Here is a 72,089-nt window from a genome sequence, read left to right as displayed (position 1 = left end):
GTGCAGTGGGAAAGGACAGAGATGCATTGTATTGGATTAATATGGTGCATTCCTGTCCTTTCCCTGTGATGAAGGGCTGCGCAGCAAGATAACCACAATTATCAGAATTATGCCTCTTAGTGCAATGCCCTTACGTGTCCTTTGTAGCTTGAGAACATTTGGAACTATCAACGCACAATTTATTTTGATGTGTTGTGTCACACCAATATTTTTATATTTTGAAGAGCCTTATGTGCAGTGAGTAGGGTGAGTGATGGCATGCTGATACTTACACCGTAATCTTTTAGCAAAATGATCAAATATACTTCCCTTTGTTCGTATGGACCTTTATTAGTTGACTTGAAGTGCTATAAGGGAGATAACATCAGAAATACATTTCCAACTCTATACGACTCATAATAAGTACCAAGAATCAATAATTAGGATTAAATGGATTTATTTTAGAAAACTGATCAAACAGAGTAAACATAAATTCACATCTTGCAGGCGCCACCCTCCTTTGAAAGTAGGATGTCTGCTTAACCAGAGATTTCATAGCTATCATTTCAATATTTATGGCCAGCAATGAACCAGCTTTATTAGTAAATGACTTATCAACTATAGTGGATAACTTTCTAATCCTGAGAACATTCAGAACCCCTTTACAAGAAGGGATCATTGCACCAAATATATACCTCCCACTATCTTAGGAGTGCTACTACTCCATTTTGGTCTAGCATGTGTTCCCCACACCAGGTCATTCAGCTGCTCTACATGGCAGATTTTCTGAAAAACTATGGCCAAATCGCAAGTGAAATCCCAAACTTGGAACAATAAAAAAAACATGCATGCTTCTCACATACATAATAGACACCAGGAATAACAGGATGCTTTCCTACCATAAATTGACCCCATTTTCCTCCATATTCAAATATATATTCTCAATCACTCCTTCCTATTAATTTAGTATTAACTACAGATTTTCCCTTAATCACACATAGCGTCCCTATGTCTTTCCAATCTGAAGACAATGCGGATGAAACCCCTGACTCCTGCTGTTCCAATTCTTCCCTAACCTGTTTATTCTTGTACTTTTGATCTTCCACTATACTCCATCATGCATCCACCCCTTCTTCTCCTACCCTCTACCGTATCTAAAAATGTATTCTGAACTTCAGTTAGTAACAGGTCAAATTGTGCCTATGGGCATATGCAGGATCTAACCTCACAATGGGTTTGAAAAAAATCCAGCAGTGTCCATGTCCTTTGCAATTGGATGGGGATTCAAATGTTTAAACATAGGGACTTCAGAAAGAACTAAGTTGTAATTTCAAAATTAATACTGAAAGTGCCGAGGAGGAGCTTCGCGCGCACCCAAGATGGTCGCGTGAGTTTAGGGCTCCCGGACCTTCGCCACCTCCACCGATTATCCTGTACTCTATCCTGACTTCGACGACGGGTTATTACTGGCGCGACCCTGCTGATCGTTTATCCGTTTTCAGACTTCGATTTGGACCCTGGGAACCGGAGATATGGACTTTTGAACATTTCTGGCCTGCTCCATGGTACTGCCCCGGGCTTGGTTTCTCTGCCAGCCGGACAGTAATTGAACAACAGCGGATCATGCGAGTCTCCCCTGCCCGGTCTTCTACTTTCAGTTTTGTTTCTCGTGCTTCAACTGTTTTGACTTTGTCTCGACTGCCCTGGTTTGGCGCTTCCTGTCTGACCGAGATTTAACAACTGGCGACTCGACCCCCTGCTACTCATTGCCTGGTGAAAGGTCCTCATCTTTTTCTCCGAATTGCTGCGGGCGCATCAAGTGTAGACATTTTTACTAGGTCTCAGGCTACCCTTCGGGGCACACGACCTAAGATGGCCACCAAGCCTGAGGGAGAGAAACGCAAGACCAGACCGGCAATACGAGGGGGTTCTGCGCAATCAAATGTCATGGACAGGTACACCCTCGTCAAAGGCTCTCCGGGCGGATCGACGAAATCTCCGGTCAATGTTGGAGAAGAATCCCCGATGGGTGAAGATCTGTCGTTGGGGGACATCATGGGCGCCATTGCTGGGATGAAGGCCACACTGGCTCAGCAGTATGAAGCCCTCGCCCATAAGTTGGACACGGTAGCTATCGATGTTACCCTGATCAGGGCTGACCTTGCGAAAACTAATGAAAAGGTCAAATCCCTCAATTTAAAGACTTCTAGTCTTGTTACTAACGTCTCCGATTTACAGGCAGAAGTCGGCAACTTGCGATCCGCCCGTGACTACCTATCTCGACGCCTGGACGATTTTGAGGGTCTTGCATGACGAAATAACGTCCGTCTGGTTGGTGTCCCGGAAAAGTCGGAAGCATCCTCGGTGGACCTATTGGTGGAAGATCTGGTCCTGAATCACCTGGCACCCAAAGGCCTCAGCAAGTTCTTTGCTGTAGAACGTGCCCACAGGATCCCGGGTGGCCCGCCTAAGCAGGGAGCCACTCCGCGTCCCATCATAGCTCGGATCTTTCACTTTCGGGACAGAGATGCGATCCTGCAGGCATCCCGCTTATCTGGTCCTACGGCTTATGAGAACACTACAGTCAGCTTCTACCCGGACTTCTCCCAGCAGGTTCAGAAACAGCGACTTGGATTCCAGGGGGTGAAAAAGAGATTGAGGAACAGAGACATGAAATACGCTATGCTTTTCCTGGCCCGACTACGGGTGGTGTACAATGAATGAACATTTTTCTTTGAGCATCCTGGGGCGGCGAGTGACTGGCTGGACACGCTGCCTACGGGACGAGATCATTCTGAACATTCTGGACACTCCGGTGGAGCGGAGGGCGGCCCGGTGGAGCAGGAATAGGGGGCGGAATCGGCTCCCGGTCCATTGTATTAACTATCGGCTGTGGTTTGGTGCTATACCACTATTGCTTGCTAACATGTTGTCGTATTGGGGTGTGGGCGGGTGGGTGGGTGAGTCTCCCTCCTCTGGGGTTCTTTTCATAGAATAGTTGTATGTTAGGGCGACAGGCACACTGCAAGTTGGGGTGGCTTTTGAGTCTCACGCAGGGGTGCGGGGTGGGGGGTGTGATGTATGGAGTTTCTTGGGGGGTTGGAGGGTTGCAATTCATGGTTCATTGTTGTTGTTTTTTTCAAGGCATAGTATCGATGATCTCCTGTTGTACAGTGTCGCATCTGGGGTGGGGTGGGGATGGGTTGAATTCTGGGATGGGGTAGGGGACTTAGGTTACTGTGTTGGAACGTTAATGGGTTGGGGGATAGGATCAAACGGGGCGTGGTGTTGCAGCTCTTGCGACGTTTGTCTCCTGATGTTGTTTTGCTCCAGGAGACGCACTTGCTTGGCAACACGTGCCACGCGATGAATAGGCGTGGCATTCGCCTCGTTGCGCACTCGGGTATCACTTCTGGCTCCAGGGGGGTGGGCGTTCTGGTTCGGAACTCCCTCCCTCTTGCTCTTGCTGTTGATGATATCATCCTAGATGATAGGGGACGATACGCCGCCATTGTGGGGCGCTGGGAGGGGAGGATAATTACCCTGCTCTCCGTCTATGTACCGCCGGGACTCCAGACTACTACATATGCTGATTTGGGAAGAGTGATCTTGGGAGTCCCCGAGGGTCTGCTTGTTGTGGGCGGGGACTTCAACTCTGTTGTGTCTGGGATGTGTGATCGCTACCCTCCCCGGGTACTTGCGAAGTCTCAATCCTGGTTGGGGGACTTCCTTGAGGCTTTGGGGCTCACTGACTGCTGGCGCCTGCTTCATCCTGGGAAATTGCAATACACCTTCCACTCTGGGGCCCACGGCAGTATTTCGAGACTGGATCATGTATTGATGCCCTCCTCCCAGGCCTCCTCTATACGGGAGGTGAAACATCTTGCTAGGGGTATCTCGGATCACTCCCCACTATGGTTGGTCGTGGATGCGCACCTGGGTTCCGGGGGTAGAGTGGCCCCGATAAACCCCTGGTATCTCCGCGACCCCGGGGGCAGAACAGAACTGATTAAAACGATTGACCAATACTTTGCTGAAAATGTGGGTTCTGTGTCCTCTTCTGTCTCGTTGTGGGAAGCATACAAAACCGTTATTCTTTGATTGGCAATGTTGAGAGGCGTAGGCGGGAGGAGGTTGTCCGTCTTGAAAATGAAATCACCGTTCTTGAAGGGGAGTTGGAGTCCGAGGTCACTCCGGAGAGGCTCCACCTTTTGGGTCTGAAACAACTGGAGTATAGAGCGCTGGTGACTGACGCAGCGAAAGAGATGAGCAGGGAACAGCAGGGACGTCTATATGATGTGGGGGACAAGGCAGGGAAATTGCTTGCTTGGCTGGATAGGAGGGAACGTGCGAGTCGGGTGGTTCCTGTGCTTGTTGATGTGAATGACGTGTGTATAACTGACCCTGCTGACATTGTTGAATGTTTCGCCGACTATTTCCGGAAAGTGTACTCCCCTGTGTCTGATAGACCTGAGCACGACTCCCATTTGCTTCTGCGCGATATTTCGTTGCCACGTTTGTCCGAACCTGATAGGGATCTCCTAGAGGCTCCGCCTACGGTTGAGGAGGTCGCGACTGCCATCCGCTCGGTTCGCTCGGGGAAGGCCTCGGGCCCTAATGGGCTCCCTATAGAGCTTTACAAGCTTCGTCCGGATGTGATAGCGCCGTATTTACGGTCGATGTTCTTAGAATCACTGGAGACGGGTTCCCTCCCTTTTGACCAGAGATTGGCTTCCATAGTGGTGATTCATAAGGAAGGTAAGCCACGTGACCGCTGCGCCTCCTTTAGGCCCATATCTCTGATTAACGTTGAACCGAAGATTCTGGCCAAAGTACTTGCTAACCGCTTGGTCGCTGTCATAGGCGACCTGGTTCACCCGGATCAATCCGGTTTCATACCACATCGCAACACGGCACAGAATCTCCGGCGCCTGCATGGAGTCCTCGCGCGGGCGGAGACTCTGCATGAACCAGCCATCTTGGCGTCTCTGGACGCCACCATGGCGTTTGATACGTTGGAGTGGCCATATCTTTGGGCGGTTCTCTCTAAATTTGGCTTCGGCCCCACCTTTATTAACTGGGTGAAACTGCTTTACACCGACCCCTTAGCCCAAGTAGTGGTAAACGGTCGTGTCTCGACCTCCTTTGCACTCGGTAGGGGCACCCGCCAGGGCTGTCCTTTGTCCCCTCTCTTGTTTGCTCTTGCTTTGGAACCACTGGCGGCCTGGCTGAGGTGGGAGCCATCCTTGAAGGGTATTAGATGGACTTCGGAGTTTGAGGATCGTATATCCTTATATGCAGACGATATACTCTAGTATCTTACGTCGCCTCGGAAATCATTGATCGTCCTTTTACGTTTTGACTTCTTTCCGTAAAAATTCCGGTCTCGTCATCAACTGGTCGAAGTCTTGCGTCTATGTCCTCTCCGGCGAGGCTCCTCTCCTGCCTCGCGGTTGTCCTATCTCGGTGGTGCGGGAGGGATTCAAGTACCTGGGGATCTTTATCACCTTGGATCTGGTGCTTCATTACGAACTGAATTTGTTGCCCCCTCTCCAGCGCCTCCGTGCCGACGTGACTGCGTGGGGTAGGCTCCCTCTCTCTCCTCTGGGAAGGGCGGCGTTGTTTAAGATGATGTCGCTCCCCCGGTTCCTTTATGCGCTACAAAATACACTTGACATTGTACCTGCCCGTTATTTCCGGGAGATTGAAGGTCTACAGAGACAATTGATATGGGGGGGCCGTTCTCGTATTGCTCTAGCGAAGCTGACGCTCCCGTGGTACGACGGGGGCATCGCGCTCCCGGATGTCCGCCGCTATTATTGGGCCTCTCAACTGGGGGCCATCAACCACGGCACTTACGGTCCTTTGCCGGGCCCGGCGTTTGAGATGGATAGATGGCTGCTGCCCGGTGGAGACTACAACAGGGCACTGTACGCGAACTCTGTCGGCAGGTCTCTGACGGGCCCCACTAGAACAGCGGTGCAGGTGTGGCATCGTGCTACGGCGGCTCTGGGCTGAGCGGATAAGCTGACTTGTGCCACTCCTCTTTATGCATCGGAAAAACTTGGATCCCTCTGGAAATCGAAGGGTTTCGATAAATGGGATGTGATCGGTATCAGCAGGGTGAATGATGTATGGATCAAGGGTAGAGTCAAGACGTTTGAGGAGCTGAAAGTTGAGTATGACCTGAATGATAGAGAATCCTTTCGATATGCACAAATCCGACATGCAGTTTTGTCTGTCTTTCCCCTGGGCTCGGATATTCCGGAGGCGTCCCCGCTCGAAGATCGGATACTGGACGGGCACGTCCCTGACAGCACGATCTCGCTTATTTACAAAAAGTTGATCAATACCAGGATTGACCTACTGAGTAACCTTCGAGAGGACTGGACTAGGGATGGTCTGGAACTCGATGACGAGGACCGGCAGGCTGCGCCTCCGGTTTGTCCAGCTCAAGATTCTTAATAGGGTGTATGTGACTGGTCCTCGTCTGGTACGCATGGGATTCTCTGCGGATGGACTGTGCAGACGTGGTTGTGGCTTAGTGGGCACGTTTCTCCATATTATTTGGGAGTGTCCTACTGTGATGCGCTATTGGATTCGTGTGCATGAAGTCATGAGTGAGGTCACGGGTGTGCAGTCGATGCCGGAGGCGAGGAGGTGTCTGTTGAACGTCTGGGAGCCGAATGATTATGACCTGGCGCAGCTTCGATGGGTGACCTTGGGTAATATGATTGCCAAGAGAGACATTGCCCAGTTATGGGGTGCCCAGAGGCCACCGACAGTCCTGGTATGGCAACAAAACATGGACTGGTGTATGTTTAGGGAAAAGACAGTGTATGTTTCCCGTGGTACGCCCCGCAAATGGGGTAAAATTTGGACTCAATGGAACACATACCGTGGTGATATATGTACTCCCCCCCATTCAGAATTGGACTCTGACTTGTCATCCTCCCGGCCTGATGTTTCCTCCACGGATATTTAGACATTTGTTTGCTCCTGGTCTCCTCCCCCCCCCTTTCTCCTCGCATACTGTTGTCATCCGATTTGCATGTGTACCCCCCCGTACCGAAATGAAACATTTGTAATATATGCCTTGTTTTCTGTTTCTTTCTTGTTTTTTGTTATTTGAAAATCAATAAAAAGTTTTTAAAAAAATACTGAAAGTGCCCTTGCACATAAAAAAAGACTAAACACAAGGGTACAAGTACTACCATACGTGAGAGGAATGTGATGGTATTTTATCCCCTCCTCAGCTGAGACAGGCAACTAGGTACAGACATAGCAGTATTTATCCTCAATTGTATCATTGTATTCATAAATCAACTTAAAATAGGCATTTGTAGAGAAATCTCCCCTTGAAGAATCATTTAAAAACTAATTTGTGCAGCCTATCATCAGTGAGGCTTAGTTAATTTAGAAGGGGTGGATGAATATATTTCTAAAAGGAAAACAATGAACTCTATGCCAATAGCCACTTCCACTCCAGCTACTATAAACCTACATCTATTATGGTTACTAAATTCCGTGAATTCACTAAAATCAGACAGTTGAGTAGAAAATAGAAGCAAACTAATTCTCTCTGTATGTTTTTACTTGTGCAAATGACAAAAAACAAGTTCAAAAGGTTGTATGTTTAGCTTACTTACAAAGATCTTTGTAAGTCTTCCTGAACCCTATTCCATCTTTTTCTTCTAAAAACACAACCTTATACTCTTTTTGCAGCCTAGGGAATCTTCTTAATGTTTTTAGGTAGAGTTTATTAAGTTGTCCCTAATTAAAATAAATGTCAAAGTTCAGTTAAAAAATGATGTCACAGTTAGCTCGGGGCAGTTCATTCAATGGTAGAAAATGCTCAAAACAACGTTCCACAACAAATACCTCACTATTATTGTCCAAATCACTAAATCCCCTGTCACTCACATTTGTAACAAAATATGTCCACTCAGGGGCCAAATACCTTCTACAAGGCACTTGGCTCTCTTTGATCTCCTGAGAGCAGGCTGATTGTCCTCATTGCAACTTAAATCTGGTGCTTCCGTTTCCTCTGGGCCAGTATGTTATATGTTCCACAGACAAACTCTCTCTCTTTCCTTCCTTCTCAGGCAGCCGTCTCCAGCTGCAACTTGGCTGGTTACACCATCAGGCCCTTTGCCAGGACCAGGTTTGGCTTCCACTTGTACCACAGGCCAAGCCTCTCTTTCTGTCTCGATTCCAGACACTGACACATAAGGGCTGCTCAGAGGGTGTTCTATTGCAGATTCTTGGGCAGCCACTGAACTTTGAGGCCCTTGCCTACTCTCTGCCATACCCTTAGCCCCTTCTTGGTGCTCCTCAGTTGTTGTCTGCATTTCAGAAAGAGGCACTGTGACATCATCACAGGGACACTCCACTCTCTGAGTATGGGAGCCAAACACTCAATTGAGCAGACCCCCACATTTAACAGCAGTGTTTGTTATGAGGTTATGAGGTTTGCTATGAGGTTGACCTGGACTGCCCCCCAACAAGGTTCCAAATGTATTTTCTGAACGTGGATATTCACCAAAACCCACTCTCAGGGACTGAGGTTATTGCATTGCTGCTAGTGCAAAAGGGTGTTGGAAGCTCCAAACTGATGAGACACAGAGCACACCTCATCAGCCAGTCCTTTGCAGGAGTCAAAAACCATGTCATTTGTAATATTTACAAGCACATTTACGGGCACTGCAGTAAGCCTCATTGCTTGACCCATGATGATTTCATAGGAAGACAGTCCTGTCCTCCGATGAGGAATGCTGTGAAGCCTCATCAATACCAAAAGCAAAGCATCCGGTCACTTCAGAGATGATTGTGTACACACTTTGGATAGCCGGTATTTCCGGATGCTATTTAGCTGCTTCACAATTCAAGAAGCCTCAGACGTATAGCTACAGTACAGTCTCTGTTCCACTTGCAATGCTGCACACAACATTATTAAAATGAGTTCCACGGTCTGACTCCAGTGAAGTTGGGCACTGAACCTAGGGATCAATTCTCTGCAGCAACAACAACTTAGCTAAAAAGAGATTGTCATTTTTCCTGGTTTGGGAAGCCTCAATTCAACATGAGAAAATACACACAATCACTAGGATATGTCTCAGCCTGTTACACACAGGCATCTCGAGGAAGCCCAACTGCATCCTAGTAAATGGTATTTCTGATCTTCCAATATGGCTGAGCATCACTGCTGTCCTTTTCTCTCCATTCATCTCTGTCATACAGCACATCTGTTTCACAAACATTCAGCCATCAACCTAAATCAGGGTGTAAACCAATCCTGAAGAAACAGCCTGACCATTGCATCCCTCCCAACTTGTGAGGGACAAGTAAATGCCTAGTCATCAGGTCCAACAAATTATCCAGCAATCCAGGCCATCCATCTGCTGACACCCAGATTTCATCATCCCTTTTCACACAACCTGCTCTGACCAAACCCTGCTGTTCAGACTCTGGTACTTCCTCCTGCAATCTCTTCACTTCCTCCCTAGTATCATCCATTTCCAATAAAAGGCTGTTGTTTTGATCCATTTACATATTCTCTAATAAAGGTTCAGGACCCACAACCTCAATACTGTGCAACTTTGTCAGCATAACGGTTGGTAACCGTTACATAGTCATTTCAGCTCCAGTGTGCAGAACCCTTTACAACTGCAATCTCTTTAGGCAATTCTTCCAACAATTTCATAACATACTCCCTGTTTCAAATAGGGGATCCCAATTAAATCATAAATTCCCTTTGCGTCTATAATTGTCCAAAGTAATGGACCATTCCAAAATTGTATTGACTATTAGTAAAAATAGTCACTTTCAATTGTTCTGAAACTCAGTAGGCTCTAGTAAGAGCAATCAGTTCAGCCACTTGTGAGGCAGCTACACCTCAAATTCAGGAGGCTTCCATTATCCCCTCAACTGCACAGACTGCGTAAGCAGCTCTTAGGGTTCCCCAATCATCTCTTAAGCTGGAGTCATCCACAAATAGTACATAATTAGACTCGGCCAGAGGCTCATCTTGAACATCTGGACTCCGCTTGATGAATAATTCCATGACATCAAGACAGTCAGGCTCTACCTCCCCATCATCATTTTCTTCTTCCGGCAATAGTAACAAGGTAGCAGGACTCAATTAAGCACATTGTGTCGGGTGATATTCTTAGCTTTGATTACAGTCTGTCCTGTTTATCAGCCTGCTGTTCCTGAGATGTTGAGTGCATCTATGCATCAGCAATATCTCGGCTGAGTGGGGCACTTTGAGAGTAGGAGGTTATCCCAGGACTATTGAACAAATCTGGCTCTCTATATAGTATACTAAAATGAAGTACAATGTCAGGGAGTCCAGGGAGACCCACATTCGTATACAGAGGCAAAAGTAGATAATACTAACGCTCTATTTGTGGTAGTGTGGGCAAGCAGTTAGGCTTATTAGAAGGTAATGTTAAGCTTTTATTGTGCTCACAGACGTAATATTTTGTAATACCAAGAACTTCATTTAGTTATGATTTTTCAAATTTTAGAAAATAACTCACTTTTGTGTGCAATTACGAACAATGAAAGTCTATGGAGAAAAACACTTAAAGGTATTTAAAATCATACAGTCGTGTCAGGGGTTTCACCTTCTAGGTTTAGGATAGCAGCAGGCCAAAGTCCAATGTTTCACCAGTGGATCATCAGTAGCGTCCCAGATTTGGCCGGGAGCAGGGTGCTGACGTCGTTGGTAGCATGTGTGCTACGAATAAGAGAGCTACCTCAAAACAGGCTGCACAAGGGGACTTACAGGTAAGCCCAAGGGACCTGAATAAGGAACCGGGTTGTAAGAGTTTCAGGACTACAGGAGCACAGCTGGATCGCCAGTACCCAGGCCTGTAGAATAGGTTTAGAGCAGATAGGGCTACCGGCTCTGCGAGTCAAGATGGGATTTGCAATCAGGAGAAGGCAGGTTGTAGAGAGGATTTTGGGACAGCTGGTCCACTCCCAGAGTAGGTGCAGGGGTCTCGAAGTCCCTCGACGGGTGCTTGCTTCCTGGGCAGATGGAGTCCAGATTCGACTCTTCATGTAGGTGTCGGTTGCAGTTGGTCAGGTACCAAAGGTATTGCTATGGTTTGGCTCTGGTAGATCCTGGATTCCTCCCACTTCGTGGCGGAACAGATCTGACCCTCGGGAGCTGGTGCACCACTTCTGGTTTGGTTGCTGTGCCGGCATCACAGAAGTGCGGCAAGTCAGTAAGTCGGACTCTGTGGGTTCTGTGCCTGCAAAAGCAGTTGAGTACCTTCTCTTATCCAAGGAAGTTCTCTTGTGATTGTCAAAGGGCTGTAACTACTCCAGGGATCCTGGAGGCCTCACAGCAAAAGGTTGAGTCAGCGCACCATGATGGTTGGGTACTTGGATATAGTAGTCAGGATTTCGCCCCAAAATTATGCATCATGTACTGTGTTCCCTGATCAGCAATTATTCTTTGTCCATTTTCTTCTTAGGTCCATCAAATCTAAAGTTCAGGGCCCAGGGGTGCCATCAAAATACTACATTAAGGGGTGTTAAAGAGGTTGACAGGAAGTAGCCAATGTGCTACCTACCTGTAGAGTGTCTACAGCCTCTATGTGTCTAATTCGTATGGAGAGTGGACACAACTCTGAGCTAATTGGCTCATTTCCACTCAAACAAGATGGAGGAAACGGAAAAATCGGGGTTCACATCACCTGCTCCACCTTAAGGGTAGTGCTAGCTGAAGTTGGTTCAACTCTGTTTCTAACAAATTTTCCCGCCTGTGCTCCCACCAAATTTGGAGCAGAAAAGGGCTGTTGGAATCCTCCACTATCTGGAGATGCCTCAGTTGTATTTCAAAGGCAGCATCATCTTTGAAGCGTCCCACCTTGGAATGCCGTTTTGGCCAGGAAGAGGTGTCAAGCATTATTAATAAATCCAGCATTGGCTTCAGTGTGGATTTATTAAGAGTAGATGCTTGGTACCAAACATCTGTGGCTACAGTGAAGCTATCTTGGAGCTGGGGAACTCATGCTGAAAAGTATCAAGTCCATGGTCTCTTTAAGGCTTTCCTGTGCACTTACAATTTCCAAGAATGGACTTAGATATTGCAGGGTCATATCTGCTCTGGCAGATGTGACCAGACATGTGGCATAGTATACCCTGCCGTAGGGCAATAAGGCCTGCGGTATGGGTGACTTACCTATACCTCATGCAGTGTCTGGGGGAATGTGTGCCATGTTGACTCTATAGTTTTCTCTGCAACAAGACATGCAGCTTGCAATGGCAGTTTGGATGGTCTTGTTCAGGGGACCCTAGGGTGGCCCAATTTGTGCTGCAGCCCTAGTGTACACTCTGTAGTCCCAATGCCCTCAGTACAAGGGGTACCATTTACTAGGGACTTATACAGGGGCTGAAGTTGTGACAATTGTGGTACAGTTTTAGGGTATGAACACATGTACTGGGAACCTGATTGGCAGGGACCCAGTAAACCTCAGTTGCGTCAAAAACCAGGCAAAAAGTGGTGGTCCTGCAAGAAGAACCAAGTTTTCCACACAAGCTACCCCCAGCCCACAGGCCCGAATACTCAGCCAAACCTGGAAGAGTCTTTATAGTCTGTCAGGTGAGGAAGAGTAGGGAAACAGGCCAACTGTTGCATGGCCTAAATCCTCCTGTCTAATTCATTCCCTCTGGGGAGCTGATCTACCTCAACAGTTTCATGACTCAATTTAAAATGCCCTTTGCCCATTTATTTAGTGTTCTCATTCAATCTGTTTGGCTTGGGATCTGAGGTGTCCACTTCTGCTTGTTCTTACTTAGCCAGGGCAACACCCAGCTCACCCGAAGAGGATACCTATAGCTTGAGTTGCCCCACCATGATTAACATGGTCAGGGGGCCTATCTTGCTATTTGACACATGGTCAGACGTTTGGGGGGACACGGTGGGGCTGCACCAGTCCCGTATTTGGAGTTCTCCCCTATGAGGATAGAATCTCCTTGGCTCACTGGAACTTTAGCTAAAATATGTCAACCTTTCCTACCCTTTCTCTTGTTCTTTTGGGGCTTACTTGCATTAGCTTCAGGCTCAGCCCTCCTAAATTCCTTGGGTAGAGACTGACACTGGACCAGTACCTCTTTTTGTCTCGGATCAAATTCTAGGTGGCCATTTCTAAGGAGACAGTCAAGGGGCGAGTCTTTACTGACTGACACCCTTCCAAAACTAAGGGGCCAAGCTATTTCTAGGGGCACTACAGCCGCAGGTCTAACACTGATGTGAGAGGCTGGCTCAGTATATTTTGTCCACTAAATAAAGTGGCCACCCTGCACCAGTCCAGACTACCCTCATGGTAATTTAAGAGGTCTCAGACAACCTTAGAAAGCAATTCAAGTGGTAGTTGTGGAGAGCAGCCTTCAGACTAAGTCTTGAAGGAGTGTAAAGCAGCTTCTTTTACCAGAATGTGATCGTATTGTATAGATTAAATAAAAAGATAACCACACAATAGTTATAATAAATGTGTATGTATTATATAGCACTATCTAGGAGGTTACAGTATCTCCTACATGGAGATAGACAAAAAACACACAATACTTAAGCAGAGAACTGACAATAAATAGCACTAATGCACAGTATTCTGGTGGGGGGACCAAACCTTGTACTAAGAAAGTGGCATAAGAACCACAACTTGAGTCAGGACGATGTCAAGAGGACGTAGAATCGCTGGGACCCCAAGGAACCACTCAAGGTGAGTAGAGAGGGACCCCACCAAGGATGGGTGCAGTGTGGGAACACAACCTCGTGCTCCATACAACTTTATGTAAAACTCACGGTTGGAGTTTTAGAGATCAAGACCCTTTCCAGTGGACAACAAAGAAATCCTTTGGAAGACAGAAGGTTGGAGAGCCACCCCATGGATATTGAAGTACCCAAGTTACCTAACCGAGGGGAGCTGGATGCATAGGTGTGAAGTGGCATCAGGAACTGCCGTTGAGCCCAATGGAGAACTTCGAAGAAGTGCCGCTGCTGGAAGGAAGAAGAATGCCTGCTGGAATCCAAATGTGGATTTGTGTCAAAGAATACCTGAAAGCAGAAGGGACAGAGCCTGAGTCACTTCAGGTTGACCAGGGGCTCGGTAGACGAATGCCCACCAATGTCACTTGCTTCAGGATAGTTGACGGGGTCCTTGAGGATAACCAGGAGTGGAGTACGAGCTGCCCACAAATAATAATAATAATAATAATAATAATAATAATAATCCACATTTGTAAAGCGCACAATCACCGGTAAGGGTCTCTAGGCGCTGGGGGCCGTCGGGAAGATTAAGCGAGCTATTGCCCAGAGTCACATGGTGCTGGGCTAACCTGCTACCGGAGCCGGGGATCGAACCCTGATCCCCAGATTCCAGCGTCAGTCGCCCTAGCCGCGGCGCCACACCTCTCCCTAAGAATGTCGAGTGCTGAGGGGTCGCCGTCCGGTGGGAGCACCACCAAGCCTTGCCAATTGCAACCCACGCAGAAGGTCAAGGAGGTGTACTGTTCGGACTAGCAATCTCCAGGAGCCTCCCCACACAGGGGAGTTAGGGCAAGCCTGGAGCAACAAGGGGAGCCCAAGAAAAGCAAAGTTGACCCTCAAATGGACCCACAGGCCGAAGACACAGGAGTCGCGAGAGGACCTCAAGCAGCTTCACAAAAAAAAGGCCATGGAGCACACGGTGTGAGGTGGTTGAAGATCATTGAAGGAAGGTGTGCCCGATGTTGGGGCTACTCGGAGCCCAATGCACTTGTTAAGGAATTGCCAACAAGCACATGCATTTGCAAAAGTGCACGGTTCATAGGGGTTCAAGTATTGAAGCCCCCACGAGGTTTCTTACCTCAAACTTGGTGAGAGGGCAGCTCAGACCTTGAGAGGCGTAGAAACCCACCTCCTGAGTTGCTGAGCCTGTTAGAGACCGTAGGAGCTCTGGATCAGCAGACCAGTCAGCAGTGTTGCGGTGCCTGTAAATGCAGGGGAGTGACTCCTTCACCCCAAGGGAGATTATCTTCAGGTGTCTTTGATGCTCCACAGGTCCTACACAGATCCTGTATGGTGCACAGGCACAGAAAAGGCACCAGACTGAGAGGGAGATGGAGTCAGACCCAAACATACCCCAAAGTGCCCAGAGGGTTAAAGTGCAGTGGTTTATGGTTAGAATCATGTCCACAACGAATCCATGGTCCTGCAGCCAGGTAAGCCCTTACGTACCCATGGGGGAGGGTTGGAAGGATTCAGGGGACCCTCCCAGGGGAGGGTCTGGACAGGGGGAAGATACTCCCATGTCCTTTGTCCAATTTCACACCAAAGCAGGAGCCAACTGCTCCCAGGACTGGTTTGAACTGGAAAATGCACAGGGACACCAAATGTGCCCCTCATGCACACTTTCCTAATACACTAAGGGCCAGATGTAGGTAAACCTGAATTACCGACTCTAGAATACCGAATTTTACCGAATCGGTATTCTAGATTCGGTAAATCAGATGTAGGTAAAAATTCTGTAATTTTTACCGAATCTGTATGATTCGGTAATTACCGAATCGGTATTTACCGATTCGGTAATTGCCATTGATTCCTATGGGCCTACAGGCCCATAGGAATCAATGTCAATTACCGAATCGGTAAATACCGATTCGGTAAAATTACCGAATTTGCAAGGGTGACAGGGTGTCACTTTGACACCCTGTTGCACCCCTGATTTTGGCTTAAGGGCATGTATGTGTGTCACATGGCACAGGTGTACATGCACAGATGTTCATGTACACAGGTATTCGTTATTTACCATGCAATAGAATTACATGGTAAATAACGAATCGGTAATGGCCTGTGGCACTGTTTGAAGTGCCACCTACATCTGGATTTACCGATTCGGTATATTTACCGATTCGGTATTTTACAGAATCGGTAAATTTACCGAATCGGTACATTTACAGAGTCTGTATATTTGAAGGCCCCTACATCGACTATTTGCAAATACCGGTCGGTAACGGCCGAAATCGGCCGTTACCGACCGGTATTTGCCGACCTACATCTGGCCCTAAATCCTGTCTGGGAGCTGGTCACAGGTCCCTTTGACAGGATGCCTAGTGTTCTGCCTTCATTCAGTCATTTTTTAAAAATAATTTTTAGAGAAGCTGCACAGTCGCTACACTGCTGTACAGCATGGCTAGAAATCATTGCCAAAGTTGTCAATGCACCTAAGTCCATGTCTTAAAGAAAATACATTTAGAAGTAGATAACACCTGTTTTCACAATAAAAGTAGATATCATATGTTGTCACAATAAATATCAAATTCAAAGGAGAAAGGGGATTCTCAAAATGTATTTGCATAATTAAACATAGCTAAAAATAGCAAGAGGATCAAGAAGGACTACAGGGAAGAAGAAAATAAAAGTAGTAACTCAATTACAGCACGATCAGGGGAAGGGCAACAATCAAGCTGAAGCAATCGGTACTTGGTCCGTGCTCCAGCCGAAAGAAGAGGAAGTGAAGCCAGTTCATGCTGGCCAATTTGAAGGCAGCTAATAAGACTGACAATGATGCCAATGAATGTTAGGCAATGGGAAGGCTGCAAGCCTCTTGCTGTATACAATATTTTTTGCAAGCGAGAGTGCATGCAGCACATGCGCATTCGAAGGCGAGGTCTAAAAATTGAAACAAACACAAGATAGGCAACAGTTGGATATTCCTACTTAGAGTTTCCAAAACTAAAAGGGAACAAGACTCCAGCCCTAACGGAGCTTGGAGAGTCCGCCTACAAACAGGCTTACAATTAAAAAGGAAGTGCTTACTGAGCCAGCCTCCTCTCAGGGAGCACATATAGCAAATTAAAGAACGGTGGGTAAGCTCCCTTTTCAGGTGATGTTGTGTAAAAGAGATCCTATGAAAGGGGTGATGGTCGAGGAGACACCAGCCTCTTCTCATCAAGTGAAGAATAGGATGTGGAAGGAGATGAAGAGGAGATAATATTTTAGCAGAAGATGAGCTGTGTACCAGTACTCCTTATAAAGTTGTAGCTACAAAAGCATCACACAAACAATGTTCAACTCTGGTGGAAAATGTTACACACTCTTCAAGATTAGTAACACAAGTATACATATGAGCAATTTACAATTCATTGGTAAATTAATGTCACCTCTCCCCTAACAATTAATGACTGAACAAGTGTGGCCAGGCCCAAGACATGAACTAGTCACTAGTATTATTCTAAACAATTTTAAAACATATTTTCTCAGGGTACAGATAGTAGGAGGTTACAAACATGTGAGGTTCAAATATCAAATGATCTGAGGGCATATTATGAGCGACTGTTACATTTTACAATCATAGGTTACTTCGCCTTACAAAATGGAAGCCGCTATAGATAGATTTTAAATGAGGATTCTCTTGTATTAGGCACTACTGTTTCTCAACCATCTTAAGAAGTTGTGCTGCCAATAATTGTCGCTGCTCAAATGGCATAATGTGTGACAGAAGAACAGACTGATTAGCAAGAAAATAAGTACATATTCCACAAAATACAACATATAAGCCATGTGTACAATATTTTTTTTTCGGTTGCAAATGGCCTGATGTTCAGAATCGGGCCATTTGCAAGTGGAAAAATGCATTTTTCTATGTACCAAACCCATTTTGCGATCGGGTGACCTATTACAGAATCGCAAAATGGGTTAGGTATTTGTTATTAGGAAGAGGCATGTTAAGGGGGTCCCTTACTAATAGTGACTTGCAGTGCTATGTAGGAATGTTTTGCCACCGAAATGTAGTCACAAAACATTCACATTCTAGACACTACTTCAAGAAGATGGTGACCAATTTGCAAATGGGAAGGGGACCCCTGCCCCTTGTGACTGCATGCCACGGACCACTGCCTACTCTTAAAAAATGTAACTGAAACTTTAATTTTTATTTTTGAAACACATCCCATTATCCTTTAAGTAAAACAGGATGCATTAAAAAAGGATGCTTTATTTAAAAGCAAACACAGACACAATAGTCTGCTGTCCCCATAAGGCCACCATCCCTGTGTTTTAGCTATTACCAATGTGTCACAAATTGAGACCTACCTCATGAATATTAATGAGGTAGATCAATTGCGAGCCCATTAGGAATTACTAAATCTGTCAAGGGCACATCAGTTCATAGGTGTTTGCAATTTCCTTAATAGCGAATAATGAAAATTTGCTATAATTTAATCACAAAATGAAACCTATGCACATGTGGCCCATAGTAAACTAGGATCGGTTAAAGAGGTAAAGTTTCCAATTTACTACCCACATGTCAAAATGAAACTCTTTTGATACAATAGTCAAATGTTTTTCTGATACAAGAACTCATTTAACTTCATCAAACAGCTTTTACATACTTTATTTGACATTCATCTTTTAGGGCCATATGCACAAAGAGTAGGAATAGCGATTTCCAAATAGCGATTGTATCAGATTAGCTATTTCGGAATTGCTATTCGTTATGTATGAAACTTTTTGTTTCATACTTGGGATACCTAGCGGGTCGCAAATCAACCTACCTCATAAATATTAATGAAGTAGGTCACTGTTTACAACCCATTAGGAATCACAGACATCACAGGGATTGTGGCTTCTTGAGGTCAGCAGACCACCATGTCTGGATTGCGTTTTAATAAAGGTTTACTTTTTTGTTGAAATGAAACCCTTTTTCGTTAAAGGAAAACGGATGTGTTCCAATAATAAAAAATAAAACCTGCGACCACTGCCTGCACTTCAAAAATGTTTTGGGAATAGGAGAATGCATTGCCGCCAACTTTCAGTAGGTTGTACAGTGCAAATATTTTGCGACCGTATTTCAGTCACAAAACATTCCTAAATCCCAATGCAATTTGGTATTTGGAAGGGATGCCATAAACACTACCCTTCCAAATATCGAATCTCAAAACCCGAATTGTGGTTCTGTAGCAAGTTACAGACGGACCAGTAACAAGTTACCGAATCTTAATTTGGGCTTTATGCATTTCAAAAAGTTTTTTTCTGGATGCAAATAGATAAATGCTTTGTACATATGTCCCTTAGCTCGTTCCCAGTGGCGATATTGTATTAATACTTCCTAAAACCCTCTAAACTCTTCAGTTTTAGCTCATTTTGAACATGTTCAAACTAAAATGTTGCTCTCTGCTTGTCAAGTCATATTTTTTCATAGCTTAAAAAACAGGTGTTTTTTTATACTTAGGATAATTTGTGCATTGTAGGTGTTTTTCTTGGTATTTTGCGTATTGCCTTCCAAATACAAAGTCTTTCTCCCACTAAACAGCTGCTATGTCTGAGTGCATTGTTGTCACATGAGTTATGACCAACACATTTTATATGAAAGAAATATTCCACAGACACTTCTAAGATCACTTTTAGCATTGTTGATAGTTTATTGATTAAAGCAACCTAAAGCAGTATTTGTGGCCATTCAAACTAGAAAATGATATGAGACTGATTTTCTGTTTAAATGTTTTCAATTATGTTTTCATATTGCGATTGCTCAGTAGACCCTGGCTTTCACCCTCAATACCATCTGCTTGCCAACAGTTATTGCTGTTGAGATTATCCTTTTCCTTACATAGTATTAGCTATTTGTTTTGAACAATGCAATAACTAGAGTTTGTTATTTTTCGTAGATAAGTGAAAACATGAAATGGGAATAGTCCTTGCATTAAGGAGAATGTGTCAGGCCAAGACATTTTTTCTCACTTATAATCATCATCATCATCATCATAATAACAACAACAAGAATTAATAATGATTATAATAATAATAATACATGTATACACACCTATATACATGCATAGAGCGACTTTCTATGGTCACCCCCTTCCAACGACTGTTCAACTATATTATGATTTCTGTTTTGAATCAGCTCCCAAGACATACTGCATATATAATGAGGCAGTTTGTCCTTAAACCTCAGTCACTTGCTTTTTTGTCAGTGCCATTAACATTGTAGACTAGCCCATACGACAGTCATTGTGTAATTGAAGTCAAATCATGTTGAGTAGTCACATTTTGCTTGTTAGGGACCTGAGTGTGTTCCGATAATGGGCGAGCCTTGAGGGCCAAAAATCCCCTCTGATAGATTAAGGAGTGGCTGATCACAGCGCCACCCTTCGCTGCCACTCTCTCGCTCACCCTAGGAATCTTTGTGGTCGGCCTTTTAAAAAGAGGAGTAGCAATGCCACTCTGCAATGAGCCACCCAATCTAAGAACACATCTGGAAAGATGTCCTTAGTCCCAAGATGATCTTGTTTTTCTCTCCCCCTTCAGAGAAAAAAAAATCAATCAATCAGTTATTTGTAGAGCGCGCTACTCACCCGTGAGGGGGGTATGCAGATCTGTTTGGGTAGGTGTCTCTCCCTCTTTTCTTTGATGAGTTAGGCTCATCTAGATTTATAGTGTTGATAGTCAAAAAGCCATGCCAGAAATAGTCCCAAACCATACCCTAGAATGAGAAACACACACAGCTGTTTGGTGTTTTATAACATTAGTCTTAACATTCTGTGATTTAGGTCAAATCATCTAACTTCCCTATGCCTACAAAAGAGAAATGCGTGCAATTGTTGTATTCTGAGACTAGTTCCATGTCAGAACACAAAACGCTTGCAGGTGGAGTGTTGTATGGTGTTCCATTGGAGTCAGTTGTTGTTGGCTGTAGAGGCTGGTATAGATTATATTCTGCAAAAAGAAGATCCTTCCCACCATTACATCATGTGAGCAGTCTTAACACTAATGACACTTGTTACTCGTAACCACTGTTAGAAATGGGTTTTCTGGTTGGTTAGGGTATGTACCTAAGCCAGGCAAAATTCACCTACTAGTCAGGATAAGGGAATCACACAGCTAAAATAACCCCTGCTCACACCCTTAGTACCTCGGAATGAGCAGTCAGGCTTAGCTCAGAAGCAATGTGTAAAGAATTTGCATATAACCAACAGTAATCCAGTGAAAACACCACAAAAGGACACCACACCAGTTTCAGAAAACTATCCAATATTTATCTGTGTAAAATAAGACAGAAATGTTAAAAATCCAACATACAGTGATCAAAATATGAATAATGCAAAAATAGGCTTTATGTACCTGTCCTTGAAGTCGATAGCTCTGTCCAGGGCAATCACGGCATTGTAAACAAACACATCCAACAGTTCCAGCCTTTCATGGCATTGTGGACAAGCTACAGAGTTGGGGAGACCTGTAAAACTGTACCTTTGGAGATGTAGGGCTTCGAACTTAATGGTGAGCTCTGGAAAAATGGCAGGTGTTGGTTTCGGAAGTCGATGCAGGAGTTGTTGGGCCCTGATGTCACATGCATTGCAGGACAAACACTGTAAGTTTGAAGTCAGGAACAGCGATGTCGGCAGGTGTCTGGGCTGCGGTGTGAAGTGGTGCAATGTGCGGTGCCCTCAGGTCACGGTGAGGACAGTGGCTCAGTGACAGTGGTCCAGCGGAATCGTGAGTATATATATATATACACTAGATTCGTCTTCAACAGCAGCAGTTAATGTATGGCAAAGTTCATCAATCACGTATTATAATATTAAGGCTAGTCTCAAACCTATGACCTTCAAGAGATCGAAGCACCCATAGCTGTAGAAGAATAAAAAGGAAAAATGTTATGTATATAAATGTAAGTGTACCTGCCAACAGGCAACAAAAGTAGTGGCACAACTAGTAGTGCCAATCTACACTTCACACCATAGTACAAACTAGATTTCAGATCTCAAGCTCCGCAGTGAAAGTGTCCATGTGTACAAGGAACATCTAAAACAATGACCAATACTGCAATTTTAACATAACAGCAGACGAGCCCCCCAATTAGTAAAGGGTATTATAAAGAAAACAATCATACTTACTAAGTCCATTATATTCACCCAGAAATGCAATATATATATATATATATATATATATATATATATATATATATATATATATTCATTGAAAAAACCATAGGTTTCACACACGTTATAGTTAGGAATTAGCATTTAAAAAAACATTTAAATTCATTGAAAAACCCTAGTTTTCACACGTTATTGTTAGCTGAACATTTCTCTCATACAAAACCTTTGAAATTCCTCCGCTATAGTTAGCTCAGCTAACTATAACTTGCGCGCCCGCAATGCACTGCTGATGACGTCACATATAACATCACTCATGACATGGTCAGTGACATCACTCATGACATCACTGATGACATCTCAAATGACATCACTGATGACATCACTGATGACATCATCCACTGAATGTGTGTCTTTCTGAAAAATACATATTTTTATATATGTATATCTAAAGGTCGATGGAAGAATAAATGGGTAAATAAGTATCTAAATGGATGTTTATGTTTGCATAACTGACTTATTAAGTGTATCTTAGTGAATACATGTATTAGCAAGTAATGTTTAAATATGTAAATATCTGTATCAATGTCTCACTTTGTGTATAAGTGGCTGCATGGGTTGGTGAGTAGCTACACGAGTGTCTATATGGGTTATTAGTTGGTTTTTTTAGTAACAGAATGAGTGTCTGTATGGTTTGGTGGTGGGTATTACTTAGGGCACAGAAGCATGAATGACTGACTCACTGTTTGTATGTGTTTTGAAGACAGCATGTGTGCAGGACTGCACGGGTGGATGAATATGTGTATGGGTGTGCTAGTGAGTGAATGACTGCCTCAATAGTGTCTTTATGAGTAAGTACATATGTTTTAAACATGTGAGTATCGATGTATATAAGTAAGGATATATGACAGTGACAAATTCAAAAAGTTCCTGACACCGCTGTGTCACAAAAGTGATGCAACAGCTGTGTAAAAGAGGCACAAGGGGATTGTAAATCCGCCCCTAACACATACAAATTCACCCAGGCAGTTTCACCAGCAGCGCAAATTGAAGCATAGACTTCTAACATATTTATGTACATATGTTACATTCAAGTGCTTGGCACATACTACAGTATACTATAGGTAAACACCTTATAGATTTATGCTGTAGCACTTCCTTATAGCTCTGCACTTTCACATTCCCAATACACTAGTAATATATTCATTCATTCATTTATGAACTACACATTCATTCTGACAAACTTTTACACACTAACATAGAAAAATAGTTATTTTTTTGACCAGTGAAGGTAGATCTAAAAAGAACTGTTTTTTTTGTTTCGTATTTTTTTTTGTGTTTTCTCAACAAATTCCAAGCGAAACAAAAGAATGAAAAAAAGAACAACTAAAGTCGAGGACAGCAATGATCCTGTATCCTGCGTTTTATCAGGTCGATAGACTGTTCCCCATAACACAAAAGTTTTCGCAATAAATGCAAAGAAATGTAACTTTAGAAAAGTCAGAATCAATATGTGGGTGGGGACTGCTTGCTGAAAATAGTGCCGCAGATGATGTGCTTGGTGTAGCAGCAGGTGGGTTCTCGTGCAACCTCCGTCTTCCAGCTCGAGCAAAGTTCTTGGGCTGCAAGTTCTTCACGTGTCGCACCATATTTGCTGTGCCAAAGGAGTATTTTTTATATGGATTACCCCTTGAAAGAGTTGTTTGGCAAATTTTACAGGTTACTTTTGCAGCATTAACCTTTTTTTGACCTTCTAGAAAAGTGAAAAACTTCCAAATTAGAGCTTCTTTCCTCTTCTTTGGAGCTTCTTCAGGAATGAAATGTCCCTCTGAAGAACTGCTGGAAGATGACTCCATTGCTCTTATTATGGTGATCTTCCTTCTATTTGAGAAGATTCTCACAACAAATGCTTCTTCTTAGAAAGTCAAAGTCGAATAATTATAATGGGACGGAACTTTCAACACTCGCAATAGGAAAAGTTACGTACCAATCAAATCTCTACTTTTAATGTCACATGGCTTTGCGTACGCTTATGATGCGCTTGAGCAGCTCTTTCAATACGAGTACGCATGATCTTCTACCGCGATTTGTGTAATTCTCTTTAAAAGTAATATAGTCAGTTAGTCAGTCAAAACACTTTATTCGATTAATTAAAATCATAAAAGACAAGATACAAATATAATACATTAAAAATCTAAGAATATATAAAAATAGATATATGTACAGTTATTATGATTAATGTACAGTTGATAATACAATACAAAAAAGTTCATCATCAGATTATAAAATTGATTTGTTAAAACAATTCATCCATGTCGAGGTTCCCCAAGAATATTATGCCCTACACAACTTTTTATTATTAATCCGGGCAGCAGCCACCAGAAAACTTGCAATGCAGAAAATGTCACGCGTGCTGCTAAGCATTTGCAAGTAAAGCAGAGCAGGCCTCACTTGTACAAAATCCCTTTCCTTTAATAACGGGCTTAAAAAAAAAATTTGAATCTCAGAATAATATTCACAAAACATGACAAAATGCATAGTGTCTTGTATGGAGAAATTATTGCAGGAACATGGCGGAGATTTTTCTGATGCTCCCCAAGATGGAAAGACTCCTAGGGTAAGGTGGATTAGGTCAAAGTCGAATAATTATAATGGGACGGAACTTTCAACACTCGCAATAGGAAAAGTTACGAACCAATCAAATCTCTACTTTTAAAGTCACATGGCTTTGCGTACGCTTATGATGTGCTTGAACAGCTCTTTCAATACAAGTACGCATGATCTTCTACCACGATTTGTGTAATTCTTTTTAAAAGTAATATAGGATTATTAAAAGTTTTTTTTTAAATCATAGTTATACCAAATGTCTGCCCTTAGTATCTACATTAAATACATACATGTTTTAAACCAAGTAGAAAAATTGCCCCCTTTCGCATACAGAACGCCGTACATGATGTCACACCGAAGCTTTAATGCGATGCGTAACGTCAAAGCATATTCGTACCGTATGTGCGGGTACACGCTGAGTATGATAAGCAGTACAAACTATGGTGCGATCACCCTCTCAGTGACACATCAGAGCTCAGGGCGCGCTAAGAAAAATGATTACAAGTGCAGATCCGATTCTGGGCCTGCCTCTGCGTACATTATAACACCGCCCCCATCTCTCTCTGTTGTTAATTGTTGGTGCACACACTCATACTTGCACATGCGTGGTGCACGCCCGCCCACACAACCCACATGCCACCACCAAGCATGCTTGCTATCATTTAGCCTGGAAACCAATACATTAGCCAATGTGATGTCCCCCAGGGCAATCATTCTTATAGACGGTGAAAACTCTACCAACAAAGGCCCTGGGCTTGGTTTGGTCAGCCCCCGCGGTTCCCATATAATGCGGGCACTGACGTGAGCACGCTCTCTTTTGCCTGCCTCTGCTGCGATGACAGACAGACAGTCGAAAACACCCCAAACTCAGAAAAACCGCAGCCTTTCAAGACACGACAAAAGACGACAGAAACAAAGGTAAGAGAAGACGTCACAACATCAGCCTCCACTGTAAATTGTATATGCATAATACTATTTTTTTATCCTTCATATGGCTTTCCTACCCCTCAATGGTTTTAAATTGTACTTACATTGAAATATTTCTTTATAAGTCACGAGGTCCTATACACCTCTAATCTTAAAAGTGTGCGTGCATACATTTCTGTGTCGTATTTCTGTACTACGCCACATGCTTAGCCCTCTATTATTATTAATTGTGCGTCCATGATAGTACTTTTTGTTTTGTTTTCTGGAGTTGCAACAGTCTTAACTACGGAATATTAAGAACCCACATTAAAATTCACTTTTGATAGTAGTTACGCAACTCAGTTTATGATGACTAATCAAAACGTCCTTTTATTTCTTTCAGCAAACATCCTTCAGAAGCAACCACGGCCTATCGAGCAACCGCAATGGAATTTTCTGCTACTTATTGAAAATACTTTGACGTATAGAAGCAGAGTTCAAGTCGAGTGGTGAACTCCGGTGGCCGCACTCTTTATACAAGGTAAGCACAGCAGCCTTGATCTACAAAGCCTTCATAGCAATGCATTAGAAATAAGTCGCCATAACGGGCGTCAGTAACGCAGTAGGTACTTCCATATAGACACCACTTGAACGCGGCACTATAACAAGTAAAATGTACCAGGTACACTGCACTCGTAAAACTGTACTGTTAGCTTTATTTGTGAAACGAGAGAGGGCCATATTATCAAACCTTGGCTATTGAATTATTGCCACTTTATCGGCAGGAAAGTGGCGATAATGGGTTTGATAATATACTCTATGGAATTCCAATCGAAGCTCATGTTAGATGTGAAGGACATCTGACATGAACTTTGATTGGAATTCCATAGAGCATATTATCAAACCCATTATCGCTACTTTAGCGACACTTTCCTGCCGATAAAGTGGCAATAATTTTCGTCGTCCAGGCTTGATATTATGGCCCAGAGTGCGTAGTGTACAGCAGCTTCTCTGTAAAATCTATAATTACCTCCGAGCAGTGACAACAGATAGGTTACAACAGTCTGACAAACAGATCATCAACCTTATTACGCCACTTTTGAGTCACTTTTAACATGGGTAAAGTGATGCAAGGAGCTAGTAAATCTACGTCTGGTTCAACAAAAAATCTCAACTCCAGACTCTGCGACACAGTTTTAATGTTGTTTTTTCTCTCTCTCACTCTCTGTGACATCATTTCTCTTTCTCTTTTAAACTTAGACACTGCTGTCTACTTGGACGTGTAGAAGATCAGTCCACCTGAAGTTGTCCATCCCAGTGGCTGCAGTGTTTGGCCGCAATATTTATACAACGGTAAGCACAGAGGCCTAGATCTCCAAATCCTTTATAGGAATGCATTAGAAATAAGTCGCCATAACGGACGTCAGTAACGCAATAGGCACTTCCATATAGACACCACTTGAACGCGGCACTATAACAGAACAGGAATATACGAGTCACACTGCACACGTAAAACTGTAGAGTTACCACAACTTGTAATCCTTCAGCTCATTTACTCACATCTACATAATTCTAAACTCTAATTTTCTTTTTTCTTTTGCAGATTACCTATCGGACACCTTTTGGAATCCATTTCACAATTTCTTTATAACATTGTTTAAATTATTTTGCCAGTTCTAATATAGTTATCATTGAGTTTTGTTCATATTTATTGTTTAATAAAAGTTAGTTGAGTTTCGTTTATATTTATTGTTTAATAAAAGTTAATTAAAAAAACTACATACTTCTTTTATTTTGTGGGGGAGGGGTATGACGGTCCACAGTAAAAATAATGTTGAAATACTATAGTAAGATATTCAAGACTAGGATTGAAAACTACTGAGTTCTAAGTAACTGAAATAATAAATACAACGGTGAGAAACTACTAAAATGGCGGTGGTCGGAGTACGTAATCAAGGTTTGGCGCCTCGGCACTACCTTTCAAATAAATGTATAAAAAATATGACTATTAATACTGTACAAAAGTACAGCACCGGATGAAGCACACGAACCGGGAAAAGAAAGCGATAGATTTACTAACTGATATAAAGAAAGGTTTGCTTGTTGAACTTGAAGAAAAAAACGTGAACTTCGAAATGACGCTGAGCATGCGAAGAGAGTACAACTGATACACCAAAAAAAGGAAAGCTCTACATACAAAAGGCGATACATTATCGCCGCTTTTATCAACAGGAAACTGCTGATAAAGCAGCAATATTGTGCTTGATAATAGGCCCTTGTAACTTTCCATAGCAGCCCAGGTTCTGATCCTAACCTAGGCTGCTATGGTTATTCACAAGTACATATTATCAAGCCCATTATCTCTGCTTTATCGGCAGTTTCCTGTCAATAAATGCGACGATAATGTATCGCCTTTTGTTGACAATATGGACATTTGCTCTTTTTTTTTGACCAGTAAACTTAGTAAACTTAGATGCATATTATCAAGGACCGGTGTTAAAATTATCGCAGTTTTATTGGCAAGAAACTGCTGATAAAACGGCGATAATGAGCTTCATAATACGGCCTTGTTATTTCCCATAGAACCCCATGTTAGCACCAGAACATAGGCTTCTATAGGAATTAAAAAGTACGCATTATCAAGCCCACCCTCCCAACATTAATTAAAAAACTCCAGACACTGCAGATACCCGGAGCTGGAAGGTCATTTTACATATCACTGCCCCAGAAAGGTGGCGTTCCCCGCGACGTGTACGGGGACAGAGAGAGAGAGCTCAAAAGATATATATTTTTTTAAAAGACCCGAGGGGTGCCGCTCCCCAAGACTGCGGGGAGTAGCAGTAGTAAAGTGCCCCCGTAATTTACCCCCGGGACCTAATGAATAAAAATTGCCCCCGTAATTTACCCCCCCGGGACCTAATGAATAAAATGGACTTCTACTTTTTTTTCACCTTTTCCACCACGTACAAGTACTGCACGAGTACCCCGCCATTTTTTATTATTTTTTAAATAAAAATTGAGCCTAAAGATCCATGTACCACCCCCTGACCAAGACTATAGGCTCAGAATGTTTCTACCCTGCCCCCTTTCCTTATTTCTAAACTTTGTTTTACTGTTTTCTTGTGACTCTGCTCTTTCAACAAACAACATGGCTGCCAATACTTCCTGGTTTGGAGTATTGACAGCAAATCAGCATGCAGCTCCTGCTCGTAATTGTAGGTATTAATATACGCGTACGCTGCTATATTTCTTTAAAAAATTTTTTATAAAAAATAGAGTCTAAGCATCCATAAACGACCCCCTAAGCAAGCCTAGAGGGTCAGAATATCTCTACCCTACCCCCTTCCCTTATTTCTCAACTTAGTTTTACTGTTTTCTTGTGACTCGGTTCTAGCGAGGCACAAGATGGCTGCCAACACTTCATGGTTTCGAGTGTTGACAGACAGTTCACAGCCAATCAGCATGCAGCTCGCGCTCGTAATTGAACATATTTCAGTACGCGTACTGAACTCCGACTCTAGATATCGCTATGATTTTACTTGCAATTTTCTCAGAAACTACTGAACGGATTTACACCAGTTAACGAAAAGCACAATCTGCGAACAGAACTCTACCTCTCTGCCATATTTCGTGTAATTCCGTTCAGCTGTTCGGGCTGTAGCCCTGGCTAAAGGTCCCTATAGAAAATTGCATGGGAAAAACACGTTTTGAGACCCCCCTTTTTTCTCAGCCCCCACTTGACGAATCACCCCCAAACTTTCGGGAAAGAGCGGAACCGAGCACGCCATTTTCTTGCAGAAATTCACGAAGATTCGTCCACCGGCGCCAAAGTTATTCCAAATAGAATGTTGTGGATTTCCTATGGAAACTAGGTCCTAACTATAACTACCTACTGACGACCGCCAGTAGGTAATATATATTACCTACTGGCGGTCGCCAGTAGGTATATATAGTTAGGATTTTTTCTCTATGGGATTTTTGAAAATTCTATGTCTAATAACTTTGGCGTTTGTGGACGGAATTGGCTGAAATTTTCTGGAAAATGGAACATTTTGTTTCTGAGCAGCCCCTGGAAATTTGGGGGGGGTTCGTCCAGGGGGGGTCGAGAAAAAAGGGGGGTCCCAAAACGTGTTTTTAACATTGAGTTTTCCATAGGGCGGTTGGCCTCACTTTTAGCCCGAACGGCTGAATGGATTTGCATGAAACTTGGCAAAATTGTAGGGACTGGTAGCCCGATGTGCCTTTTGTAGGTCTCAATATATGTGCTCCAGTGGATTTTGAGAAATTAACGTTTAAAAAAAGATATATCTGTAAGCGCGCTCTGGGCAGCGCTCCGGTTCGCGGACCTTACGCGTACCGGAACTTCGCGTAGCGAAGCTGATTGGTTCTCCGCTGTCTGTCAACATTCTAAACAGTCCGGAGCGGCCGCCATCTTGTCTCTCGGTAGGATTGAGAGACAAGAGGAGTCCAAAACAAAGGGGGAAATAACCATAAGGGGGCATACTAGATCCTCCCTGACCCCCTAGGTTTAATGTGGAGGTTTTAAAAGGGCCCCGCGGGGCAAAAAAAAAATATTTTTTTTTTTGGTTTTTTTGCGTGGGTAGCGCCCGGTCCGCGAACCGGGAAGCGTTCTGGGCAGCGTACTGCAATGAAAAATGAATGATAGACTTTTTAAATACTGTATGTTAATTGATTGTTGGTTTTGTTGATTATTTTTTATTTTTTTTATTTTTTAAGCAATTATTTATTATTGTGATTGTGTTTCAAAATTTAATAATATTTCTAACATTTCACTGTCTGAAATGTCGTCATTTTCATTGAACATAGCTTGTAATCTATGAGGGTGTAAAATGTCCTCATTTTGAAGGAGGTCATCCACTGCTTGCACACATTGCAGTAGTTCTTGGTCCCAAGTTTCATCCATAAATTCTATATAATTTGGATCAATTAATTCTTGGCTGCTCTCTTGCAGGACAATTTGAAATGAAACTTTCTGTTCGCCTTCCATGTTGCCTGAAATTTGGATAAAAAAAATATATATTAGTAGAGATAGGGCACTGTTGGGATTAATTTTAGATAGGCATTTTTTAACAGAGAATTTATCTTTGGGCAGTGTATAGTATCAGAGTGGAAGTAGGAATATAAAAAAGTGTATGTGATTTAACGTAATTAAATTCATAATTATCAAAGAGAAGCCTAACTCCATCCATAACTATAACAGAGAAGTCTATCTAAATCTATAACTACTACAGAGGGATAGTATATAACTATCAGAAAAAGTTTACCATATTAACTGATAGTACACAATATAGTTCAGTTTTTAAAATAACAACTTACCTTTAGAAAGAAGTTGAAGTGATTAGCGAAAATCCAATTGAAATGTACACCAGGAAGTAGTAGTCAAAATGGCTGTGTTTCATTCTCTTCTTTTATATATATTCAGGTACATAACCAATCAAATGTCAGGTAAAAAAAGTAGAAAATGAAAGTAACATTTTAATTGGTTGTCAATTCCAACACTTCAGATGTGTTTTGAGAAGTAATTTACCTCAGGGTATTTAGAGAGGTCTACAGGCTAAATGGCTAAATGGAATTCCAATCAAATTTGTGAAAATGGTAGGGATTGGTATGTAGTATGAGCTAATCTATATTTGGTGAAATTGTCTCCAGTGGCTTTTCTGTAAACTACTTTCCCACCTTTTTTGATGGTGCGCTTCCCAGGGAGCGACCCGGTACGCGAACCGTTGAGCGCCCCGGTTCGCGAACCTTAAGCGTTACGGGAGTCCACCATTTTGTGTTTCGGTCGAATTAAGATACAAAATGGAGGGCAAATAATGTTCAGAATGGGTAGAAGGGGGCACGGTAGACTTATCTTGACCCCCTAGGTTTTGTGAGGGTGGCTGAGGAGGCTTATATGTGCGAAAAAAAACCATTTTTTTAAAAAATTTCGCGAGGTTAGCTCCCGGTTCGCGTACCGGGTAGCGCCCCGGGGAGCGTACTTTGTTGAAAATTAGTGAAAAAAGTTAGAGTAAAATAATAATTGTGAGTGATCAGATGTAGGGTAGCTCTGAGAAGAGCTTTTGGGTTTATGGTACATTTAGGTACTTATAAGTAGGTACCAATGCACAGTCTTAAATTCAGAGTGAAAATTCTGTTGCCCTCATCTGAGAAGTGAACTCCATCTCCTCTGTAGATATCTTGCATGTAGTAACGCAAGTTATTGTTGTACAGGGAGCCCATTCCATGGTCTCTCATGTAAGCTGAAACAGATTTGTTTACATGCTTCCTCGACTTCTCAATTTGTGGACAAAATTGGTTTGACCACCTCCATTTCTGTCTTTGGCATATATTTGAATATACCAAGGCAGTCTGAGGAAAAAGTGCCATTAATTGCTCAAAGGTGTCCTTTAAAAGCATTTCCAGACCTACCCCAGTCAAAGTGCCCAAATCATTACCTCCACAGTGCACAATTAACAGGTCAGGTTTGGGCAAATGCATAAAGGTTTTCACCAATGGTATCAATTGGTGACATTTTAATCCTCTGTGGCCAAACCACTTAATTTCCACATCTTGTAAATTGAGGTTAGGTAATTTTCTGTTCTCAGCATACCTGTGAGCCCAGTGGATATAACTATGTCCAACAATCCAGACAGAAAACATGGTGAGAGAAGGTTCTCCTGCAGTCAGATGAAGTGTGGCAATGAAATGGCAGTTGAAAAAATGAGAGTTTAAAATGAAAAAAACTGTGGAGTTTCTGTGTTCATGAAGCAGTAACAGTGATTGGTGGATTTTGATTGCTGAAAACAGAAAGTTAGGGTGCATGGATGAGTTATTTGAAAGATGTATTTTGAATGGTCAATAAAAAATCATTAAATGAAAGAATGCACTGGATATGCAGGTGCACTGAGAGTTCAGAGTTCAATTGCAACATTGTTGTGTGAACTTGCAAACACCAGACGTCTTCCAAGAGGTGGTTGCCATGCAGAAAAGGCATGAAATGGCAGAGGGGGGAAGGGTTTTCATTTGAAAAAAAGTGAGGGAAGAGTTTTGATTGGGTGACATGAGAGATATGTGTGAAGAATTACAGCATTTCTGTGCTTTTGATAGCTGCAGACTCTGGAGTGCATACCTTTTGCTCTGCTGAAGACAAATTGGTGTGTTTCTGAGACTGTTTTCGAACTCAAAGTATTTGTTAAGGTGAGAAAATATTTCTTTAATTTAGATAGAGAATAGTGTGCTTTAAGGAGAAAATTATGAATTATGTGGCGCAAATTGCTTGTAAATATACTCCCACCTGTGCATGGAAAATTTAGATTTTGAATGTTTGTGTTACATAGCCATGTTAAAAGTGATACAAACATGCTGCAAAGGCAATCAAAAAACGCTTTTATGTGTCTTAAGGACATTTTAAGTAATTTTCCCATGTGCAGTGTTTTGAAATTATGATTTGAAAATCGTTTTTGGGGAAAAGGAATTGTTTTTAAATTTATGACAAGGACATAATGGTGTATGCTTCTTTATAAGGCAATTGACTGTCCCTGATGTTATTTTTCCCATTTTAATGTAAGACCTTTCTCTGTGGCGCAAATTGCTTGTAAATATGCTCCCACCTGTGCATGGCAAATTTAGATTTTAAATGTTTGTGTTACATAGCCATGTTAAAAGTGACCCAACCATGCTGGAAAGGCAATCAAAAAACAATTTCATGTGTCTTAAGGACATTTTAAGTCATTTCCTCATGTGCAGTGTTTTCAAATTATGATTTGAAAATCGTTTTTGGGGAAAAGGAATGGTTTGTAAATTTATGACAAGGACATAATGGTGTATGCTTCTTTATAAGGCATTTCAGTGTCTCTGATGTCATTTTTCACATATTACATTAAAAGACCTTTCCCCGTGGAGCACATTCCTTGTAAATATGCTCCCACCTGTGCATGGTAAATTTAGATTTTGACTGTTTGAGTTACATAGCCATGTTAAAAGTGACCCAAAAACTTGCAAAGGCTTTCAAAAAACACTTTCATGTGTCTTAAGGACATTTTAAGTAATTTCCCTGTGGGCAGTGTTTTCAAATTATGAATTGAAAATCGTTTTTGAGGTAATGGAATGTTGTTAAAATTTATGTGCGCCATATTCCCCCAAATTTATTTTTCAGGGGTGCAGCAGGGTGTTCTTGAGACACCCCTGCACCTTTGGAAAAATTCCTAATTTGCGATGAGCTAATTGCTAATCGCAAATTGCACCTTCATTCATATGGGCATCCTGGCCCATGGAAATGAATGGGTAATTTGCAATTAGCAATTTGCTCATCGCAAATTAGGAATGGTAAAGAATCGCTATTTATTCCTTAAAATTCGCTATTTTGGAAATGCAAAATAGTTATATGATACATATGGCGGTTGATGTCTAACAAGATAAGAAGCTTAGGGATACATTTATGATGACTGGCGCAATGAAGTGGACATCACTTACTTCATTGGTAGAGCTTTACATGTATTATGTCCTCTGTATTCTTCATCAAGCGTAACTTTAATCTGCAATCCTGAGTAGGCCTCACCTTAAACAAACCTCTGGATAGGCCACACCTTATCGTCATCCTGAATTAATCATTTAAAATGCTAGGGACAGATTTATGATAGGTGTATGCCTCTTTTGCGCCACTTACAAAACACTGTCCACGGGGAAATGACTTAAAATGTCCTTAAGACACATGAATGTGTTTTTTTAAAGCGTTTGCAATTTTTTTGGGTCACTTTTAACATGGCTATGTGACTCAAACAGTCAAAATCTAAATTCACCATGCACAGGTGGGAGCATATTTACAAGGAATGTGCTCCATGGGGAAAGGTCTTATAATGTAATATGGGAAAAATGACATCAGAGACAGTGAAATGCCTTATAGAGAAGCATACACCATTATGTCCTTGTCATAAATTTGCAAACCATTCCTTTTACCCAAAAACGATTTTCAAATCATAATTTGAAAACACTGCACATGTGGAAATGACTTAAAATGTCCTTAATTCAAAATTTGCTATTCCTTATTTTGCGACTGCACTGAAGGATTTGCAAATTTTGCGATTCCTTAAATGCAATGTATCAAACAAAAAATATGTAAAAAATGACATTAAGGATTTGGAAACTACCACCAACTTCTAGTTTGTGGTAATTTGCGAATTCTTTTCAAAAAGCATTTTTTTCCAAAAAACAAAAGGTGCCATATGACGCCAATACATGTCCTTAGGGCATGTATGTGCGCCATATGCCCCCAAATTTCTTTTTCAGGGGTGCAGCAGGGTGTTCTTGAGATACCCCTGCACCCTTGAAAAAATTCCTAATTTGCGATGAGCTATTTGCTAATCGCAAATTGCACCTTCATTCCTATGAGCCTCCTAGCACATGGAAATGAATGGGTAATTTGCAATTAGCAATTTGCTCATTGCAAATTAGGAATGGTAAAGAATTGCTATTTATTCCTTAAAATTCGCTATTTAGGAAATGCAAAATAGTTTGATGGTACATATGGTGGTTCATCTGTAACAAGATAAGAAGCTTAGGGATACATTTATGATGACTGGTGAAATAAAGTGCACATCACTCACTTCATTGGTAGGCCTTTACATGTATTATCTCCTCTGTATTCTTCATCAAGCGTAACTTTAATCTGCAATCCTGAGTAGGCCTCACCTTAAACAAACCTTTGGATAGGCCACACCTTATCGTCATCCTGGATTAATCATTTAAAATGCTAGGGACAGATTTATGATAGGTGCATGCCTCTTTTGCGCCACTGTGCGTCACTTTTATGATGCAGCGGCGGTGCAAAAGATTTGCTATGAGGCGACAAAATTACAAATTGATGCATTTAGGCAGATATGTCATGGTGTAAAAAAAACGTACCACATGAAACCGATGCAGCAGTGATGCAAAAGATGCACCATGTTGCAAGACAGGCCTCACTTGGGGCCATATGTATCAAGCTAATTAGCATTCGCAAAGATCAAAATTCTGCGAATTTCGGCCTTTGCGAATGCTAATTAGACAAATGGTATGTATCAAACAAGTTTGATGCAAAATAAGGAATAGCAAAATTTGCTATTCCTTATTTTGCGATTGCACTGAAGGATTTGCAAATTTTGCGATTACTTAAATGCAATGTATCAAACAAAAAATATGTAAAAAATGACATTAAGGATTTGGAAACTACCACCAACTTCTAGTTGGTGGTAATTTGTGAATTCTTTTCAAAAAGCTTTTTTTCCAAAAAACAAAAGGTGCCATATGACGCCAATACATGCCCTTAGGGCATGTATGTGTGCCATATGCCCCCAAATTTCTTTTTCAGGGGTGCAGCAGGGTGTTCTTGAGACACCCCTGCACCCTTGGAAAAATTCCTAATTTGTGATGAGCTAATTGCTAATCGCAAATTAAACCTTCATTCCTATGAGCCTCCTAGCCCATGGAAATGAATGGGTAACTTGCAATTAGCAATTTGCTCATTGCAAATTAGGAATGGTAAAGAATTGCTATTTATTCCTTAAAATTCGCTATTTAGGAAATGCAAAATAGTTTGATGGTACATATGGTGGTTCATCTGTAACAAGATAAGAAGCTTAGGGATAGATTCATGATGACTGGCGCATCACCAGGGATGTGCTAGTCATCCTGCGCCGCTGTTCCGCCACCCATGGTGTGCTGCATTTACAATGCGGGGCAGCATGGGGCAAAAATGGCACAGATGCGTGACGTATCTGTGTTGTAAAGGTGGCGCATTGCTGGAGTTGTATCGCAAGTGCGATGCAGCTCAAGCAAGGCTCAGGGGTGCCCCATCTCCACAATGTTGCGTCAAGACCTATGCCTGCTTAAAGCAGGCGCAGGGTTTTGACGCAGCTTTCTCCTATCTGATTGTAAATACGGCACACCATGGGTGGCAGAGCAGCGGTGCACGTTAACTAGTGCATGCCTGGGGATGTGTCATTTAACATAAATCTGCCCCTTAACATTTAAGTAAGTGCAGGGGACACAGAGTTGGTGAGGCTTATCCAAGGTTAAGAAGAGATGAGTCCTGTTCACTGAAAAATTAGACATAGGCTTCACCTGCTCAGCATCGCTGGACATGGCTAAATAATAGCTGCAAAATGTTACTCTTGTTAAACAATTTTACTATTATAATCTCTGAGATTTGTCTCTTACTCTGCAACATCTCATTGTTGTTATCTTTCTTTAAAGATAAAGACAACATCAACATGAGCGACAATCTGCAATCAGTTGATTTTGACCTCATCATTGAACTTGTAATTGAAACATCAGTGGATGTTGATCCCTTGGTGATTTAAATCCTGAGGATGAAGAAGAGCGTGATGAGGATGCAGATTTGTCCGAATTATATGACATAGGGTGGGAAAATGACCTGCTTGAGCCTATGGAACTATAAACATTTATTTTTAAAATTTATAATAAATAAAAAGTAAAAGTGTAAACCGTTTAATTTAAAAATAAAGACACCTTCAAAAACAGGTTATGTGTAGTGTCTTCAATAAAATATTAAAATATGCTCATAAAATTAGATCAGATTCACATATAAAATAGCACAGGTAACATGAATATAAATTCCATTTCTTTTCTGCTATTTCTGTATTGTAAATTTGCCAAGGACTAAAAAATCTTCTATTTAAAATGTCAAGTAGTGTGTTAAGTTTTTGATCACTGTTATTGATTTACTGTTTGGTAATAGTGGTTAATAAAATTTTTTAATATATTTTACCACAGATTCAACTGCAGATCATTTCAACATTTCGCCATGCCAACGAAAGAAAGAGAGAGAAAGGCTGCAAAACGTCAAAGACAGCAGGTGAATCAAAAGAAGCAGCAGTCCTCTAACAAAAAGATTTGTCAAGTCACGAAGAAAGCACCGGGTAAGAGTACAAAAACATTCATAAGAAATATGTGTAGTAAAAAAAATATTACTACAGAAAATGTTTCAGTCCATAAAAAGAGAAGCAATTCAAATGGAAAGGAAAGGCCAATCAAAAATGTTACTGCTAGAGCAAGAGATAACTCTGTGCATGATAGTAGAAGGAAACAACAGTTTAGGGACATTCGTAAACGAATGTTCCGCAACAGGATAATTGGCAATTTGTTAAAAAATATTAAGAAAGGTCAACAGAAAGTTGTTTTTTATAAGAGAAAAAAAAAAGTTGAGAAAGTTATTGATCAGGCATTTGAAATTAAACGTAAGTTATTTATTTTGATAATCAATAGAATTAGGAAGCTAAACAAGGCAATTTATGATTTCAAAAGAAATAGTAGATGGAAGAGAATAGTTAATCGTAGTAATTTTTGTGAAGTTTTTTCTGGAGAATGGATGCATAGTTCAAGCTGTGAGGCATTTTTTAATGAGGAGAGTTATTTCCAGGATAATGATTTGGTGCATGCAGTTGACACCAGTGGTCGTGCTTATGAAGTGAAAGATGGTTGTCCAGTTGAAAAAGAAAAACTTGTGACAACAGAGACAGAAGAGGTGTTAGGTAATGAGGTTTTAGGAAGACGTGCTAAGGGTCCTGTGTACACCTGGAAGTGTAGTAGTATTTGTAGTGTGTGACAGGATTCCATCAATTTGCTTTGTGATTTTGTACGGTCATTTAATAAGAAAAGTTTGAAGCAGAAAATAAGGTTGTTGCAAGAATTAGATCCTTGCAGAGTGAGAGAAGTGACAGGTTTGCATGGTCATTCACTGGCTTGTCTTTCCAGGAGAGTATGCCAGAGTGTTTTTCATCATTTCAGGATGCTAGCAGTGCATCATAATAAAGTGAGGAAATTAGTTAGAATGTTGTATTATGCTAAGAGTCCAGCAATTATGCTTAAACAATTATGTGCTGCTCTTTTGCATGGTTCTGAAATAGATGTGAAGAATATATGTGAAGAAATTGAGTTTTGTTACTTTGGAAGTAAAGAGGAGAATGTTGAAATTGACCAAGAAGAAGCGGGTAATGTGGAAGATAGTGTACAGGTTTCCAGTACAGATAATTTCCAGAGGGAAATTGTCACATTTCAGGTCAAATCAAGTGAGAGGCCAAATTTCACTTGTGTGTGTTGTCGACGCACTTATTATAAGAATCAGACTAAGTTATTGGATTTATATGCAAAAAGTGAAAGGGAAAATAATAGTGAATGGAAGGATTTTGCAACATACTTGATGGTAGAAAATTGTTTTGATTTGGGATTGGATCAACGTGTGTGTACTTATTGTTGTTGCAAATTAAATCAAAACAAGATGCCTGCTAGAGCAGTTCATAATAATCTGGAATTGGTTGACATTCCTTCTGAATTGAAGGATTTAAATACTTATGAATCTATTTTGATTCAAAGTATCCATCCCTTTCAGGCTATTGTAAGAATGGAGCCAAAGACAGGGAAATTGCCTCCATCAGATTTACAGAGAGGATTAAAGGGAAGAGTTGTTTATTTGCCTCTAGATTTGAAGAAAAACATTAACACAATTGGAGTAGAAAAAGTGGAAGAGGAACCTCTGGTTATCTTAGTTAATGGGGTTCCGACAAAGAATAAGAAAATATGGCAAGATTTAGTAGATGTTAGGAAAGTTAAAAAGGCAACATTGTATTTGAAAAAAAATAATAAATACTATAAGAATGTATATGTTGCAGAAGAGGAAGTAAGTGAGGAAGAGGATAGTGATTTGTGTGCTGGTCAAATTGAGAAAGTAGAACCCTCTACTAGTGAAGAAATATATGAACATTATAGTGTTCATCCTTTGCATTCCAAGGAAGTCATGGGGAATACTATTGAGTTGTTTCAAATGAAACAAGCCAAAGGGAGTCCCATTAGTGTTTGGGAGGAAAGTTTGGAAGCTCGGTGTTTCCCACAGCTTTTTCCAACAGGTCAGGGAGGAAGATATGATGAGCGACCTCATCAAATTACTGCTTCTGAATACCGGACTTTGCGATTGTATGCAGGAGATGCTAGGTTTCGACAATGCATTCCTTATTTGTTTCATCTCCTGTTTGAAAGCGATCTGTCTGGACTGTCATATGCAGTGAACCACATCTTGAAAAGTGGTATACACATGCAAAACATCTCGGCAAGTGACTTTATGGATAAAGTCAATGTCCAAGACAGTATTTTGGATTCTCACCTGATTAATCTCATGGCGTGTCAGCGTGGTACTAATGAGTACTGGTACCGTCGTCATGGTGATTTAAAATGTATGCTGAGGAACTTAGGTACTCCCACATGGTTCCTCACTCTGAGCTGTGCCGAGTATGGCTGGGAAGACTTACTTGAATTTCTACGAGAGGCAAATGCTAACGTAGATAACATCGAATTCTAGACACCCGGAGAACTGTGCTCTTTGGATCCAGTCAATGTATGTAGGTACTTCAATCATAGATTTGAAGCTATGATGTCTTTCATCATGAATAAGAAGAATCCACCTCTTGGAGAGGTGTTGGATTTCTTCTGGAGAAAGGAGTACCAAGCAAGAGGTGCTCCTCATATACATATGTTGATGTGGATCAAGGATGCACCTAAATTTGGAACGGATCCAGAAGACTCAGTGATGAGTTTCATCCAACAGTATTCTACGTGTGCTGTTCCAAACGCAAAGGAGAAGAAAAGCCTAAGAGAAAAAGTTCTGCGTTTCCAAAGCCATCGATGTGGAAAGTACTGCCATCGTAAATTCCGAAACAAGGACAAGTTCTACACTAAATGTCGTTTCCGCTTTCCACGACCGGTGATTTCTAAAGGAAGAGTAAACAGTTTGATGTCTTCGCTGCGACATAATGTCATGAAGAAATCACCTAAAAACACATACAATTTGAAGAGGAACGAAGAGTCCAAGTACATCAACGACTACAACCCGGTGATTTTGTCCATGTGGAATGCTAACATGGATATACAGTTTGTGGCTGATAACTGTATGGCTGTGGCTCGGTATGTGACGTCTTACATCACCAAAAAAGAGAAGACAGAATTGAAGGATATGTGGGAGGACATTTCCCATGAAAAGAGCCTCAGCAAGAAGTTGTACAGTTTCAGTCTGAAGATGTTGTCGCATCGAGAAATTGGAGCTTACGAATGCTCTGACCGGTTGTCTTCAGCAAGTCTCTATGCCAAGTCCAGGAGTATCATTTGGGCGAGTCTTGGTCTTGCTGCAACGCGTAATCGAGTTCTGAAACCTGTGCGGGAAATTGAGTATTTGGCGGAAAAGGAGCCAAACAGTACCGACATTTTGAAGACCAACATGTTGGATACATATTATCCAAATAGAAGCAGTCACCTCGACAATGTTTGTCTGTATGAGGTTCTTCAAAATTACATATTCAAGAGGAACATCAAAGAAGATACTGAGAAAGGAGTGTATGCTGTAATAGGAAGTGAGGGATGTCTGGTCAAGCAAAGAAAATGCCACTTGGTAAACCATCGAAAATTGAGTGGCGAATCTCCTGAAAAAAAGGAGTTTTTCTTTTTAGCACTTTTGCAACTTTTCAAGCCTTGGCGTGCAGAAGAGGAACTGCTTGGAGATTTCCTCTGTTACGAAGACTCTTTCAATGCCGCCAAGGAGACCATAGAATGTCCTGCTTTTCCCAAATATGTAGAAATGTTGAATGCGGAAATTGAGCAGGAAGCAACGATTGCAGCCGAGATTGCCAGAGACAGTTCTTAGGACAGTCAGAGTTCTGCTTCATTGAGTCAGGATCCACTAGGAGGACCTGTTATCGAAAATGAAGCTGCCACTGCCATGAATGAAGTGGAAAGAGCCATGGCACATGCTCAGGAGGATGCGGTTAACTTAGAAGAGTTGGAAAGACAACTCAACGTTGAGCAGAGGAAAATATATGACGAAGTTACCATGCAAATTGATCATGGATTAAGTCATGACAAGAAAGAGTGCTCATGTACGTCGTTGAAGCCTGTCCGACTGTACGTGAGTGGAGAAGCGGGAACTGGAAAAAGTTTCCTCATTAAAGCAATTTCATGCTATTTGCAGGAAAGGACAGAGTCATCGCTGTCTTGTGTTGTCACTGCTCCAACTGGACTGGCAGCACATAACATTAAAGGGATTACTTTACATCGTTTACTGATGCTGCCAGTGGAGCATGACAACAGATTACAATATCACAAGCTATCTGGAGATGCTTGTTTTGAAGTTTCAAGAATCTTGAGGAAAATGAAACTTCTTATCATTGACGAAGTAAGCATGGTTTCCAATGTCATGCTTGCCTTTGTGCATTTGAGAATGCAAGAAGTTCTCAAAACAGAGTATGATGTGTTATTTGGTGGCAAACACATCATTGTTTTCAGAGATCTTTTGCAGCTGACACCAGTGAAAGGGCAACCTGTGTTCAAAATGCTCACGCATGAAGATACCAGGAAGTGCCTAGGCAGCATTGGCAACGTCAATATATGGTTAAACTTCAATTATGCTGAACTGCATGAAAATATGCGTCAGGCGAAGGATGAAGTTTACAAGACTATTCTACAAGATGTTAGAATTGGAAAAGTGACTGAGCATGGGAAAGAAGCTTTACATGCACGATTACTGTCAAATTTATAACCAGAACAAGATGTTGTGCCTGAGAATATTTTTCAGAAAATTACTGATAAGAAATCTGGAATATGTTTGATGCCAACTCTTGCAGAATGTGCCAAATTCAACAACAAAATGTTGCATTTAGAAAAGCAAGAGATTGTGAAACTGGAAGCTATTGACAGAGTAGAGCATATGGGATCAACAATTATTTTGTCTGAGAATCTGAAAACAAAATTGGATTCATTAGAGAAGAGTATATCTAAAACTGCAGGTTTTGAAAAGACTCTGAATGTGTGCTTGAACTGCCGTATAATTTTAAGAAGGAATTTACATGTTGAAAGAGGTCTGGTAAATGGATCAATGGGTAATGTTGTTGATTTTGTAAAATACAGAAATAGAGATGGAATTGAATTTTTAAAAATTAAATTTGATGGCATTGAGGAAGTACAGCTAATTGGTCGTTGCTCTGCTAGATTTTTGCTTGTAAAAGACTTATATGTTCGCCATAAGCAGTTTCCTGTTTGCTTGGCATATGCGGTGACAATCCATAAATCGCAAGGTTTAAGTGTAGACTGTGCATTGGTGAATATTGGCAGTTCTGTGTTCAAGGAGGGTATGGCATATGTGGCATTGTCACGAGTTAGAACTTTATCGGGATTGTACTTGATTGAGTGTGATGTCACAAACATTTGTGCGGATCTAGATTGTGTTAAGGAATACAATAGGTTAAGAAGAGAGTATGCGCCACATTTGCCTCAGTATCCTTTGTTTGAGAAATGTGTGGTAGGCCGGAAACGAAGAAATGTGACCAATACTGGGGAGGTTGTAGCAAAAAGACGAAAAGTCGATGAACCTAAAATTACAAGCAGAAACAAAAAGGATTCTGTTGAAGATGTTGTTGGTTTTCAATTTGAAAACAGTTCTGGTGTCAACTGCTATGCTAATGTAGTGGTTAATGTTTTGTTTTCTCTAGAAAATGTAAAAGAAGAGATTGTGGTCAATTCTGATCAAAGATTTTGCAGTTTGTTAAATTCTGTGTTAGAGAAATGTAGCACTGATAGAACAAACATAGAAAGTGTGTCTGAAATTCGAAATCTGTTAGACAGATGTTCAGGCCAAACACAATTCTCTCAAAATATTCAGCAAGATTGTCAGGAGTTTTTAATGTATATGCTTGATGTATTGCATGCTGAAGGTGTAGATGTAGATCAGCTGTTTGGGCTTTCTTATCAATGGCAGCATGACTGCGAGAACTGTATGGTATCAAGTACTACTAGTGTAGACTCAGAAAGATTTATATATTTAACTTTGCCAGACAGTAAATCAGTCTCCTTTAATAAGCTAGTAAAAGCAGCTGATCACAACATGGAGTGTAGCCAATGTAAATCTGAAATGATGTCCACATTATTTATACGAACATATGGCCAGTATGTCATTTTAATGTTCCAACGATGTAGGCCTGATGGAACAAAATTGACAACTTTAATTAAAAATTTTGTAGCTTCGCAGTTGTCAATATCAGGAAGGACTTTTGTAACTGCAGCAATTATATATCATGACGGCCCTTCAATAACATCAGGACAATACACAGCTTATTTAAAGTCTAGAAATGGCTGGTCATTCTGCAACGATTCTGTTTTAATTTTTAAAAAAAAATTGCCGTATGACCTTAAAAACTCTTACCTGGTGTTTTTAAAACCAAAATTTTAGGGAAATAATCTCGGGATGTGCTCTGTGGAATTTCAAGAAGTCCTAATGGCTCCTACACAATTTGGCCTTGAGGATAAGTGTAGTTCAGAGACATAACTTCTAACCATAAGACTGGACGTCATGGAGAAATAAGTGCACTTTGAATGAGTTCAGAAAAACTATTTCTTTTTATAAGCTAATTGAAGCAGCCAATCAAAACATAGAGTAGAGGGAATGTAAGTCTGCAATGCTGTCTACTGTTTTACATTGCTTTGTGATTGAAAGTGATGTAGAGAATTAAATAATTGCACTAGTCATAGAGTTAGTGTAAGTCTGCTTCATAGTAAGCAGTATCAGTGTCATAGGAAATGTAGAACATGACTGAGCAAGAAGGGGAAGATATTACTATTCCAGGATTGTGAAAATGATCTTCAACATTTTAATTCTGAAAGTTGCAGGAATGCCAAATGACGGGATTGGCTTACAAGAAATCCAAGAGTTATAAATGGCTCTGACAAGATTTGGCCTTGTGGAAACTTGTGGTAGAGAGCAAGAAGTCATTTATTGCATGTAACATGTTTTTAAAAACGATGGAGATTTTCTTTCAGAAAGTGGCGGGCTGAAAGTAATAACAGCACAAAAGAGTGTAAGCTGTTCATAGGACATCCTTTGACGTCATGGAAAGTAAGTTAACTTTAAGGAGTTCTGAATTCTGATTTGTTATGTTGTATGGGTTTTTTAAACACAATCATTTTTTTCCCCGCTGTTATATGATGAATACCTTCAAGTCACTGTTTTTAGAGAATTTTGATACATTCTGAGAACAGCAAAAATAAACCATTTAACATGTATAATTAATTCTGTACTGTTTGCATTTATGATGTATATGTAGAACTGTGTAGGAGGCATGGAGAAGGTGAGGCTTCTGTAAGTGTCAAAGTTGTTGCATGCAGTGCTGCACTTCTGCGTATTCTTTCATATTCTAGACTACATCTGCACAATGAGATACCTAAGCAAAGGAAACACAAGTGATGTGATTGTGAAATGAGCAAAATAAATTGCACGTATTTCATTTACATCACCTGTGTTTCCTATCATTACGAATCACATTGTGCAGATCAAGTTTAGGTCTGTCCAGGGAAACATAGGAGGTTTGGACTTTGTTCAAGAGTGCAGTGGACATGACTCACTTCATTGGTAGACCTTCACATATATTATGTCCTCTATTCTCTTCAACAACTCGAAATTTCATCTGCAACCCTGAGTAGGCCTCACCTCAAACAAACCTCTGGATAGGAGACATCTTATTGGCATCCTGAAGCAATTATTTAAAATTTTAGTGTCTTGCGACACTTTTCTGAGACAACAGCAATGCAAAAGATGCACCATGTTTTAAGATAGGCCTCACTTCATCTGCATCAAGATACTGTTAGTTTAAAATGTATATCTTTAGGACTGTGTAGGGGGCCTGGAGAAGCAGAAGCTTCTGTAAGTGTCAAAGTTGTTGATAAACTGTTTGTCCTTCAATCTTTTCCATTGTCTTTTGTAATTTTTAAATACATGTTTTAATATTTTTCAAATGTTTGTTCTCTCTTTCACAGATTGAAAGTATAAAAACAAAACGTGAGTAATTTAACGACAATTATAAGGTAAATGTTTTGTACTCTTTTCGTTACATTTCTATCACATTTAACTACTATTAGTTCCACTGCTTCATTTCTTTAACCCTCAGTTTCCTGCCTTTGCTACTTCCCTCATTCCTTTCTCTATTACCTACTTACTCAACTCCTTCCACTCTTTTTGTCAGTCCCTGTCTTCTCATAGTTCCTCACTCTTGTTCACTCACTCCGTCTCTATTACTCTTAGTGTCTTTGACTGATCACTGTATCACTATTTGTTCATAATGCTTTCTCTGTGTAGTTGAAGCACACTAAGGGGCATATTATGAACACAGCCAATAAAATTATTGCTCTTTTTATTGGCAGAAAACTGGTGCAAAAGTGGTTTTAGCGGCAGTTTTCTGCCGCAAAAGCAGCTTTAGCGACACATTTCTGCCAATAAAAGCTGCAAAACTTTTATTGCCTATGTTGATGATATGGCTCTATGTTACTTACATTTCTTTGCTGTTTCAATTAATCTTTTTCTGTTATTTTTTGTTTTCTGTTTTCTATTTTTTCTCTCTGTTATTCCTCATGTTTTAATCTTATTTTGAACATTCACTCACATTCTCCAAGAAACTCTTCTTTGTTAATGTTATACTCTCTTTTTTTTTCTTTCACTTCGTTATCTATTTTGTTTTTCACAATTATACCCTCTTCCGTCTTTTCTTTGGTAAATAGATCTATTAAACAGTATCTCTTCTTTACTCCCTATAGCTGTCTTTCTTTTAACATCACTCTCTGTTTACTTTCCTTATACTTACTCTTTTTAAAAAAAAAAAAAAATGTTTGGGTTAGCTCCCGGTCCGCGTACCGGGAAGCTAACCGGGAAGCGAACCAAAAGAAATAGAGCTTGCCAGAGTGCTAAACATTCTAGCAATTTTTTTTGAAAGGGAAGGTAGTTCTGAAAAGAACTTTTTTTAAAATATTTTTGTTGTTTTATATATTTTATTTTTTTTTTGAACATTTTTTGTTTTTTTTGTATTTTTTGAACGATTTTATATTTTTTTTGGTTTTTGGGGGGGGGAACAACAAAAAACAGGCATTGAAAAGGGCTCAACAGGAGCAAAAAAAAAATTACTGGGGGCGGTTAGGGCAATTATGATGTTCATACGCCAGGTTGATAGCATTTATGCTCATATTGCCACATGCTAACAACGCACGACAGTGCATACAAGTGTGGATCATGTGGCCAAAATTTTCTTGTATGTTTGCCACAGTTTCCCGTGCCTCTGCTGGTGTCAATGAAATGGATATTCTTGATCTGGCCACAGGAGTTGATCTTGGATTTTCCTGCAAATCCCGTATTTCCGCCCGGCTATAATTGAGTGGATGCTTCCTGGTCATGTGCCTGTGCATAGTATGGTTCCCATAACTATATTTCTTATCCGTCCCTCTGGATAATTTTTCTTTACAGATGAGGCAGGTGACATACCTCGCATTCACTTTTTTTTGGCCAGGAGGGATCGAATAAAACTGCCAGATGAAACTGGCTTTCTTATGGGAAACCCGGGGCACCTCTTCTAAGAACTGTGGTTCTTCTCCCTCCTCTTCATCCATTTCTTCCTCTTCCTCCTCAGTGTTGGTCATGACCTGGGGAGGTGGTCCTCTCTTCCCATGAGGAGGTGGAGGTGGTGGTGGGGGTGCACCAGCTGAAGCAACTACTGAAGCCATTTCTGATATAGTAATAAAGGTCTTCCTCTCACAATGATGAAAGTCAGAGTGAGGAAAGAAGGAGGGGTTTTCATCATTTGGGAAAAACAATACTTCTCAACCAATGAAAAGTGTTATTTTTAGGTCACCTGACCTAGCCTTACATCATTATGAAACCAAAAGTGAAATGAACCAATGAAAAGTTTTATTAACAAGTCACATGACCTCTCACGCTCATGTTACGCGCTGCGGAACGCGCCCCGGTTAGCTTCCGGGTCGCTGCGCTTCGCGCCTCGGTCCGCGCCCTGGGGCACTTCCGGGTGCGCTAACGCGGTACGTCACAAGACGCATTACGCGGCAACGCGATATGTCGCGCTTTCGCGACGCGACGCGGATCGCTTCCGGGGAGCTGCGTTTCGCGCCTCGGTCCGCGCCCCGGGGCACTTCCGGGTGCGCTAACGCAGTACGTCATAAGACGCATTACGCTGCAACGCGATACCGTCACTATGTTGATTTCTTACCGGTTCGCGGACCGGGTCGCGGCATCAATTTGAGCTAACGGAAAGCTTCCCGGTTTGCGGACCGGGAGCGAAACAAAAAAAATATTTAAAAAAAATTATTAATAAACATATAAAATATATTTTTGGATTTAAAGAAGAATACATTTTACAGCTATAGATATTAGCTTTTAAAAAACCAATGAAATTCACTGAAAAAACCATAGGTTATAGACCATATATAGTTAGGAATTAGCATTTACAAAACCTTGAAAATTCACTGAAAAAACCATAGGTTATACACCATATATAGTTAGGAATTAGCATTTAAAAAACCTTATTTTACTCACACAAAACCAATGAAATTCCATATATAGTTAGTTGTACTAACTATATATCGCGCACCCGCAATCCACTGCTGATCATGTCACATATTACATCATTCATGACATGGTCAGTGACATCACTGATGACATCACTGATGACATCTCAAATGACATCACTGATGACATCACTGATGACATCTCAAATGACATCACTGATGACATCACTGATGACATCTCATTTGACATTACTGATCACATCACTGATGACATCATTCATGTGATAATACGATGAACCTCTTCAGACTCTAATATAACCTTAGATACACTCAGTGTAAACAGACACTCACAGACTGTCACTCATCCATGGAGTTACTTACACACCTAGTCAGTCATGCAAAGAATCAATCACACCTCCATTTTCACAACTATACAGTTATACACACCTTACTTATTCAAACATATACTAAAACATATTTACTCACTTATACAATCCTGGATACAAGTATACAATGATCCATACAGCCACTCACACATTCACTGGCTCTTATGCACAGTTATTTATATATGTCAACTCGCACATGTACTGTATTTTACATTTGTACTTACTTTGACATGTAGCACTGAGATATCTATTCACTCACCAATACAGTCATGCACACAGTCAACCGCCCATACAGCTGTTTCCACATGCACTTTTGAACCCATACATGTATGCACAGAGTCATACACCTCCCAGCCACCCACACACACACTCAGTCTCCCATACAAATGCTTGGGCAACCAATCAATAACCCATATAGTTACTCATATAGCTACTGATCAACACATGCAGCAGTTTACAGAACAACAGACATAATGATGCACAAATTAAGACAGTTTAGTCACTAACCCATGCACTCAGTGAGACACATTTAACCAATCACTCATACAGTCAGTCATGCACCTACTAAATCCTTCATCCAGACACTTATACATCCACTTATTCTTAAATATGTAAGACATATTTTAACTTTACAGAAAAATACAGTCACTGGATGTTGTCATCAGTGATGTCATCAGTGATGTCATTTGAGATGTCATCAGTGATGTCATCAGTGATGTCATTTGAGATGTCATCAGTGATGTCATCAGTGATGTCACTGACCATGTCATGAATGATGTAATATGTGACATGATCAGCAGTGGATTGCGGGTGCGCGATATATAGTTAGTACAACTAACTATATATGGAATTTCATTGGTTTTGTGTGAGTAAAATAAGGTTTTTTAAATGCTAATTCCTAACTATATATGGTGTATAACCTATGGTTTTTTCAGTGAATTTTCAAGGTTTTGTAAATGCTAATTCCTAACTATATATGGTCTATAACCTATGTTTTTTTCAGTGAATATATATATATATATATATATATATATATATATATATATATATATATATATATATATATATATATATATATTCCCTACTGCCGGTCGCCAGTAGGTATATATAGTTAGGATTTTTTCCCTATGGGATTTTTGAAAATTCTATGTCTAATAACTTTGGCGTTTGTGGACGGAATTGGCTGAAATTTTCTGGAAAATGGAACATTTTGTTTCTGAGCAGCCCCTGGAAATTTGGGGGGGTTTCGTCAAGGGGGGGCCGAGAAAAAAGGGGGGTCCCAAAACGTGTTTTTAACATTGAGTTTTCCTTAGGGCGGTTGGCCTCACTTTTAGCCCGAACGGCTGAATGGATTTGCATGAAACTTGGCAAAATTGTAGGGACTGGTAGCCCGATGTGCCTTTTCTAGGTCTCAATATATGTGCTCCAGTGGATTTTGAGAAATTAACGTTTAAAAAAAGATATATATCTGTAAGCGCGCTCCGGGCAGCGCTCCGGTCCGCGGACCTTAAGCGTACCGGAACTTCGCGTAGCTAAGCTGATTGGCTCTCCGGTGTCTGTCAACATTCTAAACAGTCCGGAGCGGCCGCCATCTTGTCTCTCGGTAGGATTGAGAGACAAGAGGAGGCCAAAACAAAGGGGGAAATAACCATAAGGGGGCATACTAGATCCTCCCTGACCCCCTAGATTTAATGTGGAGGTTTTAAAAGGGCCCCGCGGGGCAAAAAAAACAAAAACATTTTTTTGTTTTTTTTGCGTGGGGAGCGCCCGGTCCGCGAACCGGGAAGCGTTCTGGGCAGCGTACTGCAATGAAAAATGAATGATAGACTTTTCAAATGCTGTATGTTAATTGATTGTTGGTTTTGTTGATTATTTTTTATTTTCTTTATTTTTTAAGCATTTTTTTTTATTGTGATTGTGTTTCATAATTTATTAAACTTTCTAACATTTCATTGTCAGAAATTTCATAATTATCATTGAATATACATTGTAGTCTCTGAGGGTGTAAAATGTCCTCATTTTCAAGGAGGTTATCTACTGCTTGTACACATTGCAGAAGTTCTTTGTCTAAAGTTTCATCGAAAAATTCAATATCATTTTCATCATTGATTTCTTGGCTGCTCTCTTGCAGGACAATTTGAAATTCAACTTTCTGTTCGCCTTCCATTTTGCCTGAAATTTAGATTAAAAAAATATATATTAGTAGAGATAGGGCACTGTTGGGATTAATTTTGGGCAGTGTATAGTATCAGAGTGGAAGTAGGAATATAAAAAAGTGTATGTGATTTAACGTAAGTAAATTCATAATTATACAAGAGAAGCCTAACTCCATCCATAACTATAACAGAGAAGTCTATCTAAATCTATAACTACTACAGAGGGATAGTATATAACTATCAGAAAAAGTTTACCATATTAATTTATAGTGCACAATATACTTCAGTTTTAAAAATAAAAACTTACCTTTAGATAGAAGTTGAAGGAATTAGTGAAAATCCTATTGAAATGTACAGCAAGAAGTAGTAGTCAAAATGGCTGTGTTTTCTTCTCTTCCTTTATATATATTCAGGTATATAACCAATCAAATGTCAGGTAAAAAAAGTAGAAAATGAAAGTAACATTTTAATTGGTTGTCAATTCCAACACTTCAGATGTGTTTTGTGAAGTAATTTACCTCACGGTATTTAGAGAGGTCTACAGGCTAAATGGCTAAATGGAATTCCAATCAAATTTGTGAAAATGGTAGGGATTGGTATGTAGTATGAGCTAGTCTATATTTGGTGAAATTGTCTCCAGTGGCTTTTCTGTGAACTACTTTCCCACCTTTTTTGATGGTGCGCTTCCCAGGGAGCGACCCGGTACGCGAACCGTTGAGCGCCCCGGTTCGCGAACCTTAAGCGTAACGGGAGTCCACCATTTTGTGTTTCGGTCGAATTAAGATACAAGATGGAGGGCAAATAATGTTCAGAATGGGTAGAAGGGGGCACGGTAGACTTATCTTGACCCCCTAGGTTTTGTGAGGGTGGCTGAGGAGGCCCATATGTGCGAAAAAAAAACATTTTTTTAAAAAATTTCGCGAGGTTAGCTCCCGGTTCGCGTACCGGGTAGCGCCCCAGGGAGCGTACTTTGTTGAAAATTAGTGAAAAATGTTAGAGTAAAATAATAATTGTGAGTGATCAGATGTAGGGTAGCTCTGAGAAGAGCTTTTGGGTTTATGGTACATTTAGGTACTTATAAGTAGGTACCAATGCACATTCTTAAATTCAGAGTGAAAATTCTGTTGCCCTCATCTGAGAAGTGAACTCCATCTCCTCTGTAGATATCTTGCATGTAGTAACGCAAGTTATTGTTGTACAGGGAGCCCATTCCATGGTCTCTCATGTAAGCTGAAACAGATTTGTTTACATGCTTCCTCGACTTCTCAATTTGTGGACAAAATTGGTTTGACCACCTCCATTTCTGTCTTTGGCATATATTTGAATATACCAAGGCAGTCTGAGGAAAAAGTGCCATCAATTGCTCAAAGGTGTCCTTTAAAAGCATTTCCAGACCTACACCAGTCAAAGTGCCCAAGTCATTACCTCCACAGTGCACAATTAACAGGTCAGGTTTGGGCAAATGCATAAAGGTTTTCACCAATGGTATCAATTGGTGACATTTTAATCCTCTGTGGCCAAACCACTTAATTTCCACATCTTGTAAATTGAGGTTAGGTAAATTCCTGTTTTCAGTGTACCTTTGAGCCCAGTGAATATAACTATGTCCAACAATCCAGACAGAAAACATGGTGAGAGAATGTTCTCCTGCAGTCAGATGAAGTGTGGCAATGAAATGGCAGTTGAAAAAATGAGAGTTTAAAATGAAAAAAACTGTGGAGTTTCTGTGTTCATGAAGCAGTAACAGTGATTGGTGGATTTTGATTGCTGAAAACAGAAAGTTAGGGTGCACGGATGAGTTATTTGAAGGATGTATTTTGAATGGTCAATAAAAAATCATTAAATGAAAGAATGCACTGGATATGCAGGTGCACTGAGAGTTCAGAGTTCAATTGCAACATTGTTGTGTGAACTTGCAAACACCAGAAGTCTTCCAAGAGGTGGTTGCCATGCAGAAAAGGCAGAAAGGGTAGAGGGGGGAAGGGTTTTCATTTGAAAAAAGTGAGGGAAGAGTTTTGATTGGGTGACATGAGAGATATGTGTGAAGAATTACAGCATTTCTGTGCTTTTGATAGCTGTAGACTCTGGAGTGCATACCTTTTGCTCTGCTGAAGACAAATTGGTGTGTTTCTGAGACTGTTTTCAAACTCAAAGTATTTGCTAAGGTGAGAAAATATTTCTTTAATTTAGATAGAGAATAGTGTGCTTTAAGGAGAAAATTATGAATTATGTGGCGCAAATTGCTTGTAAATATGCTCCCACCTGTGCAAGGAAAATTTAGATTTTTAATGTTTGTGTTACATAGCCATGTTAAAAGTGATACAAACATGCTGCAAAGGCAATTAAAAAACGCTTTTATGTGTCTTAAGGACATTTTAAGTAATTTTCCCATGTGCAGTGTTTTGAAATTATGATTTGAAAATCGTTTTTGGGGAAAAGGAATTGTTTTTAAATTTATGACAAGGACATAATGGTGTATGCTTCTTTATAAGGCAATTGACTGTCCCTGATGTTATTTTTCCCATTTTAATGTAGGACCTTTCTCTGTGGCGCAAATTGCTTGTAAATATGCTCCCACCTGTGCATGGCAAATTTAGATTTTAAATGTTTGTGTTACATAGCCATGTTAAAAGTGACCCAACCATGCTGGAAAGGCAATAAAAAAACACTTTCATGTGTCTTAAGGACATTTTAAGTAATTTCCCTGTGGGCAGTGTTTTCAAATTATGAATTGAAAATCGTTTTTGAGGTAAAGGAATGTTGTTAAAATTTATGTGCGCCATATGCCCCCAAATTTCTTTTTCAGGGGTGCAGCAGGGTGTTATTGAGACACCCCTACACCTTTGGAAAAATTCCTAATTTGCGATGAGCTAATTGCTAATTGCAAATTGCACCTTCTTTCATATGGGCATCCTGGCGCATGGAAATGAATGGGTAATTTGCAATTAGCAATTTGCTCATTGCAAATTTGGAATGGTAAAGAATCGCTATTTATTCCTTAAAATTCGCTATTTTGGAAATGCAAAATAGTTATATGATACATATGGCGGTTGATGTCTAACAAGATAAGAAGCTTAGGGATAGATTTATGATGACTGGCGCAATGAAGTGGACATCACTTACTTCATTGGTAGAGCTTTACATGTATTAAGTCCTCTGTATTCTTCATCAAGCGTAACTTTAATCTGCAATCCTGAGTAGGCCTCACCTTAAACAAACCTCTGGATAGGCCACATCTTATCGTCATCCTGAATTAATCATTTAAAATGCTAGGGACAGATTTATGATAGGTGTATGCCTCTTTTGCGCCACTTACAAAACACTGTCCATGGGGAAATGACTTAAGATGTCCTTAAGACACATGAATGTGTTATTTTAAAGCGTTTGCAATTTTTTTGGGTCACTTTTAACATGGCTATGTGACTCAAACAGTCAAAATCTAAATTCACCATGCACAGGTGGGAGCATATTTACAAGGAATGTGCTCCATGGGGAAAGGTCTTATAATGTAATATGGGAAAAATGACATCAGAGACACTGAAATGCCTTATAGAGAAGCATACACCATTATGTCCTTGTCATAAATTTGCAAACCATTATTTTTCCCCAAAAACGATTTTCAAATCATAATTTGAAAACACTGCACATGTGGAAATGACTTAAAATGTCCTTAATTCAAAATTTGCTATTCCTTATTTTGCGATTGCACTGAAGGATTTGCAAATTTTGCGATTCCTTAAATGCAATGTATCAAACAAAAAATATGTAAAAAATGACATTAAGGATTTGGAAACTACCACCAACTTCTAGTTGGTGGTAATTTGCGAATTCTTTTCAAAAAGCATTTTTTTCCAAAAAACAAAAGGTGCCATATGACGCCCATACATGCCATTAGGGCATGTATGTGCGCCATATGCCCCCAAATTTCTTTTTCAGGGGTGCAGCAGGGTGTTCTTGAGATACCCCTGCACCCTTGAAAAAATTCTTATTTTGTGATGAGCTAATTGCTAATCGCAAATTGCACCTTCATTCCTATGAGCCTCCTAGCCCATGGAAATGAATGGGTAATTTGCAATTAGCAAATTGCTCATTGCAAATTAGGAATGGTAAAGAATTGCTATTTATTCCTTAAAATTCGCTATTTAGGAAATGCAAAATAGTTTGATGGTACATATGGTGGTTCTTCTGTAACAAGATAAGAAGCTTAGGGATACATTTATGATGACTGGCGAAATAAAGTGCAAATCACTTACTTCATTGGTAGGCCTTTACATGTATTATCTCTTCTGTATTCTTCATCAAGCGTAACTTTAATCTGCAATCCTGAGTAGGCCTCACCTTAAACAAACCTCTGGATAGGCCACACCTTATCGTCATCCTGGATTAATCATTTAAAATGCTAGGGACAGATTTATGATAGGTGTATGCCTCTTTTGCGCCACTGTGCGTCACTTTTATGATGCAGCGGCGGTGCAAAAGATTTGCTATGAGGCGACAAAATTACAAATGGATGCTTTTAGGCAGACATGTCATGGTGTAAAAAAAACGTACCACATGAAACCGATGCAGCAGTGATGCAAAAGATGCACCATGTTGCAAGACAGGCCTCACTTGGGGCCATATGTATCAAGCTAATTAGCATTCGCAAAGATCAAAATTCTGCGAATTTCGGCCTTTGCGAATGCTAATTAGACAAATGGTATGTATCAAACAAGTTTGATGCAAAATAAGGAATAGCACAATTTGCTATTCCTTATTTTGCGATTGCACTGAAGGATTTGCAAATTTTGCGATTACTTAAATGCAATGTATCAAACAAAAAATATGTAAAAAATGACATTAAGGATTTGGAAACTATTGTGGTAAATTGGTGGTAATTTGTGAATTCTTTTCAAAAAGCTTTTTTTCAAAAAAACAAAAGGTCCCATATGACGCCAACACATGCCCTTAGGGCATGTATGTGTGCCATATGCCCCCAAATTTCTTTTTCAGGGGTGCAGCAGGGTGTTCTTGAGACACCCCTGCACCCTTGAAAAAATTCCTAATTTGTGATGAGCAAATTGCTAATCGCAAATTGCACCTTCATTCCTATGAGGCTCCTAGCCCATGGAAATGAATGGGTAACTTGCAATTAGCAATTTGCTCATTGCAAATTAGGAATGGTAAAGAATTGCTATTTATTCCTTAAAATTCGCTATTTAGGAAATGCAAAATAGTTTGATGGTACATATGGCGGTTCATCTGTAACAAGATAAGAAGATTAGGGATAGATTTATGATGACTGGTGCATCACCAGGGATGTGTCAGTCATCCTGTGCCGCTGTTCCGCCACCCATGGTGTGCTGCATTTACAATGCGGGGCATCATGGGGCAAAAATGGCACAGATGCGTGATGTATCTGTGATGTAAAGGTAGTGATTGCTGGAGTTGTATCGCAAGTGCGATGCAGCTCAAGCAAGGCTCAGGGGTGCCCCATCTCCACAATGTTGCGTCAAGACCTATGCCTGCTTAAAGCAGGCGCAGGGTTTTGACGCAGTTTTCTCCTATCTGATTGTAAATACGGCACACCATGGGTGGCAGAGCAGCGGTGCACGTTAACTGGTGCATGTCTGGGGATGTGCCATTTAACATAAATCTGCCCCTTTACATTTAAGTATGTGCAGGACACACAGAGTCGGTGAGGCTTATCCAAGGTTAAGAAGAGATGAGTCCTGTTCACTGAAAAATTAGACATAGTCTTCACCTGATCAGCATTGCTGGACATGGCTAAATAATAGCTGCAAAATATTACTCTTGTTAAACAATTTTACTATTATAATCTCTGAGATTTGTCTCTTACTCTGCAACATCTCATTGTTGGTATCTTTCTTTAAAGATAAAGACAACATCAACATGAGTGACAATCTGCAATCAGTTGATTTTGACCTCATCATTGAACTTGTAATTGAAACATCAGTGGATGTTGATCCATTGGATGATTTAAATCCTGAGGATGAAGAAGAGCGTGATGAGGATGCAGATTTGTCCGAATTATATGACTTAGGGTGGGAAGCTGACCTGCTTGAGCCTATGGAAATATAAACATTTATTTTTAAAATGTATAATTAATAAAAAGTAAAAATGTAAACCGTTTAATTTAAAAATAAAGACACCTTCAAAAACAGGTTATGTGTAGTGTCTTCAATAAAATATTAAAATATGCTCATAAAATTAGATCAGATTCACATATAAAATAGCACAGGTAACATAAATATAAATGTCATTTCTTTTCTGCTATTTCTGTATTGTAAATTTGCCAAGGACTAAAAAATCTTCTATTTAAAATGTCAAGTAGTGTGTTAAGTTTTTGATCATTGTTATTGATTTACTGTTTGGTAATAATGGTTAATAACATTTTTTATTATATTTTACCACAGATTCAACTGCAGATCATTTCAAGATTTCACCATGCCAACAATAGAAAGACAGAGAAAGGCTGCAAAACGTCAAAGACAGCAGGTGAAACAAAATAAGCAGCAGTCCTCTAACAAAAAGATTTGTCAAGTCACGAAGAAAGCACCGGGTAAGAGCACAAAATATTTCATTAGAAATATGTGTAGTAAAAAAAATATTACTACAGAAAATGTTTCAGTCCATAAAAAGATAAGCAAATCAAATGGAAAGGAAAGGCCAATCAAAAATGTTACTGCTAGAGCAAGAGATAACTCTGTGCATGATAGTAGAAGGAAACAACAGTTTAGGGACATTCGTAAACGAATGTTCCGCAACAGGATAATTGGCAATTTGTTAAAAAATATTAAGAAAGGTCAACAGAAACTGGTTTTTTATAAGAGAAAAAAAAAGTTGAGAAAGTTATTGATCAGGCATTTGAAATTAAACGTAAGTTATTTATTTTGATAATCAATAGAATTAGGAAGCTAAACAAGGCAATTTATGATTTCAAAAGAAATAGTAGATGGAAGAGAATAGTTAATCGTAGTAATTTTTGTGAAGTTTTTTCTGGAGAATGGATGCATAGTTCAAGCTGTGAGGCATTTTTTAATGAGGAGAGTTATTTCCAGGATAATGATTTGGTGCATGCAGTTGACACCAGTGGTCGTGCTTATGAAGTGAAAGATGGTTGTCCAGTTGAAAAAGAAAAACTTGTGACAACAGAGGCAGAAGAGGTGTTAGGTAATGAGGTTTTAGGAAGACGTGCTAAGGGTCCTGTGTACACCTGGAAGTGTAGTAGTATTTGCAGTGTGCGACAGGATTCCATCAATTTGCTTTGTGATTTTGTACGGTCATTTAATAAGAAAAGTTTGAAGCAGAAAATGAAGTTGTTGCAAGAATTAGATTCTTGCAGAGTGAGAGAAGTGACAGGTTTGCATGGTCATTCACTGGCTTGTCTTTCCAGGAGAGTATGCCAGAGTGTTTTTCATAATAAAGTGAGGAAATTAGTTAGAATGTTGTATTATGCTAAGAGTCCAGCAATTATGCTTAAACAATTATGCGCTGCTCTTTTGCATGGTTCTGAAATAGATGTGAAGAACATATGTGAAGAAATTGAGTTTTGTTACTTTGGAAGTAAAGAGGAGAATGTTGAAATTGACCCAGAAGAAGAGGGTAATGTGGAAGATAGTGTACAGGTTTCCAGTACAGATAATTTCCAGAGGGAAATTGCGACGTTTCAGGTGAAATCAAGTGAGAGGCCTAATTTCACTTGTGTGTGTTGTCGACGCACTTATTATAAGAATCAGACTAAGTTAGTGGATTTATATGCAAAAAGTGAAAGGGAAAATAATAGTGAATGGAAGGATTTTGCAACATACTTGATGGTAGAAAATTGTTTTGATTTGGGATTCGATCAACGTGTGTGTACTTATTGTTGTTGCAAATTAAATCAAAACCAGATGCCTGCTAGAGCAGTTCATAATAATCTGGAATTGGTTGAGATTCCTTCTGAATTGAAGGATTTAAATACTTATGAATCTATTTTGATTCAAAGTATCCATCCCTTTCAGGCTATTGTAAGAATGGAGCCAAAGACAGGGAAATTGCCTCCATCAGATTTACAGAGAGGATTAAAGGGAAGAGTTGTTTATTTGCCTCTAGATTTGAAGAAAAACATTAACACAATCGGAGTAGAAAAAGTGGACGAGGAACCTCTGGTTATCTTAGTTAATGGGGTTCCGACAAAGAATAAGAAAATATGGCAAGATTTAGTAGATGTTAGGAAAGTTAAAAAGGCAACATTGTATTTGAAAAAAAAAAATATATACTATAAGAATGTATATGTTGCAGAAGAGGAAGTAAGTGAGGAAGAGGATAGCGATTTGTGTGCTGGTCAAATTGAGAAAGTAGAACCCTCTACTAGTGAAGAAATATATGAACATTATAGTGTTCATCCTTTGCATTCCAAGGAAGTCATGGGGAATGCTATTGAGTTGTTTCAAATGAAACAAGCCAAAGGGAGTCCCATTAGTGTTTGGGAGGAAAGTTTGGAAGCTCGGTGTTTCCCACAGCTTTTTCCAACAGGTCAGGGAGGAAGATATGATGAGCGACCTCATCAAATTCCTGCTTCTGAATACCGGACTTTGCGATTGTATGCAGGAGATGCTAGGTTTCGACAATGCATTCCCTATTTGTTTCATCTCCTGTTTGAAAGCGATCTGTCTGGACTGTCATATGCAGTGAACCACATCTTGAAAAGTGGTATACACATGCAAAACATCTCGGCAAGTGACTTTATGGATAAAGTCAATGTCCAAGACAGTATTTTGGATTCTCACCTGATTAATCTCATGGCGTGTCAGCGTGGTACTAATGAGTACTGGTACCGTCGTCATGGTGATTTAAAATGTATGCTGAGGAACTTAGGTACTCCCACATGGTTCCTCACTCTGAGCTGTGCCGAGTATGGCTGGGAAGACTTACTTGAATTTCTACGAGAGGCAAATGCTAACGTAGATAACATCGAATTCAAGACACCCGGAGAACTGTGCTCTTTGGATCCAGTCAATGTATGTAGGTACTTCAATCATAGATTTGAAGCTATGATGTCTTTCATCATGAATAAGAAGAATCCACCTCTTGGAGAGGTGTTGGATTTCTTCTGGAGAAAGGAGTACCAAGCAAGAGGTGCTCCTCATATACATATGTTGCTGTGGATTAAGGATGCACCTAAATTTGGAACGGATCCAGAAGACTCAGTGATGAGTTTCATCCAACAGTATTCTACGTGTGCTGTTCCAAACGCAAAGGAGAAGAAAAGCCTAAGAGAAAAAGTTCTGCGTTTCCAAAGCCATCGATGTGGAAAGTACTGCCGTCGTAAATTCCGAAACAAGGACAAGTTCTACACCAAATGTCGTTTCGGCTTTCCACGACCGGTGATTTCTAAAGGAAGAGTAAACAGTTTGATGTCTTCGCTGCGACACAATGTCATGAATAAATCACCTAAAAACACATACAATTTGAAGAGGAACGAAGAGTCCAAGTACATCAACGACTACAACCCGGTGATTTTGTCCATGTGGAATGCTAACATGGATATACAGTTTGTGGCTGATAACTGTATGGCTGTGGCTCGGTATGTGACGTCTTACATCACCAAAAAAGAGAAGACAGAATTGAAGGATATGTGGGAGGACATTTCCCATGAAAAGAGCCTCAGCAAGAAGTTGTACAGTTTCAGTCTGAAGATGTTGTCGCATCGAGAAATTGGAGCTTATGAATGCTCTGACCGGTTGTCTTCAGCAAGTCTCTATGCCAAGTCCAGGAGTATCGTTTGGGCGAGTCTTGGTCTTGCTGCAACGCGTAATCGAGTTCTGAAACCTGTGCGGGAAATTGAGTATTTGGCGGAAAAGGAGCCAAACAGTACCGACATTTTGAAGACCAACATGTTGGATACATATTATCCAAATAGAAGCAGTCACCTCGACAATGTTTGTCTGTATGAGGTTCTTCAAAATTACATATTCAAGAGGAACATCAAAGAAGATACTGAGAAAGGAGTGTATGCTGTAATAGGAAGTGAGGGATGTCTGGTCAAGCAAAGAAAATGCCACTTGGTAAACCATCGAAAATTGAGTGGCGAATCTCCTGAAAAAAAGGAGTTTTTCTATTTAGCACTTTTGCTACTTTTCAAGCCTTGGCGTGCAGAAGAGGAACTGCTTGGAGATTTCCTCTGTTACGAAGACTCTTTCAATGCCGCCAAGGAGACCATAGAATGTCCTGCTTTTCCCAAATATGTAGAAATGTTGAATGCGGAAATTGAGCAGGAAGCAACGATTGCAGCCGAGATTGCCAGAGACAGTTCTCAGGACAGTCAGAGTTCTGCTTCATTGAGTCAGGATCCACTAGGAGGACCTGTTATCGAAAATGAAGCTGCCACTGCCATGAATGAAGTGGAAAGAGCCATGGCACATGCTCAAGAGGATGCGGTTAACTTAGAAGAGTTGGAAAGACAACTCAACGTTGAGCAGAGGAAAATATATGACGAAGTTACCATGCAAATTGATCATGGATTAAGTCATGACAAGAAAGAGTGCTCATGTACGTCGTTGAAGCCTGTCCGACTGTACGTGAGTGGAGAAGCGGGAACTGGAAAAAGTTTCCTCATTAAAGCAATTTCATGCTATTTGCAGGAAAGGACAGAGTCATCGCTGTCTTGTGTTGTCACCGCTCCAACTGGACTGGCAGCACATAACATTAAAGGGATTACTTTACATCGTTTACTGATGCTGCCAGTGGAGCATGACAACAAATTACAATATCACAAGCTATCTGGAGATGCTTGTTTTGAAGTTTCAAGAATCTTGAGGAAAATGAAACTTCTTATCATTGACGAAGTAAGCATGGTTTCCAATGTCATGCTTGCCTTTGTGCATTTGAGAATGCAAGAAGTTCTCAAAACAGAGTATGATGTGTTATTTGGTGGCAAACACATCATTGTTTTCGGAGATCTTCTGCAGCTGACACCAGTGAAAGGGCAACCTGTGTTCAAAATGCTCACACATGAAGATATCAGGAAGTGCCTAGGCAGCATTGGCAACGTCAATATATGGTTAAACTTCAATTATGCTGAACTGCATGAAAATATGCGTCAGGCGAAGGATGAAGTTTACAAGACTATTCTACAAGATGTTAGAATTGGAAAAGTGACCGAGCATGGGAAAGAAGCTTTACATGCACGATTACTGTCAAATTTATATCCAGAACAAGATGTTGTGCCTGAGAATATTTTTCAGAAAATTACTGAGAAGAAATCTGGAATATGTTTGATGCCAACTCTTGCAGAATGTGCCAAATTCAACAACAAAATGTTGCATTTAGAAAAGCAAGAGATTGTGAAACTGGAAGCTATTGACAGAGTAGAGCATATGGGATCAACAATTATTTTGTCTGAGAATCTGAAAACAAAATTGGATTCATTAGAGAAGAGTATATCTAAAACTGCAGGTTTTGAAAAGACTCTGAATGTGTGCTTGAACTGCCGTATAATTTTAAGAAGGAATTTACATGTTGAAAGAGGTCTGGTAAATGGATCAATGGGTAATGTTGTTGATTTTGTAAAATACAGAAATAGAGATGGAATTGAATTTTTAAAAATTAAATTTGATGGCATTGAGGAAGTACAGCTAATTGGTCGTTGCTCTGCTAGATTTTTGCTTGTAAAAGACTTATATGTTCGCCGTAAGCAGTTTCCTGTTTGCTTGGCATATGCGGTGACAATCCATAAATCGCAAGGTTTAAGTGTAGACAGTGCATTGGTGAATATTGGCAGTTCTGTGTTCAAGGAGGGTATGGCATATGTGGCATTGTCACGAGTTAGAACTTTATCGGGATTGTACTTGATTGAGTGTGATGTCACAAACATTTGTGCGGATCTAGATTGTGTTAAGGAATACAATAGGTTAAGAAGAGAGTATGCGCCACATTTGCCTCAGTATCCTTTGTTTGAGAAACGTGTGGTAGGCCGGAAACGAAGAAATGTGACCAATACTGGGGAGGTTGTAGCAAAAAGACGAAAAGTCGATGAACCTAAAATTACAAGCAGAAACAAAAAGGATTCTGTTGAAGATGTTGTTGGTTTTCAGTTTGAAAACAGTTCTGGTGTCAACTGCTATGCTAATGTAGTGGTTAATGTTTTGTTTTCTCTAGAAAATGTAAAAGAAGAGATTGTGGTCAATTCTGATCAAACATTTTGCAGTTTGTTAAATTCTGTGTTAGAGAAATGTAGCACTGATAGAACAAACATAGAAAGTGTGTCTGAAATTCGAAATCTGTTAGACAGATGTTCAGGCCAAACACAATTCTCTCAAAATATTCAGCAAGATTGTCAGGAGTTTTTAATGTATATGCTTGATGTATTACATGCTGAAGGTGTAGATGTAGATCAGCTGTTTGGGCTTTCTTATCAATGGCAGCATGACTGCGAGAACTGTATGGTATCAAGTACTACTAGTGTAGACTCAGAAAGATTTATATATTTAAATTTGCCAGACAGTAAATCAGCCTCCTTTAATAAGCTAGTAAAAGCAGCTGATCACAACATGGAGTGTAGCCAATGTAAATCTGAAATGATGTCCACATTATTTATACGAACATATGGCCAGTATGTCATTTTAATGTTCCAACGATGTAGGCCTGATGGAACAAAATTGACAACTTTAATTAAAAATTTTGTAGCTTCGCAGTTGTCAATATCAGGAAGTACTTTTGTAACTGCAGCAATTATATATCATGACGGCCCTTCAATAACATCAGGACATTACACAGCTTATTTAAAGTCTAGAAATGGCTGGTCATTCTGCAATGATTCTGTTTTAATTTTCAAAAAAAAATTGCCGTATGACCTTAAAAACTCTTACCTGGTGTTTTTAAAACCAAAATTTTAGGGAAATAATCTTGGGATGTGCTCTGTGGAATTTCAAGAAGTTCTAATGGCTCCTACACAATTTGGCCTTGAGGATAAGTGTAGTTCAGAGACATAACTTCTAACCATAGGACTGGACGTCATGGAGAAATACGTGCACTTTGAATAAGTTCAGAAAAACTGTTTCTTTTTATAAGCTAATTGAAGCAGCCAATCAAAACATGGAGTAGAGGGAATGTAAGTCTGCAATGCTGTCTACTGTTTTACATTGCTTTGTGATTAAAAGTGATGTAGAGAATTAAATAATTGTAGTAGTCATAGAGGTAGTGTATGTCTGCTTCATAGTAAGCAGTATCAGTGTCATAGGAAATGTAGAACATGACTGAGCAAGAAGGGGAAGATATTACTATTCCAGGATTGTGAAAATGATCTTCAACATTTTAATTCTGAAAGTTGCGGAAATGCCAAATGACGGGATTGGCTTACAAGAAATCCAAGAGTTATAAATGGCTCTGACCAGATTTGGCCTTGTGGAAACTTGTGGTAGAGAGCAAGAAGTCATTTATTGCATGTAACGTGTTTTTAAAAACGATGGAGATTTTCTTTCAGAAAGTGGGGGGCTGAAAGTAATAACAGCACAAAAGAGTGTAAGCTGTTCATAGGACATCCTTGGACGTCATGGAAAGTAAGTCAACTTTAAGGAGTTCTGAATTTTGATTTCTTATGTTGTATGGGTTTTTTAAACACAATCATTTTGATTGTGTTTTTTTTTTCCCGCTGTTATATGATGAATACCTTCAAGTCACTGTTTTTAGTGAATTTTGATACATTCTGAGAACAGCAAAAATAAACCATTTAACATGTATAATTAATTCTGTACTGTTTGCATTTATGATGTATATGTAGAACTGTGTAGGAGGCATGGAGAAGGTGAGGCTTCTGTAAGTGTCAAAGTTGTTGCATGCAGTGCTGCACTTCTGCGTATTCTTTCATATGCTAGACTACATCTGCACAATGAGATACCTAAGCAAAGGAAACACAAGTGATGTGATTGTGAAATGAGCAAAATAAATTGCATGTATTTCAATTACATCACCTGTGTTTCCTATCATTACGAATCACATTGTGCAGATCAAGTTTAGGTCTGTCCAGGGAAACATAGGAGTGCAGTGGACATGACTCACTTCATTGGTAGACCTTCACATGTATTATCTCCTCTGTACTCTTCAACAAGTGTAAATCGCATCTGCAAATAGGTTTTTTAAATGCTAATTCCTAACTATATATGGTCTATAACCTATGGTTTTTTCAGTGAATATATATAAAGAATAAAAAACCATAGGTTATAGACCATATATAGTTAGGAATTAGCATTTAAAAAACCTATTTTTACTCACACAAAACCATTGAAATTCCATATATAGTTAGTTGTACTAACTATATATCGCGCACCCGCAATCCACTGCTGATCATGTCACATATTACATCATTCATGACATGGTCAGTGACATCACTGATGACATCACTGATGACATCTCAAAAGACATCACTGATGACATCACTGATGACATCTCAAATGACATCACTGATGACATCACTGATGACAACATCCAGTGACTGTATGTTTCTGTAAAGTTAAAATATGTCTTACATATTGAAGAATGAGTGGATGTATAAGTGTCTGGACGAAGGATTTAGTAGGTGCGTGACTGACTGTATGAGTGAGTGGTTAAATGTGTCTCACTGAGTGCATGGGTTAGTGACTAAACTGTCTTAATTTGTGCATCATTATGTCTGTTGTTCTGTAAACTGCTGCATGTGTTGATCAGTAGCTATATGAGTAACTATATGGGTTATTGATTGGTTGCTCAAGTATTTGTATGGGAGACTGAGTGTGTGTGTGGGTGGCTGGGAGGTGTATGACTCTGTGCATAGATGTGTGAGCAGTTGATTCACTAGATGTATGGGTTCAAAAGTGCATGTGGAAACAGCTGTATGGGCGGTTGACTGTGTGCATGAGTGTATTGGTGAGTGAATGGATATCTCAGTGCTACATGTCAAAGTAAGTACATATGTAAAACACAGTACATGTGAGAGTTGACATATATAAATAACTATGCATAAGAGCCAGTGAATGTGTGAGTGGCTGTATGGATCATTGTGAACTTGTATCCGGGATTGTATAAGAGAGTAAATATGTGTTAGTATATGTTTGAATAAGTAAGGTGTGTATAATTGTATAGTTGAGAAAATGGAGGTGTGATTGATTCTTTGCATGACTGAGTAGGTGTGTGTGTAACTTCATGGATGAGTGACAGTCTGTGAGTGTCTGTTTACACTGAGTGTATCTAAGGTTATATTAGAGTCTGAAGAGGTTCATCGTATTATCACATGAATGATGTCATCAGTAATGTGATCAGTAATGTCAACTGAGATGTCATCAGTGATGTCATCAGCGATGTCATTTGAGATGTCATCAGTGATGTCATCAGTGATGTCATTTGAGATGTTATCAGTGATGTCATCAGTGATGTCACTGACCATGTCATGAATGATGTAATATGTGACATGATCAGCAGTGGATTGCGGGTGCGCGATATATAGTTAGTGCAACTAACTATAAATGGAATTTCAATGGTTTTGTGTGAGTAAAAATAGGTTTTTTAAATGCTAATTCCTAACTATATATGGTCTATAACCTATGGTTTTTTTCAGTGAATTTTCAAGGTTTTGTAAATGCTAATTCCTAACTATATATGGTCTATAACCTATGGTTTTTTCAGTGAATTTTCAAGGTTTTGTAAATGCTAATTCCTAACTATATATATGGTCTATAACCTATGTTTTTTTCAGTGAATTTTCAAGGTTTTGTAAATGCTAATTCCTAACTATATATGGTCTACAACCTATGGTTTTTTCAGTGAATTTCAATGGTTTTTTAATAGCAAATATCAAAAGCTTTAAAATGTATTCTTCTTTTAATCGAAATGTTATATGTTTTTAATAGAATTTTTTTATGTATTTTTTTTAATTTATTTTTTTTGTTTCGCTCCCGGTCCGCGAACCGGGTAGCTTCCCGTTACCTCAATTTGGTGCCGCGACTCGCTCCGCGAACCAGTAAACGTTCTGTTTGCGCAACTGCCGCGTTAGAAAACAACATCGTGACGCGTCGCGTAACCGCGACGTATCGCATTGTCGCGTAATGCGTCATATCACGCGCCGCGTTAGCGCACCCGGAAGTGCTCCGGTGCGCGAAGTGAGGCGCGAAGCGCAGCTTCCCGGAAGCGATCCGGGGCGCGGCGCGGAGCGCGTAACAGAAGCATAACAGGTCATGTGACTTGTTAATAAAACTTTTCATTGGTTCATTTCACTTTTGGTTTCCTAATGATGTAAGGCTAGGTCATGTGACCTGAAAATAACACTTTTCATTGGTTTAGAACTATTTTTTTCCCAATTGATGAAAGCCCCCTTCCTTTTTTCTCACTCTGACTTTCAACTTTGTGAGAGGAAGACCTATTTTACTTAATAAGAAATGGCTTCATTAGTAGCTGCAGCTGGTGCACCCCCACCACCACCACCACCACCTCCTAGGAAGAGAGGACCACCTCCTCAGGTGGTGGTTGAGCAAGAGGTGGAAGAAGAGGAACAAGAGGAAGAGGAAGAAGAGAGGCACTTTTTGCCAGAAGAGCCTAGGAGGTCCCGAGTGAAAGAGAATTTTATTTGGCAATTTTTTAAATATCCCCGGGGCCAAAAAAAAGTGAATGCCCGCTACGTAACTTGCCTGATATGTAAAAATGATCTGTCCAGAGGGACAGATAAAAAGTATAGTTATGGAAATTATACGATGCATCGCCATATGGAGAGGAAGCACCCTATCAACTACAGTGCTTCGCAAGTACGTGACCTACACGATAACCCTCCTCCTGTGGCCAGAAGATCAAATGTACAGGCAGTGACGGGACCAGAGGCGAGGGAGACGGTCCCAAATATACAGATGAACTTTGGGGAAATAAAGCAAGTGTGTGTATATTGCGGCCAAATAATTTGCTACAGAGAAAGTAGCATTAATTTAATCAATTTAGCTATTGAGAATCATAATTGTTCAAAACGTCCCAGAAATTAAATTATCTTTTTTTTTTGTTGCTCCTGTTGAGCCCTTTACAATGAATCATTTTCGTTTCTCCCCCCCCAAAAAACCCCAAAAAATATAAAACCGTTCAAAAAATACAAAAAAAGTAAAAAAATGTTCAGAAAAATAAAAAAAATATATAAAACAACAAAAACAATACAAAAAAAGTTCTTTTCAGAACTACCTCCCCTTTATAAAAAATTGCTAGAATGTTTAGCACTCTAGCAACCTCTATTTCTTTTGGTTCGCTTCCCGGTTAGCGCGCCGGTACGCGAACCAGATTTTTTTTTTTTTTTAAAAAGAAAAGAAAGTATAAGAGAAGGAAACAGAGAGTAATGTTAAAAGAAAGACAGCTAGTGGGAGTAACACAGAGATACTGTTTAATAGATCTATTTACCGAAGAAAAGATGTAAGTGGGTATAATTGTGAAAAACAAAATATATAAGGAAGTGAAAGAAAAAAAGGAGAGTAGAAGAATAATAAACAAGAGTTTCTTAGAGAATGTGAGTGAATGTTCAAATTAAGAAGAAAAACAGTAAAGGATGTGGAAAGAGAGGTAGGGATAGAACCGGACTAAAAGAACAATCCTGAGGGAAAGTGTTAAGAAAAAAGTGAGCAAAAGTAAATAGGAATAAAACAAGATGTATGATAGTGACTAAGGTTAAAACATGTGGAATAACAGAGAGAAAAAACAGAAAGCAGAAAAGAAGAAGTGACAGAAAAGGAATAATTGAAACAGCAAAGAAATGTAAATAACATAGGGGCATATTATCAACACAGGCGATAAAATTATCGCTGCTTTTATCGGCAGAAAACTACAGATAAAGCCGCTTTTGCGGCAGAAAACTGCCTCTAAAGCCGCTTTTGCAGCAGTTTTCTGCCGATAAAAGCAGCGATAATTTTATCACCTGTGTTGATAATATGCCCCTCAGTGTGTTTGAACTACAGGGAGAAAGCATAATGAACAAGTAGTGAAAGAGTGATGAGTCAGAGATAGTGAGAGTAATAGAGACGGAGTGAGTGAACAGGAGTGAGGAACTATGAGAACAGAGGGACTGAGAAAAGGAGTGGAAGGAGTAGAGTAAGTAAGTAATAGAAAAAGGAATGAGGGAAGTAGCAAAGGCAGGAAACTGAGGGTTAAAGAAATGAAGCAGTGAAACTAATAGAAGTTAAATGTGATAGAAATGTAACGAAAAGAGTACAAAACATTTACCTTATAATTGTCGTTAACTTAGTCACTTGTTATTTTTATACTTTCAATCTGTGAAAGAAAGAACAAAAATTTGAAAAATATTAAAACATGTATTTAAAAATTAGAAAAGACAAGGGAAAAGATTGACAATCATCCAATTTTACAAAGAAATAAAGTTAGAGGCCTCTGTTTCTCCATGCCCCCTACACAGTCCTAAATATATACATTTTAAACTGACGGTATCTTGTTGAAGATGAAGTGAGGCCTATCTCGCAACATGATGCATCTTTTGCACTGCTGCTGCGTCACAAAAGTGATGGAACAGCGGCGCAAAAGAGGCGCACGGCCATCATAAATCTAACCCTAACATTTTAAATGATTGTTTCTAGATGCTGATAAGGTGTGGCCTATCCACAGATTTGTTTCAGGTGAGTCCTACTCAGAGTTACAGATGAAATTTAAGTTATTGAAGAGTACAGAGGAGATAATACATGAGCAGGCCTACCAACGAAGTGAGTCATGTCCACTGCACTCTTGGACAAACGTCAGACCTCCTCTATCTCCTTGAACAGGCCTAAACCTCATCTACACAATGTGATTCGTAATGTTATGAAACACAGGTAACGTAATTGAAAAACGTGCAATTTATTTTGCTCATTCCACAATCACATCACTTGTGTTTCCTTTGCTTAGGTATGTCATTGTACAGATGTAGTCTACGCAAAAGGTGAGCACTATATGCAACAACTTTGACACTTACAGAAGCCTCAGCTTCTCCATGCCCCCTACACAGTCCTAAATATATACATTTTAAACTGACGGTATCTTGTTGCAGATGATGTGAAGCCCATGTTGCAACATGGTGCATCTTTTGCACTGCTGCTACGTCACAAAAGTGACGCAACGGTGGCGCAAAAGAGGCGCACGGCCATCATAAATCTGCTCCTAACATTTTAAATGATTGATTCAGGATGATGATAAGGTGTGGCTTATCCAAAAGTTTTTTTGAGGTGAGGCCTACTCAGGGTTGCAGATGAAATTTAGGCTTGTTGAAGAGTACAGAGGAGATAATACATGAAGTGAGTCATGTCCACTGCACTCTTGAACAAAGGCCAGACCTCTTCTGTGTCCCTGGACAAGCCTAAACCTCATCTGCACAATGTGATTCGTAATGTTAGGAAACACAGGTAGTGTAATTGAAAAACGTGCAATTTTTTTTGCTCATTCCACAATCACATCACCTGTATTCCCTCAGCTTAGGTATCTCATTGTGCAGATGTAGTCTAGCATATCCAAGAGTACGGAGAAGATGAGGACTGTATGCAACAGAGCAATGTACATTACTCACCTACCTTGACACTTACAGAAGCCTCAGTTTCTCCATGCCTCCTGCACAGTTCTCAATGTATATCATAAATACAAAAAGTACAGAATTAATTAAACATGTTAAATGGTTTATTTTTGCTGTTCTCAGAATGTATCAAATTTCACTAAAAACAGTGAGTTGAAGGTATTCATCATATAACAGCGGGGAAAAAAAAACACAATCAAAATGATTGTGTTTAAAAAACCCATATAACATAACCAATCAGAAATCAGAACTCCTTAAAAGTAACTTACTTTCCATGACGTCAAAGGATGTCCTATGAACAGCTTATACTCTGTTGTGCTGCTATTATTTTCAGCCCGCCACTTTCTGAAAGAAAAGCTCCATCGTTTTGACAAATATGTTACATACAATAAATGACTTCTCGCTCTCTACCGCACATTTCCTCAAGGCCAAATCGTGTAAGAGCCATTTATAACTCTTCAAATTCTTCTATGCAAATCCCTTCATTTTCTTTTTCCGCAACTTTCAGAAAGAAAACGTTCAAGATCACTTGCACAATCCTGTACTAGTAATATCTCACCCTTCTTGCTCACTCATGTTCCACATTTCCACATGTAACTTTTGACTCTGTACTACACTTATCCTCAAGGCCAAATAGTGTAGGAGCCATTAGAACCTCTTGAAATTCCTCAGAGCAGATCCCGAGATTCTTTCCCTAAAATTTTGGTTTTAAAAACACCAGGTAAGAATTTTTAAGGTCAAAAGGCAATTTTTTTTTAAAAGTTAAAACAGAATCATTGCAGAATGACCAGCCGTTTCTAGACTTTAAATAAGCTGTGTAATGTCCTGATGTTGTTGAAGGACTGTCATGATATATAATTGCTGCAGTTAAAAACGTCCTTCCTGATATTGACAACTGCGAAGCCACACAATTTTTAATTAAAGTTGTCAATTTTGTTCCATCAGGCCTACATCGTTGGAACATTAAAATGACATACTGGCCATATGTTCGTATAAATAATGTGGACAGCATTGCTGACTTACATTGGCTACACTCCATGTTGTGATCGGCTGATTTTACTAGCTTATTAAAGGACACTGATTTACTGTCTGGCAAAGTTAAATATATAAATCTTTCTGAGTCTACACTAGTAGTACTTGATACCCTACAGTTCTCGCAGTCATGCTGCCATTGATAAGAAAGGCCAAACAGGTAATCTACATCTACACCTTCATCTTGCAATACATCAAACATATACATTAAAAACTCCTGACAATCTTGATGAATATTTTGAGAGAATTGCGTTTGACCTGAACACTTGTCTAACAGATTTCGAATTTCAGACACACTTTCTATTTTTGTTCTATCAGTGCTACATTTCTCTAACACAGAATTCAGCAAGCAGCAAAAACTTAGATCCGAATTGATCACAATCTGTTGTTTTAAAGTTTCTAGAGAAAAGACAACATTAACCACTACATTAGCATAGCAGTTGACACCAGAACTATTTTCAAATTGAAAAGCAACAACATCTTCAACAGAATCCTTTTTCTTTCTGCTTATAATTTCAGGTTCATCGACTTTTCGTCTTTTTGCTACAACCTCCCTACTATTTGTCACATTTCTTCGTTTCCGGCCTACCACACGTTTCTCAAACAAAGGATATTGAGGCAAATGTGGCGCATACTCTCTTCTTAACCTATTGTATTCCTTACCACAATCTAGATCCGCACAAATGTTTGTGACATCACACTCAATCAAGTACAATCCCGATAAAGTTCTGACTCGTGACAATGCCACATATGCCATACCCTCCTTGAACACAGAACTGCCAATATTCACCAATGCACTGTCTACACTTAAACCTTGCGATTTATGGATTGTCACCGCATATGCCAAGCAAACAGGAAACTGCTTACGGCGTACATATAAGTCTTTTACAAGCAAAAACCTAGCAGAGCAACGACCAATTAGCTGTACTTCCTCAATGCCATCAAATTTAATTTTTAAAAATTCAATTCCATCTCTATTTCTGTATTTCACAAAATCAACAACATTACCCATTGATCCATTTACCAGACCTCTTTCAACATGTAAATTCCTTCTTAAAATTATACGGCAATTTAAGCACACATTCAGAGTCTTTTCAAAACCTGCAGTTTTAGATATAGTCTTCTCTAATGAATCCAATTTTGATTTCAAATTCTCAGACAAAATAATTGTTGATCCCATAGGCTCTACTCTGTCAATAGCTTCCAGTTTCACAATCTCTTGGTTTTCTAAATGCAACATTTTGTTGTTGAAGA

This window comes from Lissotriton helveticus, chromosome 6 (assembly GCF_964261635.1).
Source record: "Lissotriton helveticus chromosome 6, aLisHel1.1, whole genome shotgun sequence".
Taxonomy (NCBI): domain Eukaryota; kingdom Metazoa; phylum Chordata; class Amphibia; order Caudata; family Salamandridae; genus Lissotriton; species Lissotriton helveticus.
Note: the sequence above shows the minus strand (reverse complement) of the source record.